Source organism: Salmo salar, chromosome 14 (assembly GCF_965601325.2).
Source record: "Salmo salar chromosome 14, fSalSal1, whole genome shotgun sequence".
In the NCBI taxonomy this organism is placed as follows: Eukaryota; Metazoa; Chordata; class Actinopteri; order Salmoniformes; family Salmonidae; genus Salmo; species Salmo salar.
The window spans coordinates 104,317,038-104,388,446 of NC_138304.1; the positions used below are offsets into that span (position 1 = coordinate 104,317,038).

General features: G+C 44.1%; 4 protein-coding genes across 4 annotated transcripts in view; 2 read left to right on the forward strand and 2 right to left on the reverse strand.

Annotated features, from left to right (window-relative positions):
* LOC106570714 (nucleoporin NUP42) overlaps positions 1-3,035 on the forward strand; it is a 19,884-nt gene extending 16,849 nt beyond the window's left edge. Inside the window, 3 exon segments of the mRNA XM_082961363.1 lie at positions 92-149; positions 258-360; positions 2,438-3,035. Of these exon segments, the coding sequence (XP_082817489.1) occupies positions 92-149; positions 258-360; positions 2,438-2,895 (619 nt within the window). The 3' untranslated portion in view covers positions 2,896-3,035.
* A 4,225-nt stretch (positions 3,036-7,260) lies between these two features.
* Positions 7,261-24,190, forward strand: tert (telomerase reverse transcriptase). Its single transcript, XM_082961365.1, has 17 exons — positions 7,261-7,837; positions 8,139-8,868; positions 9,090-9,689; positions 9,818-10,007; positions 11,914-12,067; positions 12,157-12,324; positions 12,966-13,127; positions 13,280-13,381; positions 14,401-14,486; positions 14,650-14,766; positions 15,419-15,490; positions 15,891-16,088; positions 19,492-19,618; positions 19,708-19,769; positions 20,290-20,414; positions 22,152-22,289; positions 23,773-24,190. The coding sequence occupies exons 1-17, from the start codon at positions 7,637-7,639 to the stop codon at positions 23,874-23,876; spliced, it is 3,336 nt and encodes a 1,111-aa protein (XP_082817491.1). The 5' UTR covers positions 7,261-7,636; the 3' UTR covers positions 23,877-24,190.
* A 285-nt stretch (positions 24,191-24,475) lies between these two features.
* LOC106570712 (sodium-dependent neutral amino acid transporter B(0)AT3) lies at positions 24,476-41,694 on the reverse strand. Its single transcript, XM_082961364.1, has 13 exons — positions 40,777-41,694; positions 35,451-35,591; positions 35,153-35,290; positions 34,768-34,949; positions 33,901-34,011; positions 30,908-31,020; positions 30,600-30,728; positions 30,267-30,423; positions 30,045-30,113; positions 29,092-29,227; positions 28,777-28,936; positions 26,832-26,994; positions 24,476-24,907 (listed from the first exon to the last, which is right to left on the reverse strand). Exons 1-13 carry the CDS (start codon positions 40,925-40,927, stop codon positions 24,620-24,622), a joined length of 1,938 nt encoding a protein of 645 aa, XP_082817490.1. The 5' UTR covers positions 40,928-41,694; the 3' UTR covers positions 24,476-24,619.
* A 147-nt stretch (positions 41,695-41,841) lies between these two features.
* On the reverse strand, positions 41,842-56,322 carry LOC106570711 (sodium-dependent neutral amino acid transporter B(0)AT1). Its single transcript, XM_014143189.3, has 13 exons — positions 55,815-56,322; positions 51,231-51,371; positions 50,933-51,070; positions 48,919-49,100; positions 48,468-48,578; positions 48,089-48,201; positions 47,774-47,902; positions 47,441-47,597; positions 47,220-47,288; positions 46,907-47,042; positions 46,535-46,694; positions 45,507-45,669; positions 41,842-45,028 (listed from the first exon to the last, which is right to left on the reverse strand). Exons 1-13 carry the CDS (start codon positions 55,963-55,965, stop codon positions 44,825-44,827), a joined length of 1,854 nt encoding a protein of 617 aa, XP_013998664.3. The 5' UTR covers positions 55,966-56,322; the 3' UTR covers positions 41,842-44,824.
* Between the last annotated feature and the right edge of the window lie 15,087 nt (positions 56,323-71,409).

Consider the following 71,409-nt stretch of genomic DNA (forward strand, 5'->3'; position numbering starts at 1 on the left):
ACTGACAGTAGTCTTCCTTGTGTCGTGCTACGCCGCTGCAGCAGCCCCGGCGGGCCTCATCAGACTGCGCAGCCCCTGGCGTCAACGCCACATGGAGAAGCAGAGTCCAGGAGCTGAGGGCTATGAGCGGCAACACCAGAGTCGCTATGGTAACACACACACACACACACACACACACTACTTTCTGTAGTAATACGACAAGACAAATAGAAAGCCTTATCTGTACAAGGTGAGTAATACTCTCTCGTCTCTCCCAGCTTGCAGAGCTGGACAACCCAGCACCACAGGCAGCGTCTGGAGGTTTTGGGTCGACACCAGTGACCGGCTTTGGGTCCTCAGCACCATCTGGCTTTGGAACAGGTAAGATCTGCTGTAGCCTGTGTTCTTCATAGGAATACAATACAAATGGAATACAGACATGGAGACCCTCTGTAACTCCTATGTTGACAGGCTAAGACCCTCTGTTACTCCTATGTCGACTGGCTAAGACCCTCTGTAACTCCTATGTCGACTGGCTAAGACCCTCTGTAACTCCTATGTCGACTGGCTAAGACCCTCTGTAACTCCTAGGTCGACTGGCTAAGACCCTCTGTAACTCCTATGTCGACTGGCTAAGACCCTCTGTAACTCCTATGTCGACTGGCTAAGACCCTCTAACTCCTATGTCGACTGGCTAAGACCCTCTGTAACTCCTATGTCGACAGGCTAAGACCCTCTGTAACTCCTATGTCGACAGGCTAAGACCCTCTGTAACTCCTATGTCGACTGGCTAAGACCCTCTGTAACTCCTATGTCGACTGGCTAAGACCCTCGTAACTCCTATGTCGACAGGCTAAGACCCTCTGTAACTCCTATGTCGACAGGCTAAGACCCTCTGTAACTCCTATGTCAGTGGGACATGCAGTTGTCCTTTAAATATTTACTTGTGTTCCTAATCCTCTTCATTCCTGTGTTGAACATAAGGTTTCCATGAGATAGTGCCAATGTTTGTGCCTGAAACAAGGATAGTAGGATGATATAAACTCAGCAAAAAAAAATAAATGTCCCTTTTTCAGGACTTTGTCTTTCAAAGATAATTTGTAAAAATCCAAATAACTTCACAGATCTTCATTGTAAAGGGTTTAAACACTGTTTCCCCATTGCTTGTTCAATGAACCATAAACAATTAATGAACATGCACCTGTGGAACAGTCCGGTAGGCAATGAAGGTCACAGTTATGAAGACTTAGGACACTAAAGAGGCCTTTCTACTGACTCTGAAAAACACCAAAAGAAAGATGCCCAGGGTCCCTGCTCATCTGCGTGAACGTGCCTTAGGCATGCTGCAAGGAGGCATGAGGACTGCAGATGTGGCCAGGACAATAAACTGCAATGTCTGTACTGTGAGGCGCCTAAGACAGCGCTACAGGGAGACAGGACGAACAGCTGATCGTCCTCGCAGTGGCAGACCACGTGCAGCAACACCTGCACAGGATCGGTATATCTGAACGTCACACCTGCGGGACAGGTACAGGATGGCAACAACAACTGCCTGAGTTACACCAGGAACGCACAATCCCTCCATCAGTGCTTAGACTGTCCGCAATAGGCTGAGAGAGGCTGGACTGAGGGCTTGTAGGCCTGTTGTAAGGCAGGTCCTCACCAGACAACACAGGCAACAACGTCGCCTATGGGCACAAACCCACCGTCGCTGGACCAGACAGGACTGGAAAAAAGTGCTCTTCACTGACGAGTCGTGGTTTTGTCTCACCAGGGGTGATGGTCGGATTCACGTTTATCGTCGAAGGAATGAGTGTTACACCGAGGCCTGTACTCTGGAGCGGGATCGATTTGGAGGTGGAGGGTCCGTCATGGTCTGGGGCGGTGTGTCACAGCATCAATGGACTGAGCTTGTTGTCATTGCAGGCAATCTCAACGCTGTGCGTTACAGGGAAGACATCCTCCTCCCTCATGTGGTACCCTTCCTGCAGGCTCATCCTGACATGACCCTCCAGCATGACAATGCCACCAGCCATACTGCTCGTTCTGTGTGTGATATCCTGCAAGACAGGAATGTCAGTGTTCTGCCATGGCCAGCGAAGAGCCCAGATCTCAATCCCATTGAGCATGTCTGGGAATTGTTGGATCGGAGGGTGAGGGGAGGAGGAGATGCACTGCAGTACTTAATGCAGCTGGTGGCCACACCAGATACTGACTGTTACTTTTGATTTTGACCCCCACTTTGTTCAGGGACACATTATTCAATTTCTGTTAGTCACATGTCTGTGGAACTTGTTCAGTTTATGTCTCAGTTGTTGAATCTTATGTTCATACAAATATTTACACATGTTAAGTATGCTGAAAATAAACGCAGTTGACAGTGAGAGGACGTTTCTTTTTTTGCTGAGTTTATATATCTGGTACTTCTCTCAAACTGGACTCTTCCTCCTCTTTTCAGGTTTCGGAGTGCCGGCCCAGGCCCCAGTCCAGGACACCACAGGTGCTAGTAATTTCAGCTTTGCTGGACCAGGTGCAGCTTCTAGTTTCGGCAGTGCTGCGGCAGCCGTCCCACCAGCTACCACTGGGATTGGCTCTATGGCCACCACTGTTCCCACGGCAACAGGTTTCTCCTTTGCCACCCCTGCTGCCAACAAGGAGCCAACTACAGCCGGTTTCGGAGCTCCGACCACTGGTGGAGGAGGATTTGGAGGGAGTGTTTTCGGGAGTGCAGCGCCAGTGGCTACAAGTGGTTTTGGACAGGCGAGTGGAGGGTTTGGGGTTATGGCCCCAGCAGACAGTCTCTTCACCCCCCAGAGCCAGCTGAGTGAAGAGGAGCTGAAGGAGTTTGGAGGGAAGAGGTTCACCCTGGGACAGATACCACTAAACCCCCCCCCTGTTAATATGCTGGTGGTCTGATCCCACCACTAAACCCCCCCCCTGTTAATATGCTGGTGGTCTGATCCCACCACTAAACCCCCCCCCTGTTAATATGCTGGTGGTCTGATCCCACCACTAAACCCCCCCCCTGTTAATATGCTGGTGGTCTGATCCCACCACTAAACCCCCCCCCCTGTTAATATGCTGGTGGTCTGATCCCACCACTAAACCCCCCCCCTGTTAATATGCTGGTGGTCTGATCCCACCACTAAACCCCCCCCCCTGTTAATATGCTGGTGGTCTGATCCCACCACTCAAACCCCCCCTCTGTTAATATGCTGGTGGTCTGATCCCACCACTCAAACCCCCCTCTGTTAATATGCAGGTGGTCTGATCCCACCATGGACATCTGTAAAATGGCTTGTCTCCTTTCCTTTAACTGACCTGATGGAAAAGAGCTGGACTGAATATCTCTGAAGCCTTTTTTATGAGTAAAAAAAAAAAGCTTATTTACAGATGTAATCACTAATCTGACTAGTTTCTACTGGAGAAAATCTATCAAATGGATTCTGAATGATGTTACGTTTCAACCAAGATGTCGTTCTTGGTAATGGTGCCATGTCATTTGGTTGAAACGTTTCTTTTTAAAATAAAGGGGGCAACAGAATGTAAGACAGATAACACATGATGATAGTCAGACTACTGGTGGTCTGACTGTACCTGGGAACTAAAATAGGCTTCTGTTTTTTCTATTTTAAAATTTAAATAAGTGTGTTTTAATTATGGTTGTTGGTATTTTTGCTTTTAACCAAATTATGGGCTGTTTTTGTTTGCTTTCATCGCGTGTGTCCTCCCCCCCCCCCCCCCCCCGTGTATATTGTATAAACAATACTTTGTTCTGTCGTTCATTAAATTAAAACCCGTCTTATGATTTCATCAGAACATAAAACATGTGTACAGTTGCAGACGTGGCGTTTTCTTATTGGTCGTATACAATTCACACTGTACCAGAGAGCCTCCATGAATGAGACTCTCTGATTGGACTCGTTATGGCTCATCTTGTATAACTACTGCAAATATACTCCTTTTTCTATTCACATACTGGCCATATACACCATTTACATACATATATATATTTTTATTCTGGACTCTGGTCCGGAAGCTAATTTCTTGCAATTCTATCCATTTTACCATGGAGTTTAGTACTGTGTATTTAAATACTGTATTCTCTACACGCTCATCATATTTCTACTACTCTACATTGTATTTTAGTTACACTGTTTTATTATCACACTGTTTAATTTGTTTATATAGAGGATTCTGAGTATACTCACTTAATCTCCACGATGAGTATCAAAGTAGTGTAGTGGAGGTATACGCCATATAAATGAATAAGGCTGAACAGATCACAATGTTGATCAACTATTATTTCTACGTGCAAGAATGTGCACACGCATGTTCCAAAATGCAATTTGTGGGGAAAAGACAATTTTATAAAACGCTCACACCATTTTCGAGCGGTTTCATGGACAGAGATGGAAATATCCTTTCGCTATTTAGAAAGAGGGAAACTCTAGAGTCAACCAGTATCCTGGTTTGCCATTTACCAGCTGTTTCATTATGGTCAGTATCATAGCCGTGGGAAGTAGTTTATGCGTGGGGGGGTGCTGCGATATTTTTTTTTTGTCAGCAGATTTGGGTTGCTGGGGAAACTTAAAATCATTTTTCTTTCAGGGGGTGCTGCACCTTCCGCATCTATGGCCAGTATGTATTTTCACCCAAAAAAAAATCGAAATAAAAAGTTACATGCAACTGGGAGAAATGTATAGCAACTCTTCATCTCTAATATAATCAGTCGTTACCAGTGATGCCAATTTAGCAATTTTGTTGCTAGATTTAGCAACTTTTCAGACTACCCTGGCAACTTTATTTTTTTCTCCAAACAGCACCTAGCAACAAATTTAGCTAATTTTTTAAAATGTATTTGGAACTTTTAACAACTTTTGGAAAGTGACTCAAACGCTAAAATGCACGTATTTTCCCTCCTAAATGACACAAAAAACGATTTTCTCTGTCACACACTCAAGTCACAACTGCAAAAGTGCATTGTGAGTGACGTCACCAGCAATTTCAGTACATTACAAATCATTGTTGTCTAACTACAGCAGCAGCAGCAGCAGCGCGGGTTCAACGAGGCAAACCCAATGAATATAGTTGGTCACGAATGTTTTTGATCTTGAATAGAACTTACAACCTCAATCAACATGTCTCAATCAAAAGTGTACGGCCAGAAGTACAGAAAAGAGTGAGAGTCTGTACCTGAACAAAATGTAAATTCATATATTTTTGCCAGTCAATTTGAGAAACGTTATTGTGTATTCTGGACAACTACAAATATCTAGGTGTTTGGTTAGACTGTAAACTCTCCTTCCAGACTCACATCAAACATCTCCAATCCAAAGTTAAATCTAGAATTGGCTTCCTATTTCGCAACAAAGCATCCTTCACTCACGCTGCCAAACATGCCCTCGTAAAACTGACCATCCTACCGATCCTCGACTTCGGCGATGTCATTTACAAAATAGCCTCCAACACTCTACTCAACAAACTGGATGCAGTCTATCACAGTGCCATCCGTTTTGTCACCAAAGCTCCATATACTACCCACCACTGCGACCTGTACGCTCTCGTCGGCTGGCCCTCGCTTCATACTCGTCGCCAAACCCACTGGCTCCAGGTAATCTACAAGACCCTGCTAGGTAAAGTCCCCCCTTATCTCCGCTCACTGGTCACCATAGCAGCACCCACCCGTAGCATGCGCTCCAGCAGGTATATCTCTCTGGTCACCCCCAAAGGCAATTCCTCCTTTGGCCGTCTCTCTTTCCAGTTCTCTGCTGCCAATGACTGGAACGAACTGCAAAAATCTCTGAAACTGGAAACACTTATCTCCCTCACTAGCTTTAAGCACCAGCTGTCAGAGCAGCTCACAGATCACTGCACCTGTACATAGCCCATCTATAATTTAGCCCAAACAACTACCTCTTCCCCTACTGTATTTATTTATTTTATTTAGCTCCTTTGCACCCCATTATCTCTATTTCTACTTTGCACTTTCTTCTACAAAAAATCTACCATACCAGTGCTTTACTTGCTATATTGTATTTACTTTGCCACCATGGACTTCTTTTGCCTTTACCTCCCCCTTATCTCACCTCATTTGCTCACATTGTATATAGACTTGTTTTTGTACTGTATTATTGACTGTATGTTCGTTTTACTCCATGTGTAACTCTGTGTTGTTGTATGTTGTCGAACTGCTATGCTTTATCTTGACCAGGTCGCAGTTGTAAATGAGAACTTGTTCTCAACTTGCCTACCTGGTTAAATAAAGGACTTGTTCTCAACTTGCCTACCTGGTTAAATAAAGGTGAAATAAAAAAAAGTAAAAAAAATTCTACGTAATGATGCAGTTTTACGTTTATCACGCAATGACATGACAACGTCATTTAGAAACTTTTTAGGAACAAATCAACCTGCTTCTAGAAACTCACCCTGACAATGAGTTGGCAACACTGGTCATTACCGGCAGCACTGGTCAATACCGGCAACACTGGTCATTACCGGCAACACTGGTCATTACCGGCAACACTGGTCATTACCGGCAGCACTGGTCAATACCGGCAACACTGGTCATTACCGGCAACACTGGTCATTACCGGCAACACTGGTCATTACCGCCATGCACTGGTCAATACCGGCAACACTGGTCATTACCGGCAACACTGGTCATTACCGGCAACAGTGGTCATTACCGGCAACACTGGTCATTACCGGCAGCACTGGTCATTACCGGCAGCACTGGTCATTACCGGCAACACTGGTCATTACCGGCAGCACTGGTCATTACCGGTAGCACTGGTCATTACCGGCAGCACTGGTTATTACCGGCAACACTGGTCATTACCGGCAGCACAGGTCGGCTGATCCAGCAGCAGGAAATCATTGTATCACCGACAACAGTTTATGAACGTCATATCTATCTGTTGTTTCACTACGTTACACAGAATACAATCATATTTAATCAAAGTAGATTAACTAGACAATATAATTTATCTATTTTTTTTTTTACAGTGATTGCATATTTCTAGATAGACCGAGTGATTTTATTAGGGGTGCAGAATAGATCAAAAACAATACTTGGGATTTTTTTCCAGACATGGCATTATTTTGTTGTTGGTTGCATGTAACTTTTATTTAGGCCTTTGTTGGAAGTACATAACGGCCATAATAAAGATAGTTGCTCAGCGAAACCCCATTATTTAGTAAAGTACCGAACGTATTTTCATATTATTATACTTGAGAAGCTGATGAATGGCAAGTTGAATATCAGCTTCCGGTGCTTGACAATGCAATTTGTGGTTCATTTAATTCTCTCCGACATTTCTCGATTTCTAGTTCATTATTATAGTGCACTTTTATTGTGAACATTTTACTGCATTGTTAGGAGCTGGTAACATAAGCATTTTGCTTTTCACCAGGGTATAACATCTACTAAACCGTATGTATACGCGAGCAATAAACCTTCATTTGGACTAACGTTATAGTAGGACGTTAGATAACTTCCGGTTCGTTGAGCGCCTGAAAGTGGGATCAGAAACAAGTATGAACCGTGTAGATGGACAAACAAGATATCTAACTACACAGAGTGACATTAAAATAGGCACAACAATCCAGCTTCACTACCAGATAGTAGGTAACTAAGGATATCCCGGTGGCGATAATGACACGTGTGTTCGGCATACTGTGCTCTCTGTACCCGCATGTCCAGACTCTGGAGGAGTTTGCAGACAGTACTGTATTCAGAGAGGGACAGAGAGCGGTGCTCATCGAACCGACAGATACAAACCGCTTTATATCGTTTGTCCGGGGAGTGTATGTCTGCACGGATAAAACACTACAAAACGTCCCCAGCTGCAGTCAGGTAAATGTGTAGTTGACTAGCTACATAACTAAAGCATAGCCTAAGTTGCCAGCTATGTAGCTCACAGCATGGAGCAGACTACTTTTTTTAAATTTTTACTTAGCTGGCGTAGTTCAATATTTGCAATGAAATGCAACGTTTTGAATTGACATTTGACTTTTATTAAGAGCGATGTTTTGCAGTGCTACGTTTGACTCCAAAAGCCATGGATTAAAATGCACAGAGACAGCCAGACACACACAAAACAAAACAAAACATTGTGCCGGTTATGTTGCTGTATTGATTTAAATGTCATCCTTAGATCAGCACCTTGCCTGAGCTGTTGGCGTTCGTGTTGAACAACATCAAGAGGAAAAAGAAAAGGAATGTTCTTGCCCACGGTTACGGTTACCCCTCCACGTTCCGGGACCGTGACGCCGACCAGTTTAAGTTCCACGGCGAGGTCACTCAGAGTGCAGCGTACATCCACGGCAGTGACTTATGGAAGAGGATCTGCCAGCGCCTCGGCACGGACGTCTCCAAGTACCTCCTGGAGAGCTGTTCTGTGTTCGTGACGGTGCCGCCGTCGTCCGCGTTCCAGGTGTGCGGCGTGCCTGTGTACGACCGCGGTTCCATGTCAACGGGTATCTCTAGGTTCCGCCTGGGATACAAACGGAATGACACGACTAGGAACAGGAGAAGTAAGGAGGTCAGAAATAAGGGATGGGAATTTCAGGGTTCTGATGTGAGAAAAAGGAGAAGGGATGTAGGTAGAGACACTGGGAAAAGGAACAGAGACGAGGTCAGTTTAGGAGGGAAGAGGAAGAGGAAGAGGGAGGAGGTGGAAGGAGAGGGGTGTTTGCCTGGAAAAAGGAGATGCGCTCAAAGGGAAGCTTCCACAGTCTCCAGTGGGACTAACGATCGTAAGCACAGAACACTGGAAACAAATGGGGTCAAGCGACCAGTGGAGGCTGTGATGGTCACCATAGAACCCACAGAGAAACCAGTGGAGGCTGTGATGGTCACCATAGAACCCACGAGCCAGGGAGGCGGTGGCCCTGCCCCGGCCAGGGAGGCGGAGGCCCTGCCCCGGACCGGGAGGCGGATGGCACCAGCCCCGGAACCAGTGGAGGCGGATGGTCCCATGCCCCGGGCTGTAAGCAGGCCCATGGCACAGGATATGAGCAGATGCAGGAAACAGGACATAGACGGCCAGTGGCGACACCGGCTATAGTCCAAAGACCAGTAGAAGAACAGTCTGGACACGTATCAGCCACTGTCCATCTAGAGGGGGGTCCTAGTTGGAGATCAGGATTATTCCCACCACTCCCTCCATCCCAGTGTTTCATCCGCACCCTGGGGATGCTCTACGGAGGGCGGGGCATGCGTAGCTTCCTACTAAACAGGAAGAGGAAAGGTAGGGATGAGGGGCCTAGGCGTCTGCAGGGGCGAGACTTAGTGAGACTAGTCTTCTTTGAAGGCGTGGCCTATCTGAACGGAACAGAGAAGAAGCCTAAGAGACTTCCCAGAAGGTTTTTCACCTCAGTGCCTTTGTTTAGTCAGTTGTTACGTCGACACAGGAGGTGTCCCTATTCTAAGATACTGCAGAGGGTTTGTCCAGTGGTGGGACAGGGGGATATGGCCTCCCTCCTGCCCCAGCACAGTGCACCTCACCGGGTATACCTCTTTGTCAGAGAGTGCCTCACCATGGTGGTCCCCCCGGAGCTCTGGGGGTCGGACCATAACCGGTTCAAATTCATGTCCGCAGTCAGGAACTTCCTGTCCATGGGCAAGTTTGAGAGGATCTCATTGGCTGAGCTGATGTGGAAGATGAAGGTGAATGACTGTGATTGGCTGAAGGTCAGCAAGACGGGTGAGTTTCTCTTCCACTACTTTCCCAGACTCTTAACTTTGCCCCATATCTCTCTCCTTCTCCATCCAGCTTCCATTATATCTGTTACTTGCCTTCATTCCACTCATTCTAACCTCTCTCATCCTTAGGCCGCTGCCCGCCCAGTGAGCTGTCGTATCGGACGCGGGTGCTAGGCCAGCTCCTGGCTTGGCTGCTGGATGGCTATGTGCTAGGCCTGGTGAGAGCTATGTTCTACGTCACAGAGAGCATGGGACAGAAGAACGCACTGCGCTTCTACAGATACCAGGTCTGGGCCAAGCTACAGGAGCTGGCTTTCAGGTATTATACAGTGAGGGGGAAAAAAGTATTTGATCCCCTGCTGATTTTGTACGTTTGCCCACTGACAAAGAAATTATCGGTCTATAATTTTAATGGTAGGTTTATTTGAACAGTGAGAGACAGAATAACAACAACAAAAATCCAGAAAAACGCATGTCAAAAATGTTAGAAATTGATTTGCATTTTAATGAGGGAAATAAGTATTTGACCCCTCTGCAAAACATGACTTAGTACTTGGTGGCAAAACCCTTGTTGGCAATCATAGAGGTCAGACGTTTCTTGTAGTTGGCCACCAGGTTTGCACACATCAGGAGGGATTTTGTCCTACTCCTCTTTGCAGATCTTCTCCAAGTCATTAAGGTTTCGAGGCTGACGTTTGGCAACTCGAACCTTCAGCTCCCTCCACAGATTTTCTATGGGATTAAGGTCTGGAGACTGGCTAGGCCACTCCAGGACCTTAATGTGCTTCTTCTTGAGCAACTCCTTTGTTGCCTTGGCCGTGTGTTCTGGGTCATTGTCATGCTGGAATACCCATCCACGACCCATTTTCAACACCCTGGCTGAGGGAAGGAGGTTCTCACCCAAGGTTTGACGGTACATGGGCCCGTCCATTGTCCCTTTGTTGCGGTGAAGTTGTCCTGAAAAACACCCCCAAAGCATAATGTTTCCACCTCCATGTTTGACGGTGGGGATGGTGTTCTTGGGGTCATAGGCAGCATTCCTCCTCCTCCAAACACGGCGAGTTGAGTTGATGTCAAAGAGCTCCATTTTGGTTTCATCTGACCACAACACTTTCACCCAGTTGTCCTCTAAATCATTCAGATGTTCATTGGCAAACTTCAGACGGGCATGTATATGTGCCTTCTTGAGCAGGGGGACCTTGCGGGCACTGCAGGATTTCAGTCCTTCACGGCGTAGTGTGTTACCAATTGTTTTCTTGGTGACTATGGTCCCAGCTGCCTTGAGATCATTGACAAGATCCTCCCGTGTAGTTCTGGGCTGATTCCTCACCGTTCTCATGATCATTGCAACTCCACGAGGTGAGATCTTGCATGGAGCCCCAGGCTGAGGGAGATTGACAGTTCTTTTGTGTTTCTTCCATTTGCGAATAATCGCACCAAATGTTGTCACCTTCTCACCAAGCTGCTTGGCAATGGTCTTGTAGCCCATTCCAGCCTTGTGTAGGTCTACAATCTTGTCCCTGACATCCTTGGAGAGCTCTTTGGTCTTGGCCATGGTGGAGAGTTTGGAATCTGATTGATTGATTGCTTCTGTGGACAGGTGTCTTTTATACAGGTAACAAACTGAGATTAGGAGCACTCCCTTTAAGAGTGTGCTCCTAATCTCAGTTTGTTACCTGTATAAAAGACACCTGGGAGCCAGAAATCTTTCTGATTGAGAGGGGGTCAAATACTTATTTCCCTCATTAAAATGCAAATCAATTTATAACATTTTTTACATGTGTTTTTCTGGATTTTTTTTGTTCTGTATCTCACTGTTAAAATAAACCTACCATTAAAATTATAGACTGATCATTTCTTTGTCAGTGGGCAAACGTACAAAATCAGCAGGGGATCAAATACTTTTTCTCCTCACTGTACACAGTTACACATGTACGAACATGATCAGTTTATCTGTCTCACTATCATACACAGCCCTCAGTTGTTGAGTCACTCAGACATAAACAAAATCTCGCTGTGTCTCGCTCTGTTGCTCGCTGTTTCTCGCTCTCTCGCTCGCTGTTTCTCGCTCTGTCGCTCGCTGTTTCTCGCTCTGTCGCTCTCTGTGTCTCGCTCTGTCGCTCTCTGTGTCTCGCTCTGTCGCTCTCTGTGTCTCGCTCTGTCTCGCTCCTGTTCACTTTAACTCTGTGGTCAGCGTCTACTACATTTTATGACCTTGTTCCCAGGGGTCACCTCTCTAAAGGTCAGATGTCAGAGTTGACCCTGGCCCAGGTGACGTCGCTCCCCAAAACCACTGTCACCTCCCGCCTCCGCTTCATCCCCAAGACCGACGGCATGAGACCCATCACACGGGTCATAGGGGCTGACGCCAAAACAAAGGTATGACTTTCACCCTTTTTTTTAAATAATAAGTGTTTTCATAAGTTTGTGTGTCTTGCTGTCAATGTGTGTGTTCTCTTTCCCTCCAGATGTTCCAGGCCAGTGTGAGGGACCTGTTAGATGTGCTAGGTGTCTGTGTACGGTCCTCTCCCTCTCTCCTGGGCTCTACAGTGTGGGGGATGACCGACATCCACAGAGTCCTCTCCTCCATCACCCCTGCTCAGAAAGACAAACCACAGCCGCTCTACTTTGTCAAGGTTGATCTGACCGTTTCATTCCATAGTTCTATGCCCTTACTCCCTCCTCTTTCCCCCCCCCCCCCCTTCTCAATTTCTCTCTACTTGCGCTCTCTCTTCCAGGGGTGAAAGTAAGCTGGTCCGGTACGGCGTCCCTGCAAAATAAATAGTGGGGGTACGCCCTACCGGTAAAACATGAGCCTATCACAATGAAAACAAAATGTCAAGAAAACTGTAGGCTATTAGACCGTTGTTAATCATTACCATACCAGTATGACCATCGCCTCCCATTATTCTGCCCCAAAACAATAACTCGCCCAGTGGCGTGAGGGCTCGCTCTCTGTCTTGTTCTCTCTACCATCTATATCTCTTTACCATCACTCTACCACCCCCATCTCTCTTTCTCTCAATTCAAAGGGGCTTTATTGTCATGGGAAACATATGTTTACATTGCCAAAGCAAGTGAAATGGATAATAAACAAAAGTGAAATAACAGTCAAAAATGAACAGTAAACATTACACTCACAAAAGTTTCAAAGGAATAGACATTTAAAATGTAATATTATGGCTGTATACAGTGTTGTAATGATGTGCACATAATTAAAGTACATAAGGGAAAATAAATAAACCTAAATGTATTCTCTCTACCACCCCTCCCTCAGGTGGATGTGAGTGGGGCCTATGACAGTCTACCCCACGCTCAGCTCTTGGAGGTGATTGGTCAGGTCCTGTCACATGTGCAGGAAGAGCTCTTCTCAGTGCGACGCTATGCCAAGGTGTGGGCCGACACCCACGAGGGCCTCAAGAAGAAGTTTGTCAGACAGGTACAGCACACACACCCTTACCTGCCCTTTGTCTCGCCAAACTTGTCCCCCGCACAACTTTTGTTTATATTTGTCTGTGTTCTTGTGTCCATTGTGTGTGTGTGTGTGTGTGTGTGTGTGTGTGTGTGTGTGTGTGTGTGTCTTGCGTGTAGGCAGACTTCATGGAAGACACTGTGGCGTCCACCAACATGAAAGGCTTTGTGATGTCACTGCAGAGAGAGGGCAAAGTTCACGATGCCATACTGGTGGAGCAGGTGAGAGGATGGATGGCAGCCATTTTTGAAGAACTGCTACAGTGGTATCCTACCCACCAATAACTTTTTCATTCCTTCTAGAATTGTCCTAACACGGCACCCGTTTTAATAGTAAATCCCAGCTCTTCCTGGCTCTGGTGTAGTCTAATGCTAGTGTAGTCTAATGCTAGTGTATTCTAATGCTAGTGTATTCTAATGCTAGTGTATTCTAATGCTAGTGTATTCTAATGCTAGCTATTCTAATGCTAGCTATTCTAATGCTAGCTATTCTAATGCTAGCTATTCTAATGCTAGCTATTCTAATGCTAGTGTATTCTAATGCTAGTGTATTCTAATGCTAGTGTATTCTAATGCTAGCTATTCTAATGCTAGCTATTCTAATGCTAGCTATTCTAATGCTAGTGTATTCTAATGCTAGTGTATTCTAATGCTAGCTATTCTAATGCTAGCTATTCTAATGCTAGTGTATTCTACTGCTAGTGTATTCTACTGCTAGTGTAGTCTACTGCTAGTGTAGTCTAATGCTAGCGTAGTCTAATGCTAGCGTAGTCTAATGCTGGCGTAGTCTAATGCTGGCGTAGTCTAATGCTGGCGTAGTCTAATGCTAGTGTAGTCTAATGCTAGCTATTCTAATGCTAGTGTATTCTAATGCTAGTGAATGCTAGCGTATTCTAATGCTAGCGTATTCTAATGCTAGCGTATTTTTATGCTAGCGTAGTCTAATGCTAGCGTAGTCTAATGCTGGCGTAGTCTAATGCTAGTGAATGCTAGTCTATTCTAATGCTAGTGTAGTCTAATGCTAGTGTGTTCTAATGCTAGTGAATGCTAGCGTATTCTAATGCTAGCGTATTTTTATGCTAGCGTATTTTTATGCTAGCGTAGTCTAATGCTAGCGTAGTCTAATGCTAGTGTAGTCTAATGCTGGCGTAGTCTAATGCTAGCGTAGTCTAATGCTAGCGTAGTCTAATGCTAGCGTAGTCTAATGCTAGCGTAGTCTAATGCTAGGTATCTCCTGTCAGCATTTCTCCACAGATATTCATGGCAAAGACGTCTTGGAGTTCTTCACCCAGATGCTCTCTAACTGTGTTGTCCAGTTTGGGAAGAAGTGAGACGATATATATTTTCTTTCTCTACATTTTTATTAAAAAAAAAAAATAATACATTTACGTACTTTAACTTTGTGTCAAATTATCCCCTTATTCTTTAATGACTGAGTTTCTCTGTCTGTCTAATGACCCCCCCTCTATTCCCTTTGTGCTGTGTTGTAGAACATTCCGTCAGTGTTCAGGGATTCCTCAGGGTTCTGTGGTGTCGTCTCTGCTGTGTTGCCTCTGTTACGGCCACATGGAGAACTTTCTGTTCCCTAACGTCAGTCAGAGAGGAGGGTAAGGAGGAGGTTGGGAAGTTATAAAAAAAAAGGGGGTTATATAAATAACGTTTGACTGACTGATGGAGAAGCATCGTGGATATTATTATTTTGGGACCAGGGACTGTTCTCTTCTATTCAGATATTAAATAACGTCAGTGTTTTGATCTGCTGTGCAGATGATTTAATCCTAAACCTAATCCCCAAACATTTAATTCACCTTGGATCAAATTCCTCTTGTCTGTCAGTCAAACTTCTTGAATAACTCCCAACTCACCCATCAGAGGGCAACGTTTGAAAGATCCAAGTATCCGTGTGTAGGTGTCTGACCTGTTATCTCTGCCTCTCTCTGGCAGGTGTCTGACCTGTTATCTCTGCCTCTCTCTGGCAGGTGTCTGACCTGGTATCTCTGCCTCTCTCTGTTAGGTGTCTGACCTGGTATCTCTGCCTCTCTCTGTTAGGTGTCTGACCTGTTATCTCTGCCTCTCTCTGTTAGGTGTCTGACCTGTTATCTCTGCCTCTCTCTGTTAGGTGTCTGACCTGTTATCTCTGCCTCTCTCTGGCAGGTGTCTGACCTGTTATCTCTGCCTCTCTCTGGCAGGTGTCTGACCTGTTATCTCTGCCTCTCTCTGTTAGGTGTATGACCTGTTATCTCTGCCTCTCTCTGGCAGGTGTCTGATGAGAGTGGTTGACGATTTCCTCCTCATCACTCCTGACCTGAGCCAGGCACAGACCTTCCTCAAGTAGGTCCCATTTTTCTCCTATGTAACTTCCTGACCTATACTAAACATTTACCATATGTAACTTCCTGACCTGTACTAATCATTTACCATATGTAACCTTCCTGACCTATACTAACCATTACTGTATGTGGATGAGAAATAGCTTAGTGGATCAGTGGCTAGGTCCAACTATACAATGTGAAAGTAAATCTAACGTTTTGTTGAGGTCATGTCCTTCTTGGAGGCAGAAATTGTAACGCAAGTCTGTAAAATCAACCGTTGGTTTCTATATTGTGGGTGTCTCCAGTGGGTCTCGCTAAATGCTTTGCTAGTGAATGACTACTTGCTTCCATAGTATATTCCCATCCCCACATGTTTGATGTATTTCCTGTTGATGATGTAATTTCCTCCTTTTTCTTAGGACACTGATGGCGGGGGTACCACAGTACGGGTGTGTGGTGAACCCCCAGAAGGTGGCTGTTAACTTCCCTTTGAGGGAGTGGGGTGATGGGGGGTCCTGTCCTGCTGGGGTACGCCTGCTGCCCTTACACTGTCTGTTCCCCTGGTGTGGACTACTGCTGAATACACACACTCTGGACGTGCACAATGACTACTCTAGGTAATATACACACTCTGGATGACTACAATGACTACTCTAGGTAATATATATACACTCTGGATGACTACAATGACTACTCTAGGTAATATATACACTCTGGACGACTACAATGACTACTCTAGGTAATATATACACTCTGGATGACTACAATGACTACTCTAGGTAATATATACACTCTGGACGACTACAATGACTACTCTAGGTAATATATACACTCTGGACGACTACAATGATTACTCTAGGTAATATATACACTCTGGATGACTACAATGACTACTTTAGGTAATATATACACTCTGGATGACTACAATGATTACTCTAGGTAATATATACACTCTGGACGACTACAATGACTACTCTAGGTAATATATACACTCTGGACGACTACAATGACTACTCTAGGTAATATATATACACTCTGGACGACTCCAATGACTACTCTAGGTAATATATACACTCTGGACGTGCACAATGACTACTCTAGGTAATATATACACTCTGGACGACTCCAATGACTACTCTAGGTAATATATACACTCTGGACGACTCCAATGATTACTCTAGGTAATATATACACTCTGGACGACTCCAATGACTACTCTAGGTAATATACACACTCTGGACGACTACAACGACTACTCTAGGTAATATATACCCTCTGGATGACTCCAACGACTACTCTAGGTAATATATACACTCTGGACGACTACAATGACTACTCTAGGTAATATATACACTCTGGACGACTACAATGACTACTCTAGGTAATATATACACTCTGGATGACTACAATGATTACTCTAGGTAATATATACACTCTGGACGACTACAATGACTACTCTAGGTAATATATACACTCTGGATGACTACAATGACTACTCTAGGTAATATATACACTCTGGATGACTACAATGATTACTCTAGGTAATATATACCCTCTGGATGACTCCAACGACTACTCTAGGTAATATATACACTCTGGACGACTACAATGACTACTCTAGGTAATATATACACTCTGGACGACTACAATGACTACTCTAGGTAATATATACACTCTGGATGACTCCAACGACTACTCTAGGTAATATATACCCTCTGGATGACTCCAACGACTACTCTAGGTAATATATACACTCTGGACGACTACAATGACTACTCTAGGTAATATATACACTCTGGACGACTACAATGACTACTCTAGGTAATATATACACTCTGGATGACTACAATGATTACTCTAGGTAATATATACACTCTGGACGACTACAATGACTACTCTAGGTAATATATACACTCTGGATGACTACAATGACTACTCTAGGTAATATATACACTCTGGAGTTGGTCCTCCCTTTGCTACTATGACAGCCTCCAGTGTTCTGAGAATGCTGTTCCACTAGATGTTGGAACATTGCTGCTGGGACTTGCTTCCATTCAGACATAAGAGCATTGGTGAGGTCGGGCACTGATGTTTTGGGGATTAGGCCTGGCTCGCAGTCGGTTGTTCCAATTCATCCTGAAGATGTTCAATGGAGTTGAGGTCAGGGCTCTGTGCAGGCCAGTCAAGTTCTTCCACACCGATCTCAACAAACCATTTCTCTATGGACCTCGCTTCGTGCACCGGGGCGTTGTCTTGCTGAAACAGGAAAGGGTGTTCCTCAAACTGTTGCGACGAAGTTGGAATTTCAGAATTGTCTAGAATGTCACTGTACACTGTGGTGTTAAGATTGTCCTTCACTGGAACTAAGGGACCAGGCCCAAATCATGAAAAACAGCCCCAGACCATTATTCCTCCGCCATCAAACTTTACAGTTGGCGCTATGCATTGTGGCAGGTAGCGTTCTCCTGGCATCTGCCAATCGGACTGCCAGATGGTGAAATGCGGTTCATCACTCCAGAGTCCAATGGCAGTGAGCTTTACACCACTCCAGCTGATGCTTGCCATTGGTGGGAAACACACATGCGGAAATCATCGATTGAACTACTCTGCGTCTCACAAAGACACGGCGGTTGGAACTAAAAATCGCAAATTTGGACTCATCAGACCAAAGGACAGATTTCCACCAGTCTAATGTCCATTGCTCGTGTTTCTTGGCCCAAGCAAGTCTGTTCTTCTTATTGGTGTCCTATAGCAGTGGTTTCTTTGCAGCAATTTGACCATGAAGGCCTGATTCACGCAGTCTCCTCTGAACAGTTTATGTTTTCTGTTACTTGAACTCTGTGAAGCATTTATTTGGGTTGGTAACTCTAATGAACTTATCCTCTGCGGCAGAGGTAACTCTGGGTCTTCCATTCCTGTGGCGGTCCTCATGAGAGACAGTTTCATCATAGCGCTTGATAGTTTTTGCGACTGCATTTGAAGAAACTTTTAAAAGTTCTTGAAATATTCAGGATTGACTAACCTTCATGTCTTAAAGTAATGATGGACTGTTGTTTCTCTTTGCTTATTTGAGCTGTTCTTGCCATAATATGGACTTGGTCTTTTAACAAATAGGACTATTTTCTGTATACCATCTCTACCTTGTCACAACACAACTGATTGGCTTAAACGCATTAAGAAGGAAAGAAAATCCACAAATTAACTTTTAACAAGGCACACCTGTTAATTTAAATGCATTCCAGGTGACTACCTCATGAAGCTGGTTGACAGAATGCCTATGTGTGCAAAGCTGTCATCAAGGCAAAGGGTGGCTACTTTGCAGAATCTCAAATATAAAATATATATTTTGATTTAACACTTTTTTTTTGTTGGTTACTACATTATTCCATAGGTGTTATTTCATCGTTTTGATGTCTTCACTATTATTCTACAGTATAGAAAATAGTACAAATAAAGAAAATGCCTTGAATGAGTAGGTGTTTTGACTGGTATGTGTGCGTGTGTTTTTAACTTTATCTTTTGTAATGCAACGTTGTTGCAGGCAACATTTTCGGGGGGCACACACTGAGCAACCCAGATTCAACTTTGTTGCAAGCAACATAAATTCGGTCCAGATTTTAGATGGTTCTTTGGCCTTTTGTACTAGAGGGAATTTAGGAGGATGAATGCTCTGTTATCGAAGTCTTACGATCTCTGTCTGCCAGCCTGGAATCAATACTGTTGGTTCCTGTCTCTCTCTGTTACTGCCTTTATGGTTTCTGGTAAATCGTGCTAAACTACCTTGAACCCTGGCTGTATTTACTGGTGTAGAGTTCTCTTAAATTCCCTCTGAGTAACAGTAAATTCCCATCCTAGTGTCACTCGGTGGGGTTCAGAGTGTTGATGGGTCAATCCAATCCATCTACTCGGATGAATATGAAATGAGTTGGTAAGAACGGTAGGCTAAGATGACTAACTAGATGTGTTCATTACGATAAGTAGGGCACAACGAAACCTGAGCTCTTCTTCCTCTCTTCTCAGCTACGCTGGCCTATCCCTGCGCTACAGCCTGACGCTAGGCTCCGCCCACTGTGCAGGGCAGCAAATGAAGAGGAAGCTTATGTCCATCCTTAGACTCAAGTGCCACGCCCTCTTCCTGGACCTCAAAGTGAGTCATGCTCTGCAATCAATTGCTTGTCCACTCTCTTTCCCACCTGACGTGGGACTGTCATCCAATCCCTGTTGTGTATATTTCAGACCAACTCTCTGGAGGCTGTCTATAAGAACATCTATAAGCTAGTGTTGCTGCAGGCGTGCAGGTAAGGTAGCCTATGGTCTGACCTGAAAAATGACCTTTTCAGTGGTTTGATGTCTCACCCTACATGAAATGTGTGACACCACACGCACACAGACACACACACACACACACACAGTGCCTGTCCCTGTCTACTCCGGCCAGAGTAAACAGAGGAGAAGGACTTTAGCCTCTCTGTCTGGAAGAAACCCAGATACACACCAGCTTCCTTTTTAATAAGAGGAATGTCTCTGGATAGAGCAGATTGATGGTTAACTAGCTAACCACTAACTGTTTTATAGATGCAGTAATGCACAGTAGCAGAAAGTCTATCTCTCTCTATGGTTAATGTTTTCCTGGGTTTATAAATGAAATCTGTTTTATTCATTTATCTGTAATGGAGTCAATCATATAATTTTTTTTTGGGGGGGGGTTTGTTAACTCCAAGAGTGGACACATTTAATTCCTCTTATTTAACCATTTTAATTTCTAGTCACCCATAGGAGATGAATAAGCCTGGTACTTCCTGTGGTTTTGGGCGTTAGGTTCCATGCCTGTGCACAGAGTTTGCCGTTTGGTCAGAAAGTGGGCAGAAACCACGCTTACTTCTGCAATCTGATCTGGGACATGGCGGAGCACACCAACCAGCTAGTCAGACTCTGCAACAAAGGCAAGCCTGAGATTTTTGCTGCTTAATATACAGTGGGGGGAAAAAAGTATTTGATGCCCTGCTGATTTTGTACGTTTGCACACTGACAAAGAAATTATCAGTCTATAATTTTAGTGGTAGGTTTATTTGAACAGTGAGAGACAGAATAACAACAAAAAAATCCAGAAAAACGCATGTCAAAAATGTTATAAATTGATTTGCATTTTAATGAGGGAAATAAGTATTTGACCTCCTCTCAATCAGAAAGATTTCTGGCTCCCAGGTGTCTTTTATACAGGTAATGAGCTGAGATTAGGAGCACACTCTTAAAGGGAGTGCTCCTAATCTCAGTTTGTTACCTGTATAAAAGACACCTGTCCAGCCAGAAGCAATCAATCAATCAGATTCCAAACTCTCCACCATGGCCAAGACCAAAGAGCTCTCCAAGGATGTCAGGGACAAGATTGTAGACCTACACAAGGCTGGAATGGGCTACAAGACCATCGCCAAGCAGCTTGGTGAGAAGGTGACAACATTTGGTGCGATTATTCGCAAATGGAAGAAACACAAAAGAACTGTCAATCTCCCTCAGCCTGGGGCTCCATGCAAGATCTCACCTCGTGGAGTTGCAATGATCATGAGAATGGAGGAATCTGCCCAGAACTACACGGGAGGATCTTGTCAATGATCTCAAGGCAGCTGGGACCATAGTCACCAAGAAAACAATTGGTAACCCACTACGCCGTGAAGGACTGAAATCCTGCAGCGCCCGCAAGGTCCCGCTGCTCAAGAATACATATACATGCCCGTCTGAAGTTTGCCAATGAACATCTGAATGACTCAGAGGACAACTGGGTGAAAGTGTTGTGGTCAGATGAGACCAAAATGGAGCTCTTTGACATCAACTCGCCGTGTTTGGAGGAGGAGGAATGCTGCCTATGACCCCAAGAACACCATCCCCACCGTCAAACATGGAGGTGGAAACATTATGCTTTGGGGGTGTTTTTCAGGACAACTTCACCGCAACAAAGGGACAATGGACGGGCCCATGTACCGTCAAACCTTGGGTGAGAACCTCCTTCCCTCAGCCAGGGTGTTGAAAATGGGTCGTGGATGGGTATTCCAGCATGACAATGACCCAGAACACACGGCCAAGGCAACAAAGGAGTGGCTCAAGAAGAAGCACATTAAGGTCCTGGAGTGGCCTAGCCAGTCTCCAGACCTTAATCCCATAGAAAATCTGTGGAGGGAGCTGAAGGTTCGAGTTGCCAAACGTCAGCCTCGAAATCTTAATGACTTGGAGAAGATCTGCAAAGAGGAGTGGGACAAAATCCCTCCTGAGATGTGTGCAAACCTGGTGGCCAACTACAAGAAACGTCTGACCTCTGTGATTGCCAACAAGGGTTTTGCCACCAAGTACTAAGTCATGTTTTGCAGAGGGGTCAAATACTTAATTCCCTCATTAAAATGCAAATCATTTTATAACATTTTTGACATGCGTTTTTCTGGATTTTTTTGTTGTTATTCTGTCTCTCACTGTTCAAATAAACCTACCATTAAAATTATAGACTGATCATTTCTTTGTCAGTGGGCAAACGTACAAAATCAGCAGGGGATCAAATACTTTTTTCCCCCACTGTAGGACTCTCCATACTTCCTGTTTTTAGCTTCCATCTCGCTCTCACCTCCTCCATCTCCTGTCCTCTCATCGTCACTGTAGCCTTGATTAGCTAAGTGTGCTGATAATTCCCCCTCCAGGTCTGTCTCTAGGCTGTAAGGCTATAACGGGTAGCCTTCAGTATGAGGCAGTAGAACTGATGTACTGTGTGGCCTTCCTGTTGGTTCTATCCCGCCATCGCCCTCTCTACAACGATCTCCTCGCTCCGCTACGCACGCGTACGTAGACCACCCTACTGTCTTTAGACCACTCTCTTCCTTCAACAATATATTCCTGAAATATACTACACTGTAAATACATTAAACCTGCAAGATAACTGCAACGTTGTGACGGTATATCATGGTTCTAACTGGCATTGAAGACCGCAAAGTCCAGTATTGACTTGATCCAGTATTGTTATTGATCCAGTATTGATATGATCAGGTTATTGATCCAGTATTGATGTGATCAGGTTAATGGTTATTGATCCAGTATTGATATGATCAGGTTATTGATTCAGTATTGATATGATCAGGTTATTGATCCAGTATTGATATGTTCAGGTTATTGATCCAGTATTGATATGATCAGGTTAGTGGTTATTGATCCAGTATTGATATGATCAGGTTATTGATCCAGTATTGATATGATCAGGTTATTGATCCAGTATTGATATGATCAGGTTATTGATCCAGTATTGATATGTTCAGGTTAGTGGTTATTGATTCAGTATTGATATGATCAGGTTATTGATCCAGTATTGATATGATCAGGTTATTGATCCAGTATTGATATGATCAGGTTAGTGGTTATTGATCCAGTATTGATATGATCAGGTTATTGATCCAGTATTGATATGATCAGGTTATTGATCCAGTATTGATATGATCAGGTTATTGATCCAGTATTGATATGATCAGGTTATTGATTCAGTATTGATATGATCAGGTTATTGATCCAGTATTGATATGTTCAGGTTATTGATCCAGTATTGATATGATCAGGTTAGTGGTTATTGATCCAGTATTGATATGATCAGGTTATTGATCCAGTATTGATATGATCAGGTTAGTGGTTATTGATCCAGTATTGATATGATCAGGTTATTGATCCAGTATTGATATGATCAGGTTAGTGGTTATTGATCCAGTATTGATATGATCAGGTTATTGATCCAGTATTGATATGTTCAGGTTATTGATCCAGTATTGATATGATCAGGTTAGTGGTTATTGATCCAGTATTGACAAGATCAGGTTATTGATCCAGTATTGATATGACGGTGAAAGGACGGGGTTGGTCAACAGACCGCATGCAGTGCAGGTCCAGAGGTGCCTACCCTTATAGTAAAGGGTCAGTAAGTATGGAGGTTGTCATTAATCTTATTTTTTATATATCATTTTTTGTTGTTGTATGTTTTACTGGAGAGTGAGGTGAAAGGTAGGAGAGATGGTGCTGAAAGAGTAGTGGGACAGAGATGTGGGACAGAGATGCGGGACAGAGATGCGAAGCCATGCCGGCAGTGGGACATGTACTCCAGAGGCGTTGTCTTAGAGCGGTAGACCAGCCCAGGCCACGTTGAGTTCATTTCTAAAGATTGTAACATCCCACTGGATTGGACATATTTTCTCTCAACCACTTTATGGACACCATAACTGTTTATTTACCTGCCATAGTCAGTGGCTGTGTATGTGTCAGCTTTAACTGTGTTTCTCTCTACAGGTAAGAGGAAGCTGGAGAGGAAACTGGAGGGTTTGAGATTGGCACGAATCAGACAAGCTGCCACACCCAAAATACCTGAGGACTTCAAGGCCATCTGGGCCTAGAGGAGAATTTCCACTACTGCGACCTTTCGCCCTCTGCTCCTTGTCCCCTTTTAACCTCGTCTTAACCTCGTCAGTGCATCGAGGGGGCCTGCATAGCACAGCAGGTAGGGGACTTGTACAGTCGGGTCAGAATACTGTCTAGACAATTGTAATTTGTTCCGGGGTCATTATTTTGTATACTAGCTCATGTTTTTGATTCTGTTGTACGTTTAAAGCGGACAGTGGGTGTAGTACTGTAAGCGATAAGGATGAATCATAAAAGGCTGTCTTTTTTTTAAATGACTAAAAAAAAATAAAGATTTATGTAAGATCAACAGACCCATCTCTTTCTCTGGACTTTGTCTGTTGATTCATCGAGTGCTCAGTAGCAAAAGGCAGTTCCCTTGTGGTCAGTCGACCTGGGTACAATATACTATGGAGAGTCACAGTCTCTCGCGACTTCTGTTGAAGGATCTAAAATCACGCCTGACTAGGCCAATGAAATCTGTTCACTAACACCGCACTCAACGAGCTGTTTATGGCCATAAGCAAACAAGAAAATGCACATCCAAAGGTGGCGCTTCTCATGTTCGGCGATTAAAAAAAAAAAAAAAAAATATATATATATATATTTTTTAATGCAAGCAAACTGTAATCCGTTTTACCTCATTTTTTTACCAGCATGTCACCTGTGCACCGAGAAGCGACAAAGTTCTTGGTCACCTTTTACTCCAAACGCATTACACGGCTCTCTCTCCATCCCTTTAACAAACATGACCATAATTATATCCTCCTGATTCCTGTTTACAATAAAAGCTCAAACAGGAAGTACAGAGTCTTTTAGGTTCTAGCCTCTCTACAACGTAGCCTTCGTTGGCATAAGGATTCAGATCGTTGTGGAGACTGTCATTAGAGTGTCTTCCTGACATGCAGCAGATGAGTCTGTAGATGGCCACCAGGGGGATGGAGATAACTGGTACTGAAGACAGCAGGACACAGATGGCAAACACCCAGTCTGGATACGGCAGAACCTCTGTTTCGGGGAAGTTCACCTGCACAGACAGACATTTAGAATCAGAAAACGTAATTGCCCTGCAACAAATGACATCTCACAGGGAAAATCGCACCTGTTCCCTGTAGGCTGTAGTGCACTGCTTATTAGGTGAGTACTATGTAGTCATCTGACTGTGGCTGTCTCTCAACTGAAACCCTAGTCCCGCTTATCATGCACTACTATTGTATATACATTAATGATGTTGCTCTTGCTGCTGGTGAGTCTCTGATCCACATCTACACAGACGACACCATTCTGTATACTTCTGGCCCTTCTTTGTACACTGTGTTAACAACCCTCCAGACGAGTTTCAATGCCATATAACTCTCCTTCCGTGGCCTCCAACTGCTCTTAAATACAAGTAAAACTAAATGCATGCTCTTCAACCGATCGCTGCCTGCACCTGCCCGCCCGTCCAGTATTACTACTCTCGACGGTTCTGACTTAGAATATGTGGACAACTACAAATACCTAGGTGTCTGGCTAGACTGTAAACTCTCCTTCCAGACTCGCATCAAACATCTCCAATCCAAAATTAAATCCAGAATCGGCTTCCTATTTCGCAAACAAAGCCTCCTTCACTCATGCTGCCAAACATGCCCTCGTAAAACTGACCATACTACCGATCCTCGACTTCGGCGATGTCATCTACAAAATAGCCTCCAACACTCTACTCAGCAAACTGGATGTAGTCTATCACAGTGCCATCCGTTTTGTCACCAAAGCCCCATATACTACCCACCACTGCACACTCTCGTTGGCTGGTCCTCGCTTCATATTCATCGCCAAACCCACTGGCTCCAGGTCATCTATAAGTCTTTGCTAGGTAAAGCCACGCCTTATCTCAGCTCACTGGTCACCATAGCAGCACCCACCCGTAGCACGCACTCCAGCAGGTATATATCTTACTGGTCACCCCCAAAGCCAACACCTCCTTTGGCCGCCTTTCCTTCCAGTTCTCTGCTGCCAATGACTGGAACGAATTGCGAAAATCACTGAAGCTGGAGTCTTATATCTCCCTCTCTAACTCTAAGCATCAGCTGTCAGAGCAGCTTACTGATCATTGCACCTGTACATAGCCCATCTGTAAACAGCCCATCCAACTACCTCATCCCCATAGTTATTTATTTTTGCTCTTTTTTTATATATATAATCTTTTGCAGATTAAATATATATACTGCTCAAAAAAATAAAGGGAACACTTAAACAACACAATGTAACTCCAAGTCAATCACACTTCTGTGAAATCAAACTGTCCACTTAGGAAGCAACACTGATTGACAATAAATGTCACATGCTGTTGTGCAAATGGAATAGACAACAGGTGGAAATTATAGGCAATTAGCAAGACACCACCAATAAAGGAGTGGTTCTGCAGGTGGGGACCACAGACCACTTCTCAGTTCCTATGCTTCCTGGCTGATGTTTTGGTCACTTTTGAATGCTGGCGGTGCTTTCACTCTAGTGGTAGCATGAGACGGAGTCTACAACCCACACAAGTGGCTCAGGTAGTGCAGCTCATCCAGGATGGCACATCAATGCGAGCTGTGGCAAGAAGGTTTGCTGTGTCTGTCAGCGTAGTGTCCAGAGCATGGAGGCGCTACCAGGAGACAGGCCAGTACATCAGGAGACGTGGAGGAGGCCGTAGGAGGGCAACAACCCAGCAGCAGGACCGCTATAATAAGATTATTTCTTTCATTCAGATCTAGGATGTGTTGTGTTCCCTTTATTTTTTTGAGCAGTATATAAACTGTATAGGGGATTAGAAATGATGCACCTAATTACATTGATTGTTGCTTCAATCTGCAATGTTAAAGCTGATCTGAATTTAGGCTGTTCTGAGGGCAAAATGGGGGGTGCAACTGTGGAGGTCCCCGAGGATTTGGGTTTGAAAAGGCTGCGTTAGCAGTGGTGGCTCTTACATAGTCAGGATTCCATGCTGGGTAGGTGGGGTGTGTCTGGGCCTGGACGGCAACGTACGCCACCAACACCACCAACAGCATCAGAGGGCTGATGACCAACCAGCAGACTTTCCAGAAGATGTTGGGTCTACGTCCTGTCATGAACTCCAAGTCATCACTGAACCTATGGAGACAGGAAGAGGCTTTAAATCAAATCAAATTTTATGTGTCACGTGCACCGAATACAACAGGTATAGAGCTTACAGTGAAATGCTGAATACAACAGGTGTAGTAGACCTTACATTGAAATGCTGAATACAACAGGTATAGTAGACCTTACAGTGAAATGCTGAATACAACAGGTGTAGTAGACCTTACAGTGAAATGCTGAATACAACAGGTGTAGTAGACCTTACAGTGAAATGCTGAATACAACAGGTGTAGACCTTACAGTGAAATGCTGAATACAACAGGTGTAGTAGACCTCACAGTGAAATGCTGAATACAACAGGTGTAGTAGACCTCACAGTGAAATGCTGAATACAACAGGTGTAGTAGACCTCACAGTGAAATGCTGAATACAACAGGTGTAGTAGACCTCACAGTGAAATGCTGAATACAACAGGTGTAGACCTCACAGTGAAATGCTTACTTACAAGCCCTTAACCAACAATGCAGTTCTGAGAAAAATAAGTGTTAAGTTAGAAATAAAAATAACGAACAGCAGTAAAATAACAAGCAAGGCTATGTACAGGGGTAATATGTAAATGTAGGGTGAATTACAGTGACTATGCGTAGATAGTAAACAGAGTAGCAGCAGTGTAAAAGAGGGGGTGGGGGGGAACGATGCAAATAGCCATTTGATTAGCTGTTCAGGAGTCTTATGGCTTGGTAGTAGAAACCTGTTTAGAAGCCTTTTGGACCTAGACTTGGTGCTCCGGTACCGCTTGCCGTGCGGTAGCAGAGAGAACAGTCTATGATTAGGGTGGTTGGAGTCTTTGACAATTTTTAGGGCCTTCCTCTGACACCGCCTGGTATAGAGGTCCTGGATGGCAGGAAGCTTGTCCCCAGTGATGTACTGGGCCGTACCCTCTGTAGTGCCTTGCGGTCGGGGGCCGAGCAGTTGCCATACCAGGCAGTGATGCAACCAGTCAGGATGCTCTCGATGGTGCAGCTGTAGAACTTTTTGAGGACCCATACCAAATATTTTCAGTCTCCTGAGGGGGAATAGGCTTTATTTCCCACTTCACATCTGTCTTGGTGTGTTTGGACCATGATAGTTTGTTGGTGATTCGGACACCAAGGAACTTGAAGGTATCAACTCGCTCCACTACAGCCCCATCGAGGCCCCCCCCCCCCCCACTACAGGCTCAGATAGAAGAATAAGAGAAAGAGATGGAAGAGGAACAGATGAAAGCGGAACTAATGCCTCTGAACTGCAGATGACTCAAATTCAGTTTAGGGTTGCAAAATTCCAGTAGATTTTCCCTAAATTCCCAGAAACCCCGTCTGTAAGATTCCCTGATTCAGTAGGGAGTAAGCAGGAAATCCAGAGTCCTCCAAACAGGATTTTTTTTAAATCTTGGAATTTGGGTAAAGTTACTGGAATTTTGCAACCCTGTGCAGGTTCTATAACATGTAGATGATCCAGGATTAAAACCTAATCGGTCACAAGTGGATTGTGTCGGGAATCATACATTTGCTCAAGTTGTAGAAAATGCTGAACCCAAAGATTAGGTGAACAACTGCTATATTTAAAGGTTTAACAGACCAACAACAGACATGTTCCTCTGAGAGGTTCCTAGCAATCTGCCCCATTCTAAAGACAAGACACTGCGGCACAGACGTCAATTCAATGTCTATTCCACGTTGGTTCAAAGTCATTCAACCAGTGTGTGTGCCCAGTGGGAAGACGCTCATTACAGTTCAAACCAGGACAACTATAGTATTATTATGAGGCTCTTACCGTCCTATTCCGTAGATGTATGCCACAGCGATGATCTCAAAGAAGGCGATGATGAGAAAAGGAACGGAGCCCACGTAACTGTTAAAGACCTCCAACCAGTAGTTCCCTGAACCCAGACAGAATATCAGAGCCACCAGGAACGATACCAGGCAGATTATTGCTGGAGGGAAAGAAGGTGGGGAGTGATGGAGGGAGAGCGAGACAGAGAAAACAGAAGACGGCGTTAAGATAGTTTCCAAAATAACAGTGTTTCGTCACACATTGGCAATGTTGAAAGATACGAAAAATCTGATCATTTCCTTTTTTGGCTTTTACCTGTGAAGAGCTCATTGGGCATCCACTTGGGTACCAGTTTGAGGTCATGAAGGGGCGTGAGGACGCCCTCCAGATTACCAAACATGGAGGACAGACCCAGACTGAACAGCATGATGAAGAAGAGCACAGCCCACACCTGGTCAAACAGACAGGAATCACAACAACAACACAGCCCACAGCTGGTCAAACAGACAGGATTCACGTCAACAACAGCCCACACCCCTGGTCAAACAGACAGGACTCAAAACAACACAGCCCACACCTGGTCAATCAGACAGGATTCACAACAACACAGCCCTCGCCTGGTCAATCAGACAGGAATCACAACAACAGCCCTCGCCTGGTCAATCAGACAGGAATCACATCAACAACAGCCCACACACCTAGTCAAACAGACAGGACTCAAAACAACACAGCCCACACCTGGTCAATCAGACAGGATACACAACAACAGCCCTCGCCTGGTCAATCAGACAGGAATCACAACAACAGCCCTCGCCTGGTCAATCAGACAGGAATCACATCAACAACAGCCCACACACCTAGTCAAACAGACAGGACTCAAAACAACACAGCCCACACCTGGTCAATCAGACAGGATACACAACAACAGCCCTCGCCTGGTCAATCAGACAGGAATCACAACAACAGCCCTCGCCTGGTCAATCAGACAGGAATCACATCAACAACAGCCCACACACCTAGTCAAACAGACAGGACTCAAAACAACACAGCCCACACCTGGTCAATCAGACAGGATTCATATCAGCAACACAGTCCACACCCCTGGTCAATCAGACAGGAACACAGCCCACAGCTGGTCAATCAGACAGGAATCTAATCAGATACAGATGAATTTAACTGGGTTCAACACAGAGTTGTCTCTGTATTTGAACTGTTATTTTTTTTTTAAAGAAGTAATATAAAAAATAAAACAAAGGGTCAGCCCATACCTGAGAGCCAGGCATCGATATCACCGCTTCTGTGAACACGATGAACGCTAACCCAGTACCAGACGCACTCTGGAGGGAGGATGGAGAGAGATGGAAACAAGACAACCAATTAGCTTCTTTTATGCAGCGAGTGAGGGTTGAATATCAAGAAAACTTGACTCAACTCCTGAGGTCGTTTTTTTTGTTGTTGCCCTGAGGTAGTTTAACTCCTGAGTATAGTACCTGATCCAAGAAGGTTTGCAGGTCGCATGTCTTCAGGTTGAGATCGGATACTCTGGATGGTTGTGTCCCATTTAAAGAGTCAAACCACTGCTCGTAGTTTTCAACTGTTATGTTCATGTCGCCAATATCAAACTCATTGGTCAGTGCTAAGATGTTACTGTAAGTTACAACAAGAGAAACATATTGGTCATTTGTTTTGGTTGAGTTTGCATCTGCTTTTCCAGAGGATATCAAACACACAAGGTAGAATATAAAGGTTTCACAACTTGACTGCAAACTAGTTTCATGATTTAGCAAATGTTGCCAAATAAACGTCCATTTTATCACACCTACCCATTCAGACAGGTGACATAGTTGGTGTGGGCCTTGAATCCCAGGATGGCAAAGATGGGGATGGAGGCATAGATTGATGTAGCACTGTTTATAACCCCCACTAAAACAGCATCCCTTTCACAGTCATTCCTGACCAAACACACAGACAAGAAACAAAGTGAATGCAAATTATTGGTCCATGGTGGAACAGCCAGGAAGTTATGTCAAGGAAGGTGAACGGTATGGCAAATTAAAAGCCTTGGGGGACGAATGACATGCTGGACCCATAAAGGTTGATGTTACTAATAATGATTGACCATTGGGCTCACTTCTGGCTGTTGTAACTGGAGAATGAGATGAGTCCACCAAAGGCCACTGACAGAGAGAAGAAGATCTGAGTAGCAGCATCCAGCCATACCTGCGGGTCCTTCAGGATCTCCCACTGATGAGACACACAGACAGAAACACAGTTTGGAATATATTTTTTAACATTATTACAGATCAGGTGGATTGTAAAGCCACGTTACTTTCCCTCTGTCTTTCTCTCACACACAAACTGAAGCCCCTGAGCCCTTTATCACTGATGTTAACTTTTTTGTACATAATATTTCCACCAGCATTTCCTGACCAGAAATAGCTTTTGGACATCAGAAGAAGAATACAAAATCTTGATTTGGATGAAGAGTTCTGCTTCAACGAGTCGGCAGCTGTGGATGTCCTGCTCATTCCGGACCAGGCCCTCGGGACTCGAAGAGGAAGAGATGGCGCAAGAGAGGCAAACGATCTGGAACCCTGATAAAACTACGTCGGTGATAAACCGCCTCTACCCTCCGTTCTATTGGTGAACATGCTAATCACTGGAGAATAAACTGGATGAGCTCTGTTGGAGACTATCCTATCAACAGGACCTGAAGAATAGTAATATCCTATGTTTTTCAGAGTCGTGGCTGAGCAAGGACATCAAATCAGATTTTATTGGTCACATGTTTAGCAGATGTTATTGCAGGTGTAGCGAAATGCTTGGATAACATTCAGAAAAAATTCAGACTCCTTCACTTTTTCCACATTTTGTTACATTAGAGCATTATTCTAAACTGGATAAAAAATAAAAAATAATCTCATCAATCTACACACAAAACCCTATAATGATGGTGGTGGCAGCATCATGCTGTGGGGATGTTTTTCAGCAGCAGGGACTGTGAGACTAGACAGGATCGAGGGAAAGAGGAGCGAAGCAAAGTACAGAGAGATCCTTGATAAAGCAGACAGGACCTCAGGACCTCAGACTGGGGAGAAGGTTCACCTTCCAACAGGACAACGACCCTAAGCACAGAGCCAAGACAACGCAGGAGTGGCTTCGGGACAAGCGTCTGAATGTCCTTGAGTGGCCCAGCCAGAGCTCGGACTTGAACCCGATCGAACATCTCTGGAGTTTTCTTTATTTTTACTATTTTCCTCATTGTACAATAATAGTAAAGACATTAAAGATAAGAAATAACATATATGGAATCATGTAGTAACGAAAAAAGTGTTCATTCTTAAAAGTAGCCATCCTTTGCCTTAATGGCAGCTTTGCACACTCTTGGCATTCTCTCAATCAGCTTCATTAGGTAGTCACCTGCAATGAATTTCAATTAACAGGTGTGCCTTCTTAAAAGTTAATTTGTGGAATTTCTTTCCTTAATGCGTTTGAGCCAATCACTTGCGTTGTGACAAGGTAGGGTTGGTATACAGAAGATAGCCCTATTTGGTAAAAGACAAAGTCAATATTATGTCAAGAATAGCTAAAATAAGCAAAGAGAAATGACAGTCCATCATTACTTTAAGACATGAAGGTCAGTCAATCCTGAATAACTTTTAAAGTTTCTTCAAGTGCAGTTGCAAAAACAATTAAGCACTATGATGAAACTGGCTCTCATGAGGACCGCCACAGGAAAGGAAGACCCAGAGTTACCTCAGCTGCAGAGGATAAGTTCATTTGAGTTACCAGACTCAAAAATTGCAGCCCAAATAAATGCTTCACAGAGTTCAAGTAACAGACACATCTCAACATCAACTGTTCAGAGGAGACACCAGTAATAAGAAGAGACTTGCTTGGGCCAAGAAACATGAGCAATGGACATTAGACCGGTGGAAATCTGTCCTTTGGTCTGATGATTCCAAATTTGAGATTTTTGCTTCCAACCGCCGTGTCTTAGTGAGACACAGAGTAGGTGAACGGATGATATCTGCATGTATGGTTCCCACCGTGAGCATGGAGGAAGAGGTGTGATGGTGTGGGGGTGCTTTGCTGGTGACACTGTCCGTGATTTATTTAGAGTTAAAGGCACATTAACGAGCATGGCTACACAGCATTCTGCAGTGGTACGCCATCCCATCTGGTTTGCAATCAGTGGGACTATCATTTGTTTTTTGACCCAACACACCTCCAGGCTGTGTAAAGGATATTTGACCAAGAAGGAGGGTGATGGAGTGCTGCATCAGATGACCTGGCCTCCACAATCACCCAACCACAACCCAATTGAGATGGTTTGGGAAGAGTTGGTCCGCAGAGTGAAGGAAAAGCAGCCAACAAGATGGTTTAATTATTTTGATGTCTTCACTATTATTCTACAAAAACCCTTGAATGAGTAGGTGTGTCCAAACTTTTGACTGGTACTGTAGCTGTGCAGCGATGCTCCCCATCCAACCTGACAGAGCTTGAGAGGATCTGCAGAGAAGAATGGGAGAAAGTCCTCAAAATACAGGTGGCCAAGCTTGTAGCGTCCTACCCAAGAATAATCAAGGCTTTAATCGCTGCCAAAGGTGCTTCAACAAAGTACTGACCATTGTCTTTGTAACCGACTTCAGTGGCCAAATGCTCAGTGTTCCACTAGCTGGTAATCTTCTCTTTTGTTGCTCAGGCTTAGCAAGCTAATGGATAAGTTTTTGTGTACGTGATCAAACTTCAAAAATACACAAAACTCTTTACCTAGATGTACAATGGCGTGACCTCCTATGCAAAAACAAAGGACGAGGTGGAGAATCTAGCGTTTGAGATGGACTCGAGTGTCCGAGTGAACAGTGTTGAGATTCAGCCATCCTTATAGACACAGACAGACGGACGGACGGACAGACAGACAGACAGACAGACAGACAGACAGACAGACAGACAGACAGACAGACAGACAGACAGACAGACAGACAGACAGACAGACAGACAGACAGACAGACAGACAGACAGACAGACAGACAGACAGACAGACAGACAGACAGACAGACAGACAGACAGACAGACAGACAGACAGACAGACAGACAGACAGACAGACAGACAGGACTTACATCAGGTGTGAACAGATACATTAGACCTTCAGATGATCCAGGTAGGGTCAGGGCTCTCACCATGAAGATGGTTAGTACCAGGTAGGGGAACGTTGCTGTTACATACACAGCCTGTAATAAGACAGGTGATGAAAAGGTATATATATTTTTAAAGCCACAACAAACTCCAACAAAGATCAACATTCTAAAGTTGGCAGATGTTTGCTACTTTTAGAATATTGTGTTGTACATTTACATTTTAGTCATTTAGCAGACACTCTTATCCAGAACAACTTACAGTAGTGAATGCATACATTTCATACATTTTTTTTTCTTTTGTTGTACTGGCCCCCCGTGGGAATCAAACCCACAACCCTGGCGTTGCAAACACCATGCTCTACCAACTGAGCTACAGGGAAGGCCGTAGAACAGCTGATAGGACATTCAGGTCGAAGAGACGTGACTTGGGGTTTGAAACCTTTTCCATGGTATCGGTGCCTCTTTACAAACACGTGATGAACCAAGTTGCCACTTGGTTGAAGCAAGGTGTTGTATCATGAAATACATGCATCAGAAACGGGGCACACTTTTGTTTGATTTGTCAGAGAAATATCAGCAAGCTAGGGTTACCTAACTGCAGTAAAATAGCTAGCTAGCTGTCTGCTTGGCTAAAGACAGAACGTCAGCACACTGTTCTCTGGCTAAACAGATCCATCTCGTCTCAAGTCTATAGCTTAAGATTTAAATATTGGTAACTCCAGCAGCCGATATGAGACGTTCTAAAATTAGATTGGTCAGATTGAGCAAACTTTGTTCTAAAATTGCATGAAACCATATTGGCTATATCTGTTCCAGGCTTTAAAATGCAGCACACTGTCTGCCTCTCACCTTGCCGATGGTCTCGATCCCCCTGATAAAACAGATGTAAAGGATAGACCAGGCGGTAGCTAAGCTGACCACCATCCACCACTGTAGAGAGCCACTGGTCTCCATGTTAGGAGTGATGTTCAGGGTCTGACGGTACCAGAAGTAGTTGACCGGCGTGCTTTCTACACACTCCTCCACGTACCCTGGTTCAAATTATAATTCACTTTGGTCAAATTACATAATGTACACTTGCTGTTCATTCTTCAACTATGGTCCAACCTACAAACTGTGCATGGTTCCTGACAAATGAACAAATAGCTTGAATGAACTAATAATACAAATAATTAATAGAATTTACAGTATATAGCGATTTTCTACCAACTGTTGTACTCAAAGCGCTTCATACCTGTGTTGTTGTGGTTGAGGGGACATTGGCTCCAGGGCAGGGGTTCCTGGAAGGAGTTGAAGAGGTACCAGAGGACCCAGGCCAAGATAGTGTTGTAGAACAGACTCACACAGAAGGACACCACCATAGAGGCTACACCTGATGGACATGGGAGTGTAGATCAGAAACACCAAACAGCAGCCACCCACCTACTCCTGAGAGGAAGAAACAACTGCACAATTTAATGACTCCGATGAAATAATTGATTGAACCAACGTTTCAACAGCTAAGCTGTCTTCATCAGGGTTTCATCACCTACCTACTCCTCCCAGGTAGGGTGATATGGAGTTCCAGACTCCGATGCTGCCCATGCGGAGCCTCTGTCCTATAGCCAGCTCCAAGTAGAGCAGAGGCAGACCCTGAAACACCAGGGCTATCAGGTAGGGGATCAGAAACGCACCTGGAGAGAGGGGACAGGGGTCAAACACCAGGGCTATCAGGTAGGGGATCAGGAACACACCTGGAGAGAGGGGACAGGGGTCAAACACCAGGGCTATCAGGTAGGGGATCAGGAACACACCTGGAGAGAGGGGACAGGGGTCAAACACCAGGGCTATCAGGTAGGGGATCAGGAACACACCTGGAGAGAGGGGACAGGGGTCAAACACCAGGGCTATCAGGTAGGGGATCAGGAACACACCTGGAGAGAGGGGACAGGGGTCAAACACCAGGGCTATCAGGTAAGGGATCAGGAACACACCTGGAGAGAGGGGACAGGGGTCAAACACCAGGGCTATCAGGTAAGGAACACACCTGGGGAAAGAGATGTTCAATACCTAACTGTCAACAATCTAATTATCCAATTAACCCTAAACTTAAACCCTGGAACCTTATAGGCTAGTTGTTTATTTTACTCATGAACACCGTACAAATTCTCATTAAATGTACACATTTCTTTCTTATGTGATATATTGGTCTCCATAGCATTTTAAATTGTAATGGATTTGGGTCGGGTCTGAATATATTAATAAGGATTATCCAATTTTTTTTTCAATTTTCACCTAAAATGACATACCCAAATCGAACTTCCTGTAGCTCAGGCCCTGAAGCAAGGATATGCATATTCTTGGTACCATTTGAAAGGAAACACTTTGAAGTTTATGGAAATGTGAAAGGAATGTAGTAGAATATAACACAATAGATCTGGTAAAAGATAATACAAAGAAAAAACCAACCGTTCTTTTGTATTTATTTTGTACTATCATCTTTGAAATGCAAGACAAAGGCCATAATGTATTATTCCAGCCCAGGTGCAATTAAGATTTTGGCCACTAGATGGCATCAGTGTATGTGCAAAGTTTTAGACTGATCCAAAAAAACATTGCATTTCTTTTCAAAATATTGTATCAAGACCGCCCAAATGTGCCTAATTTGTTTATTAATAACTTTTCGTGTTCAAAAGTGCACTCTCCTCAAACAATAGCATGGTATTCTTTCACTGTAATAGCTACTGTAAATTGAATAGTGTAGTTAGATTAAGAAGAATGTAAGCTTTCTGCCAATATCAGATATGTCTACGTCCTGGGAAATGTTCTTGTTACTTACAACCTCATGCTAATCGCATTGGCCATTTTAGAATCATATCCTCCTCAGTCTGACGTTTCCAATAAAAGTATATTTATCTATGCATATTCACTTTACCCCTACCTACATGTACAAATTAGCTCAACTAATCTGTTATCAGACTGATAACTTGAAGTATGAGCAAACTACATGACATTTAGTGTGAAATCACCCAGGTACATTTGGGCAAATCGTGAAGGACACATTTATATTTACATTACATTTTTCTGCAAGAATATCCGTCAAATCTGTATACTTGGACTTTGATTTAGCCTTTCCATTATTAGTAGCCTCATTGTAAGTTCAAGATTTGCAAAACACACAGTTTTCATAACTTCATAACTCACCATTATTCTTGCAATATTTGTCCAAAAGGAAAAGGCTTGCTATCGCACAAGGTTAGCAGCAAAATTGTGTGACAGATATGGGAAGCCCAGCTCATTGGCTATCTAGCTAGCTTTGTTTTATCCCGATTGGTGCTTATTTGACCTCGTTACAGTCAATCAAATGAAGACCGCCCGTGTCATCGGCGTGCCATGAAGGCATCGCTCTCTGACCAAATTTGGAGTCCTATAGGATATACTACACCCCTAATGATATAGTGAAGTCTGGTTACATTCTAGGATCTCTGAGGAATAAATACGAACGTGATTTGACTGGTTGAAAACAACGTTTAGGATGAGATTTTCACAGATTCCTTTCTTTGCAAATTGAACGAGTGGAAATACAAAATTGATTGTGCATGTTATATGGACCTTTTTATAGATATGAAAAAGGATTTTATCAAACAAAATGACACTTCATGTTACCTCTGGGACCCTTGGGATGATAAATCAAAGCAAGATTTCAGAATGTAAGTACACATTTCACCTTCAGAGGTGAATTTATTAAACCTATCACTGTGAAAAAGCATTTTGTTGTTAGGAGCTCTCCTCAAACAATAGCATGGCATTTCTTAGCAGTAAAAGCTACAGTAAATTGGAGAGTGCAGTTATATTATCAGCTGATATAAGACACTTACAGTTGAAGTCGGAAGTTTATATACACTTAGGTTGGAGTCATTAAATCTCTTTTTTCAACCACTCCACAAGTTTCTGTACAACAAACTATAGTTTTGGCAAGTCGGTTAGGACATCTACTTTGTGCATGACACAAGTAATTCTTCCAACAATTGTTTACAGACAGATTATTTCACTTATAATTCACTGTATCACAATTCCAGTGGGTCAGAAGTTTACATACACGAAGTTGACTGTGCCTTTAAACAGCTTGGAAAATTCCAGAAAATTATGTCATGGCTTTAGAAGCTTCTGATAGGCTAATTGACATCATTTGAGCCAATTGGAGGTGTACCTGTGGATGTATTTCAAGGCCTACCTTCAAACTCAGTGCCTCTTTTCTTGACATCATGGGAAAATCAAAAGAAATAGGCCAAGACCTCAAAAACAATTGTAGACCTCCACAAGTTTGGTTCATCCTTGGGAGCAAATTCCAAACGCCTGAAGGTACCACGTTCATCTGTACAACAATAGTACGCAAGTATAAAAACCATGGGACCACGCAGCCATCATACCGCTCAGGAAGGACTCATGTTCTGCCTCCTAGAGATTAATGTACTTTGGTGCGAAAAGTGCAAATCAATCCCAGAACAACAGCAAAGGACCTTGTGAAGATTCTGGAGGAAACAGGTACAAAAGTATCCATATCCACAGTAAAACGAGTCCTATATCGACATAACCTGAAAGGCCGCTCAACAAGGAAGAAGCCACTGCTCCAAACCCCCTCATAAAAAAGCCAGACTACGGTTTGCAACTGCCATGGGGACAAAGATCGTACTTTTTGGAGAAATGTCCTCTGGTCCGATGAAACAAAAATACAACTGTTTGGCCATAATGACCAATGTTATTTTTGGAGGAAAAAGGGGGAGGCTTGCAAGCCAAAGAACAACATCCCAACCGTGAAGCACGGGGGGTGGCAGCATCATGTTGTGGGGGTACTTTGCTGCAGGAGGGACTGGTGCACTTCACAAAATAGATGGCATCATGAGAAAGGAAAATTACCTGGATATATTGAAGCAACATCTCAAGACATCAGTCAGGAAGTTAAAGCTTGGTCGCAAATGGATCTTCCAAATGGACAATGACCCAAAGCATACTTCCAAAGTTGTGGCAAAATGGCTTAACAACACCAAAGTCAAGGTATTGGAGTGGCCATCACAAAGTCCTGACCTCAATCCTATAGAAAATGTGTGGGCAGAACTGAAAAAGCGTGTGCGAGCAAGGACGCCTACAAACCTGACTCAGTTACACAAGCTCTGTCAGGAGGAATGGGCCAAAATTCACCCAACTTATTGTGGGAAGCTTCTGGAAGGCTACCTGAAATGTTTGACCCAAGTTAAACAATTAAAAGCAATGCTACCAAATACTAATTGAGTGTATGTAAACTTCTGACCCACTGGGAATGTGATGAAAGAAATAAAAGCTGAAATAAATCATTCTCTCTACTATTATTCTGACATTTCACATTCTTAAAATAAAGTGGTGATCCTGACTGACCTAAGACTGGGAATTTTTACTAGGATTAAATGTCAGGAACTGTCAAAAACTGAGTTTAGATGTATTTGGCTAAAATGTATGTAAAATTCCGACTTCAACTGTACATGTACCGATGTGTTGTTTCTCTCAAATCTGCATTCGTAACATACGGATTTGCATGATTTACTACTGCCTCGTTGATGGGATGCCTATCCCTAAGAAGGCTTGTAGGTTGGGTTGGGTAGGGAAGGGGGTAGGGTAGGGGACTTGTTAGTAAGCATTTCACGGTAAAGTCTACACTTGTTGTATTCTGCGCATGTGACAAATAAAGTTTGATTTGATTCTTGATACCATTTGAAAGGAAACACTTTGAAGTTTGTGGAAATGTGAAATTAGTTTAGCAGAATATAACACCTTAGATCTGGTAAAAGACAATACAAAATAAAAAATGTGTTTAATTTTTTTGAATCATCTTTGAAATACAAGAGAAAGGCCATACTTTTATAGGAGTCTAGGGGTAATTTAGAATTTGGCCACCAGATGGCAGCAGTGGGTGTGCAAAGTTTCAGACTGATCCAGTGAAGAATTGCATTACAGCACAATAAAACTATGCTGCATTTTATCTCTGGGACTGTCAGGATGACAAATCAGAGCAAGATTACTGAATGTAAGTACATTATTTACCTTCAGAGGTGAATGTATCAAACCAGTTGCCATGATAAAAGTGTTTTGTTGTTGTGCACTCTCCTCAAACAATAGCATGGTCTCTTTTCACTGTAATAGCTACTGTTAATTGGAAACTGCAGTTAGATTAACACAAATTTGAGCTTTCTGCCCGTATAAGACATGTCTATGTCCCGGAAAGTTGGCTATGGTATACAACGTCATTCTAGTCACATTAGCGCAGTTTAGCAACACCGGGACACCGATCCCGTAGAGGTTAAACCCGCTTCCAGTGTTAAACCCATAGTGATTGTTTAAGACCTAAACATCAGCCAGGTGTTGTAGGAGAGCCTATGAGAATAGAAGCCTGATGTTATAGGAGAGCCTATGAAAATAGAAGCCTGGTGTTGTAGGAGAGCCTATGAGAATAGAAGCCTGGTGTTGTAGGATGGCATATCTTAGATAACACTTCTACGCCACAATCATGCAGTTTCTGTTCATTATGTATTCAGATATATAAACCGAGTAGATAATGTTTAACTACTGTCAGTTACTCTGTATCCTCAAACATGATGTAGTTGGTCTGTGCAGTACATATTGATACAACATGGACAGAAATCACAAGATTGAGGCTTGAAGGTTTTATCTAAGAGATGAATGTCCAAGATGTTAGGAGTTATCTCTCATACCATTATAAAATAATCTAAAAATACACCATAGAAAACAAAAATGCATGGAGTTAAAATGTTAAATTGAGAGAAAGTTTTAACATGAACAAAGTTGTAGGGGAAAAACTAAAGAAAATAAGTGTAAAAGCATCTATACCCCCTCCGTAAATCTGGCAGAGGTAGGGGAAGCGCCACACGTTCCCCACTCCAACAGCGAAGCCAATGCAGGTCAGCAGGTACTCTGCCTTGTTGTTCCACTTGGGTCTCTCCTCTCCCACCTTGTTGTCCTCCATACCCTCCTCTGGCATGCTCAGCTCTCAGCAGTAGTTTAGCTCAGTAGTAGATCAACCTCTGGTTTTCAGTTTAGTCCAGTGTGTTTTAGCCCGAGGTTCTAGCACTCTGAACCAATGCTTATTCTGTAGCGTGAACACAGTTATTCAGTTGTCCACTTGAATTCACTGGTTGGGTGTTTGTATCTTCACTCCAGTGTCTGATCTGAAACACATGGTTAATGTGTGAGAGCGCTCTACGAGTCTCCTGTGTTTTTCCGTGTCCACTGTAGTTTTCCAGTAGAGTGGTGTACAGTAGGTACAGCCGATGTGAAATGGCTACCTAGTTGTAGTTGTATTTCCTTGCTCTGCTTTTGTGGAGCGACGGGGTAAAGATGCTTCGTGGGTGACAGTTGTCGATGTGTTCACAGGGTCCCTGGTTGAGCCCAGCTTGGGGAAAGGAGAGAGACAGAAGCAAACACAGTTGCATAGGGTCACAGGGTCCAAGTCAAAAGTGCCAATATCAGATCTGACGAGAGTGTAAAGTTACAGTAGCTAATTTGGGTTAATGGTCAATGTGTGAGGGAACTCTAACAAGTCTCCAGTGTTTTCCTATGTCCCTGTAGCTTTCCAGTAGCCTCCTTGTCAGACCCTTGGTGGTGTGTAGTATGAAGATTCCTTAAAACCACCACTTCGATAGAGCTACGACCGAAAGTTACTTTTTGTTCGTAGCAGGTTAGGAGAACTTATGCAGCAGGTTACGATAATTAGATTAAGGTTAAGAAAAGAGTTAGGGTTAGTGAAAATGCTCTCCTAACCTGCTACAAAAAGTCACTTCCAGTCATAGCTGTATCAAAGTGGTGCCGTGTAGTAATTGTCTTTACAGGTGAGAGGCACACTTGGTAGACAATAAATAGCCATGTTACAAATGACAACAGTGGCAATATCAGCACTGATGTGAGAGCAAAGTTAGTGTTTATTATTCATTTAACACACAAATTAGGGTTAATTGTTAAACTTGACTTCGTTATTAGAAAGCAAAAACCATAGTTCAATTCTAGCTCTCATAAGCTGGGTGGTTTCAGACTAGCACGAGTCAGACAGGCTGCCACACTCAAAAAAAACCTGAGGACTTCAAGGCCATCCGGGCCTAGTCGAGAATCTCAGCCCCCTCCTCCACGGCCAATAACCACGGCAGTGTGTCAGGGTTTCTGCAAAGAACAGCACAGGTAGGAAGGAGCCTTGTTGCATCTGTTTATATATGGACATTTAGGATTTGTTTTAATATTCTGTTTTGGCTCTACCTTATTTTTTGATACCAATGTACTTTAAAGCAAGCGTAAATAGTACCAGGTGTAATTTATAGTCGTAGAGTGGTCGTGGTTGGTTTATTTGACCATCCCAGGTTACGGTCTAACTAGGGATGCAGTGATGATGCGGGCTGAGGTTTGGCAGATCATTGACTTGGCACAAACAACCTGATTAAAACACATCTCTTTCACAAGATCATTTGAGAGAGAGAGAGGGCAAAACATCATTAAATTGATATAAAACAGTAGAGCGATAAGGATAATAAAAAGCTCTCTTTAACATGCCATGTAAAAAAATCTATAAAGATTGAATGTGAGATCAACAAGACAAAAACCTCCTCCCATCTCTATCTCTGGACTTTGTCCTGTTGATTCATCGCATCAAAGTGTGTCATATTTCGTTCTTTCTAGCAATTGCTATGACAACAGACAGGACAGAGGAGTTAGCTAGCTAAAGTGCCATGACAACGGACAGGACAGAGGAGTTAGCTAGCTAAAGTGCCATGACAACAGACAGGACAAAGGAGTTAGCTTGCTAAAGTGCCATGACAACGGACAGGACAGAAGGGTTAGCTAGCTAAAATGCCATGACAACAGACAGGACAGAGGAGTTAGCTAGCTAAAGTGCCATGACAACAGACAGGACAGAGGAGTTAGCTAGCTAAAGTGCCATGACAACAGACAGGACAGAGGAGTTAGCTAGCTAAAGTGCCATGACAACAGACAGGACAGAGGAGTTAGCTAGCTAAAGTGCCATGACAACAGACAGGACAAAGGAGTTAGCTAGTTAAGTGCCATGACAACAGACAGGACAGAGGAGTTAGCTAGCTAAAGTGCCATGACAACAAACAGGACAAAGGAGTTAGCTAGCTAAAGTGCCATGACAACGGCCAGGAAGGGGGGGTTAGCTAGCTAAAGTGCCATGACAACAAACAGGACAGAAGGGTTAGCTAGCTAAAGTGCCATGACAACAGACAGGACAGAGGAGTTAGCTAGTTAAAATTGCCCTGACAACAGACAGGACAGAGGAGTTAGCTAGCTAAAGTGCCATGACAACAGACAGGACAGAGGAGTTAGCTAGCTAAAGTGCCATGACAACGGACAGGACAGAGGAGTTAGCTAGCTAAATTGCCATGACAACAGACAGGACAGAGGAGTTAGCTAGCTAAAGTGGCATGACAACGGACAGGACAGAGGAGTTAGCTAGCTAAAGTGCCATGACAACAGACAGGACAAAGGAGTTAGCTAGTTAAGTGCCATGACAACAGACAGGACAGAGGAGTTAGCTAGCTAAAGTGCCATGACAACAGACAGGACAGAGGAGTTAGCTAGCTAAAGTGCCATGACAACAGACAAGACAGAAGGGTTAGCTAGCTAAAGTGCCATGACAACAGACAGGACAGAGGAGTTAGCTAGCTAAAGTGCCATGACAACAAACAGGACAAAGGAGTTAGCTAGCTAAAGTGCCATGACAACGGCCAGGAAGGGGGGGTTAGCTAGCTAAAGTGCCATGACAACAAACAGGACAGAAGGGTTAGCTAGCTAAAGTGCCATGACAACAGACAGGACAGAGGAGTTAGCTAGTTAAAATTGCCCTGACAACAGACAGGACAGAGGCGTTAGCTAGCTAAAGTGCCATGACAACAGACAGGACAGAGGAGTTAGCTAGCTAAAGTGCCATGACAACGGACAGGACAGAGGAGTTAGCTAGCTAAATTGCCATGACAACAGACAGGACAGAGGAGTTAGCTAGCTAAAGTGGCATGACAACGGACAGGACAGAGGAGTTAGCTAGCTAAAGTGCCATGACAACAGACAGGACAGAGGAGTTAGCTAGCTAAAGTGCCATGACAACGGACAAGACAGAAGGGTTAGCTAGCTAAAGTGCCATGACAACAGACAGGACAGAGGAGTTAGCTAGCTAAAGTGCAAACAGATTGGTCTACTAGGCTATGTGTCAGTGATGTGTGACTGAAATAAAGTATATATTTATATAAGTAATATAGCACACTAGCAATATGTAATTACAAAGTTATTTATGTTTTGTGCTTTGGTAAAACTAAAAGTATCTTTTCATGCTGTCATACTGTGGTTTCAACGCCTAGGTTTATTCTCCATCCAATTGCTGTATTATCTCTAATGTTTATGGTTTAGGAGTGGTAGGTCCTATGAAAGAAATAAGGAAGAACATTTGCTATCACAGATGTAATTTCATTTCCAGTAGAAAACATAATGGCATAGACACTATCTTTACACTGAAAGCTCTATGCTGTTTACATTAGCTCTAATCTTTATGTTCTGTGTGAGAAAACAAATACAAAAAAAATCAATACTTTGACCAACAAATCCACATTCACCGATTCTCAGCTCTTCAATCCTCTTTGTGTCACCCAAAAGACAAAAAAAAACTACTCCTGGAGACATTTAAAAAAAGAATCACTGTCCAATTCAAGTGCAACCGATCGTCCGTCCTTCATTATTACAAAATAAAAACAAATAAACACCCTTTTGATTCATGAGTGTAAGGAATGTCAAGGTCAGTTGATGTGAGGCAATTATTTCACCTCAGCGTTGTTTTACAATGTTGCTCAGATGAGGATAGATCGAAATAGAGTGTCTTTAGGTTCTAGCTCTCTACAACGTAGCCTTCGTTGGCATAAGGATTCAGATCGTTGTGGAGACTGTCATTAGAGTGTCTTCCTGACATGCAGCAGATGAGTCTGTAGATGGCCACCAGGGGGATGGAGATAACTGGTACTGAAGACAGCAGGACACAGATGGCAAACACCCAGTCTGGATACGGCAGAACCTCTGATTCGGGGAAGTTCACCTGCACAGACAGACATTTAGAATCAGAAAACGTAATTGCCCTGCAACAAATGACATCTCACAGGGAAAATCGCAAATGACACCTTTTCCCTGTAGGCTGTAGTGCACTGCTTATTAGGTGAGTACTATGTAGTCATCTGACTGTGGCTGTCTCTCAACTGAAACCCTAGTCCCGCTTACTAGTATGAACAATTATCACACACTACTATTGAGCCTCTTAAATGACACCTACAGCCTAGCTGATCTGAGCAGAATACTTAAAATGCTCCACACTAATACAGCATACATGTTCCTGATAGATATTCCCAAAACTCCCATGTTTATCAGAAATCCCTGTTGGAAGATTCCCTGAATCAGGAGGGAATAAGCAGGGAATCCGGAATCCTTCAACCAGGATTTCTTGAATACTTGGGAAATGTGGGAAAGTTACTGGGTTTTTGCACTCCTAGATGTAGCTATCTGCCAGTCATTGGTCTTACATAGTCAGGATTCCATGCTGGGTAGGTGGGGTGTGTCTGGGCCTGGACGGCAACGTACGCCACCAACACCACCAACAGCATCAGAGGGCTGATGACCAACCAGCAGACTTTCCAGAAGATGTTGGGTCTATGTCCTGTCATGAACTCCAAGTCATCACTGAACCTACGGAGACAGAAACGTGTAGAGTCAGAAGAGGCTTTAAAAATAACACGTCATTACAGGCTCAGACAGAAGAGAGGAGAAGAGATGGAAGAGGATCAGATGAAAGAGTAGACAGGCATCTGTCTCCCCACATGTCTGTTGTTGGTCTATTAAACCTTTAAATAAAGCAGTTCACCTTATCTTTAATGTAAAATGTAAATGTAAATCTTTAGGTTCAGGATTTTCCACAACTTTACGATTCCCGACACAATCCACTTGTGACCGATTTGGTTTTAATCCTGGGTCATCTGCAAGTCCTTGATCCCGGGACATCTGCAGGTCCTTGATCCCCGGACATCTGCAAGTCCTATATCCAGGGTCACCTGCAAGTCCTTGATCCCGGGACATCTAAGAACTATTTCCTAAGAACTGCAGATGACCATGGTTCAATAATTGCAGATGTCCCAGGATCTAGGGCTTGCAGGTGACCCAGGATCAAGGACTTGCAGCTGTCCTGGGATCAAGGACTTGCAGGTGACCCTGGATCAAGGACTTGCAGGTGACCCTGGATCAAGGACTTGCAGGTGTCCTGGGATCAAGGACTTGCAGGTGACCCTGGATCAAGGACTTGCAGAAAATGCTGAACCCAAAGATTAGGTGAACAACTGCTATATTTAAAGGTTTAACAGACCAACAACAGACATGTTCCTCTGAGAGGTTCCTAGCAATCTGCCCCATTCTAAAGACAAGACATTGCGGCACAGACGTCAATTCAACGTCTATTCCACGTTGGTTCAAAGTCATTCAACCAGTGTGTGTGCCCAGTGGGAAGACGCTCATTACAGTTCAAACCAGGATAACTATAGTATTATTATGAGGCTCTTACCGTCCTATTCCGTAGATGTATGCCACAGCGATGATCTCAAAGAAGGCGATGATGAGGAGAGGTACAGAGCCCACGTAACTGTTAAAAATCTCCAACCAGTAGTTCCCTGAAGCCATAGTGAATATCAGAGCCACCAGGAATGATACCAGGCAGATCAATCCTGCAGAGAGAAAGAGCAAACGGGGGGAAGTGGGGGGGGGGGAGAAAGTGGGAAGAGAGGGGTCGGAGAAAACCACTATGGTTTTAAGATCATTCCCAAAAGAACAGTTATTCGTAACACATTGGCAAGGGGTAAGCCAGGGCTGCAGTCTGTCCTACATTATTCAAAATCGAAACATTAAAAAATCTGATCATTTCCTTTTTGGCTTTTACCTGTGAAGAGCTCATTGGGCATCCACTTGGGCACCAGTTTGAGGTCATGAAGGGGCGTGAGGACGCCCTCCAGATTACCAAACATGGAGGACAGACCCAGACTGAACAGCATGATGAAGAAGAGCACAGCCCACACCTGGTCAAACAGACAGGAATCACAACAACAACACAGCTCTCAGCTGGTCAATCAGACAGGAATCTAATCAGATACAGATGAATTTAACTGGGTTCAACACAGAGTTGTCTCTGTATTTGAACTGTAGTTTTTTTTAAAGAAGTAATATAAAAAATAAAACAAAGGGTCAGCCCATACCTGAGAGCCAGGCATCGATATCACCGCTTCTGTGAACACGATGAACGCTAACCCAGTACCAGACGCACTCTGGAGGGAGGATGGAGAGAGATGGAAACAAGACAACCAATTAGCTTCTTTTATGCAGCGAGTGAGGGTTGAATATCAAGAAAACTTGACTCAACTCCTGAGGTCGTTTTTTTGTTGTTGCCCTGAGGTAGTTTAACTCCTGAGTATAGTACCTGATCCAAGAAGGTTTGCAGGTCGCATGTCTTCAGGTTGAGATCGGACACTCGAGATGGTTGTGTCCCATTTAAAGAGTCAAACCACTGCTCGTAGTTTTCAACTGTTATGTTCATGTCGCCAATATCAAACTCATTGGTCAGTGCTAAGATGTTACTGTAAGTTACAACAAGAGAAACATATTGGTCATTTGTTTTGGTTGAGTTTGCATCTGCTTTTCCAGAGGATATCAAACACACAAGGTAGAATATAAAGGTTTCACAACTTGACTGCAAACTAGTTTCATGATTTAGCAAATGTTGCCAAATAAACGTCAATTTTATCACACCTACCCATTCAGACAGGTGACATAGTTGGTGTGGGCCTTGAATCCCAGGATGGCAAAGATGGGGATGGAGGCATAGATTGATGTAGCACTGTTTATAACCCCCACTAAAACAGCATCCCTTTCACAGTTATTCCTTACCAAACACACAGACAAAAAAAACAAAGTGAAGTGAATGCAAATTATTGGTCAATGGTGGAACAGCGAGGGAGGCTTGTCAAGGGAGGTGAACGGTATGGTAAATTAAAAGCCTTGGGGGACGAATGACATGCTGGACCCATAAAGGTTGATGTTACTAATAATGATTGACCATTGGGCTCACTTCTGGCTGTTGTAACTGGAGAATGAGATGAGTCCACCAAAGGCCACTGACAGAGAGAAGAAGATCTGAGTAGCAGCATCCAGCCATACCTGCGGGTCCTTCAGGATCTCCCACTGATGAGACACACAGACAGAAACACATATTGTAGTTTGGAATATATTTTTTACATTATTACAAATCAGGTGGATTGTCAAGACGTCACTTTCCCTCTGTCTCTCTCTCGCTCTCTCTGTCTCCCAGACAGACAGACAGACAGACAGACAGACAGACAGACAGACAGACAGACAGACAGACAGACAGACAGACAGACAGACAGACAGACAGACAGACAGACAGACAGACAGACAGACAGACAGACAGACAGACAGACAGGACTTACGTCAGGTGTGAACAGATACATTAGACCTTCAGATGATCCAGGTAGGGTCAGGGCTCTCACCAGAAAGATAGTTAGTACCAGGTAGGGGAATGTTGCTGTTACATACACAGCCTGTAATAAGACAGGTGATGAAAAGGTATATAAATATTTGTAGGAAGAGAAGAAATTAAAATGTTGTTTTGAGCTGCAACAAAAAATTCCAACAAATATCATAATTCCAAAGTTGGCTGACGTAATTAGAATATTTTAAAAGCCAGTGTGCCATAGCACAATGCCCAAAACAAAGGCCAACACATTCTTATTGCCTTTATGAATTATCATTCACAACCATTTAATAATATTTACATTTTTTTCCCTCTAAAACACTGGCACAGATCCAAGTAGCACTTCCCTCCCCAGTCCTAACTTTACCCCCCCAGAGGTAAAATGCAGCACACTGTCTGCCTCTCACCTTGCCGATGGTCTCGATCCCCCTGATAAAACAGATGTAAACGATAGACCAGGCGGTAGCTAAGCTGACCACCATCCACCACTGTAGAGAGCCACTGGTCTCCATGTTAGGAGTGATGTTCAGGGTCTGACGGTACCAGAAGTAGTTGACCGGCGTGCTTTCTACACACTCCTCCACGTACCCTGGTTCAAATTATAATTCACTTTGGTCAAATTACATAATGTACACTTGCTGTTCATTCTTCAACTATGGTCCAACCTACAAACATGGTCCCTGACAAATGAACAAATAGCTTGAATAAACTAATAATAACAATAATTCATTGGATTTATATACAGTTGAAGTCGGAAGTTTACATCCACCTTAGCCAAATACATTTAAAATCATTGTTCAACAATTCCTGACATTTAATCCTAGTAAAAATTCCCTGTCTTAGGTCAGTTAGGATCAACACTTTATTTTAAGAATGTGAAATGTCAGAATAATAGAAGAGAGAATGATTTATTTCAGCTTTTATTTATTTCATCACATTTCCAGTGGGTCAGAAGTTTACATACACTCACTTAGTATTTGGTAGCATTGCTTTTAAATTGTTTAACTTGGGTCAAACGTTTCAGGTAGCCTTCATGAAGCTTCCCACAAAAAGTTGGGTGAATTTTGGCCCATTCCTCCTGACAGAGCTTGTGTAACTGAGTCAGGTTTCTAGGCGTCCTTGCTCGCACACGCTTTTTGAGTTCTGCCCACAAGTTCTTTAGGATTGAGGTCAGGGCTTTGTGATGCCCACTCCAATACCTTGACTTTGTTGTCCTTAAGCCATTTTGCCACAACTTTGGAAGTATGCTTTGGGTCATTGTCCATTTGGAAGACTCATTTGCGACCAAGCTTTAACTTCCTGACTGATGTCTTGAGATGTTGCTTCAATATATCCACATAATTTTAATTCCTCATGATGCCATCTATTTTGTGAAGTGCACCAGTCCCTCCTGCAGCAAAGCACCCCCACAACATGATGCTGCCACCCCTGTGCTTCACGGTTGGGTTGGTGTTCTTCGGCTTACAAGCCTCCCCCTTTTTCTTCCAAAGATAACGATGGTCATTATGGCCAAACAGTTTTATTTTTGTTTCATCAGACCAGAGGACATTTCTCCAAAAAGTACGATCTTTGTCCCCATGTGCAGTTGCAAACCGTAGTCTGGCTTTTGTATGGCGGTTTTGGAGCAGTGGCTTCTTCCTTGCTGAGCGGCCTTTCAGGTAATGTCGATATAGGACTCGTTTTACTGTGGATATAGATACTTTTGTACCTGTTTTCTTCAGCATCTTCACAAGGTCCTTCGCTGTTGTTTTGGGATTGATTTGTACTTTTCGCACCAAAGTACCCTCATCTCTAGGAGACAGAACGCGTCTCCTTCCTGAGCGGTATGACGGCTGCTTGGTCTCATGGTGTTTATAGTTGCATACTATTATTTGTACAGATGAATGTGGTACCTTCAGGTGTTTGGAAATTGCTCCCAAGGAGGAACCAGACTTGTGGAGGTCTACAATTCTTTTCTGAGGTCTTGGCTGATTTCATTTGATTTTCCCATGATGTTAAGCAAAGAGGCACTGAGTTTGAAGGTATGGCCTTGAAATACATCCACAGGTACACCAATTGACTCAAATGATGTCAATGATGTCAATATCAAAAGCTTCTAAAGCCATGACATAATTTTCTGGAATTTTCCAAGCTGTTTAAGGGCACAGTCAACTTAGTGTATGTAAACTTCTGACCCACTGGAATTGTGATACAATGAATTATAAGTGAAATAGTCTGTCTTTAAACAAGTGTTGGAAAAATGACTTGTGTCATGAACAAAGTAGATGTCCTAACCGACTTGCCAAAACTATAGTTTGTTAACAAGAAATTAGTGTAGTGGTTGAAAAATGAGTTTTCATGACTCCAACCTAAGTCTATGTAAACTTCCGACTTCAACTGTAGCGATTTTCTACCAACTGTTGTACTCAAAGCGCTTCATACCTGTGTTGTTGTGGTTGAGGGGACATTGGCTCCAGGGCAGGGGTTCCTGGAAGGAGTTGAAGAGGTACCAGAGGACCCAGGCCACGATAGTGTTGTAGAACAGACTCACACAGAAGGACACCACCATAGAGGCTACACCTGATGGACATGGGAGTGTAGATCAGAAACACCAAACAGCAGCCACCCACCTACTCCTGAGAGGAAGAAACAACTGCACAATTTAATGACTCCGATGAAATAATTGATTGAACCAACGTTTCAACAGCTAAGCTGTCTTCATCAGGGTTTCATCACCTACCTACTCCTCCCAGGTAGGGTGATATGGAGTTCCAGACTCCGATGCTGCCCATGCGGAGCCTCTGTCCTATAGCCAGCTCCAAGTAGAGCAGAGGCAGACCCTGAAACACCAGGGCTATCAGGTAGGGGATCAGAAACGCACCTGGAGAGAGGGGACAGGGGTCAAACACCAGGGCTATCAGGTAGGGGATCAGGAACACACCTGGAGAGAGGGGACAGGGGTCAAACACCAGGGCTATCAGGTAGGGGATCAGGAACACACCTGGAGAGAGGGGACAGGGGTCAAACACCAGGGCTATCAGGTAAGGGATCAGGAACACACCTGGAGAGAGGGGACAGGGGTCAAACACCAGGGCTATCAGGTAAGGGATCAGGAACACACCTGGAGAGAGGGGACAGGGGTCAAACACCAGGGCTATCAGGTAAGGGATCAGGAACACACCTGGAGAGAGGGGACAGGGGTCAAACACCAGGGCTATCAGGTAGGGGATCAGGAACACACCTGGAGAGAGGGGACAGGGGTCAAACACCAGGGCTATCAGGTAGGGGATCAGGAACACACCTGGAGAGAGGAGACAGGGGTCAAACACCAGGGCTATCAGGTAGGGGATCAGGAACACACCTGGAGAGAGGAGACAGGGGTCAAACACCAGGGCTATCAGGTAGGGGATCAGGAACACACCTGGAGAGAGGGGACAGGGGTCAAACACCAGGGCTATCAGGTAGGGGATCAGGAACACACCTGGAGAGAGGGGACAGGGGTCAAACACCAGGGCTATCAGGTAAGGAACACACCTGGAGAGAGGGGACAGGGGTCAAACACCAGGGCTATCAGGTAGGGGATCAGGAACGCACCTGGAGAGAGGGGACAGGGGTCAAACACCAGGGCTATCAGGTAGGGGATCAGGAACACACCTGGAGAGAGGGGACAGGGGTCAAACACCAGGGCTATCAGGTAGGGGATCAGGAACACACCTGGAGAGAGGGGACAGGGGTCAAACACCAGGGCTATCAGGTAGGGGATCAGGAACACACCTGGAGAGAGGGGACAGGGGTCAAACACCAGGGCTATCAGGTAGGGGATCAGGAACACACCTGGAGAGAGGGGACAGGGGTCAAACACCAGGGCTATCAGGTAGGGGATCAGGAACACACCTGGAGAGAGGGGACAGGGGTCAAACACCAGGGCTATCAGGTAGGGGATCAGGAACACACCTGGAGAGAGGGGACAGGGGTCAAACACCAGGGCTATCAGGTAGGGGATCAGGAACACACCTGGAGAGAGGGGACAGGGGTCAAACACCAGGGCTATCAGGTAAGGGATCAGGAACACACCTGGAGAGAGGGGACAGGGGTCAAACACCAGGGCTATCAGGTAGGGGATCAGGAACACACCTGGAGAGAGGGGACAGGGGTCAAACACCAGGGCTATCAGATAGGGGATCAGGAACACACCTGGAGAGAGGGGACAGGGGTCAAACACCAGGGCTATCAGGTAGGGGATCAGGAACACACCTGGAGAGAGGGGACAGGGGTCAAACACCAGGGCTATCAGGTAGGGGATCAGGAACACACCTGGAGAGAGGGGACAGGGGTCAAACACCAGGGCTATCAGGTAGGGGATCAGGAACACACCTGGAGAGAGGGGACAGGGGTCAAACACCAGGGCTATCAGGTAGGGGATCAGGAACACACCTGGAGAGAGGGGACAGGGGTCAAACACCAGGGCTATCAGGTAGGGGATCAGGAACACACCTGGAGAGAGGGGACAGGGGTCAAACACCAGGGCTATCAGGTAGGGGATCAGGAACACACCTGGAGAGAGGGGACAGGGGTCAAACACCAGGGCTATCAGGTAAGGGATCAGGAACACACCTGGAGAGAGGGGACAGGGGTCAAACACCAGGGCTATCAGGTAGGGGATCAGGAACACACCTGGAGAGAGGAGACAGGGGTCAAACACCAGGGCTATCAGGTAGGGGATCAGGAACACACCTGGAGAGAGGGGACAGGGGTCAAACACCAGGGCTATCAGGTAAGGAACACACCTGGAGAGAGGGGACAGGGGTCAAACACCAGGGCTATCAGGTAAGGGATCAGGAACACACCTGGAGAGAGGGGACAGGGGTCAAACACCAGGGCTATCAGGTAGGGGATCAGGAACGCACCTGGAGAGAGGGGACAGGGGTCAAACACCAGGGCTATCAGGTAGGGGATCAGGAACACACCTGGAGAGAGGGGACAGGGGTCAAACACCAGGGCTATCAGGTAGGGGATCAGGAACGCACCTGGAGAGAGGAGAAATTGGACATGGGACAAACAAAGGTTAATGTGGAATCAGGTCAGAGTAGAATGATTTTGCCCCTAGGTTTTTTAAAGTGTCCATATAGTAAACTACTTTTGACCGTTTCCCATAGGGAATAGGGTGCCATTTGGAAAGGAGCCTTTGATCTGTGTAACACTTTCCGAAATATATGCTTGGTTTGTAAATGTTCAACTAACTGTCAACAACATTTCAACTAATTAGCCATGCCTAACCTTAACCTTAACCTTAATCCTAACCCTAACCTTAACCTTAATCCTAACCCTAAACTTAACCCTAATTTTGGAATTCATGGGAATTCAGGGAGAGTATCCTTGTGCCTGCTACGACAATAAGGTCACCTGCAATAAGGTCACCCGTAATAAGGTCACCCGTAATAAGGTCACCCGTAATAAGGTCACCCGCAATAAGGTCACCCGTAACAAGGTCACCCGTAATAAGGTCACCCGCAATAAGGTCACCCGTAATAAGGTCACCCATAATAAGGTCACCTGCAATAAGGTCACCCGTAATAAGGTCACCCGTAATAAGGTCACCCGTAATAAGGTCACCCATAATAAGGTCACCTGCAATAAGGTCACCCATAATAAGGTCACCCGCAATAAGGTCACCCGTAATAAGGTCACCCATAATAAGGTCACCTGCAATAAGGTCACCCATAATAAGGTCACCTGCAATAAGGTCACCCGTAATAAGGTCACCCGTAATAAGGTCACCCATAATAAGGTCACCTGCAATAAGGTCACCCGTAATAAGGTCACCCGTAATAAGGTCACCCGCAATAAGGTCACCCGTAATAAGGTCACCTGCAATAAGGTCACCCGTAATAAGGTCACCCGCAATAAGGTCACCCGTAATAAGGTCACCCGACAATAAGGTCACCCTGGTCCCCAATAAGGTCACCCGTAATAAGGTCACCCGTAATAAGGTCACCCGCAATAAGGTCACCCGCAATAAGGTCACCCGTAATAAGGTCACCCGTAATAAGGTCACCCGTAATAAGGTTGGGTGACCTTATTAGGTTGGCTGCCACAAGTTTAAACAGAGCTTTAGTAGCATTCCTGGGATTGGACGTTCACTATTTCAGACCACCAGTGCCACCAGGGATTTTTTTTAAATTCTGGAGCCCTGATTTACAGACCGGACCCAGATCCAATACAATTTAAGATATGCAGTTCAATAGGTCAAAAGTAGAAGTACTGTAGGGTAGTGGTTCCCAAACATTTTTGGACTGTGGCACAACTAAAATGGGATAAAAAATTATGCGGCACACCTAAAATGTACCTATTATTTATTTAGTGACCTCCATCTCATCTGATCCGTGCTGCAAATAATATGTTTTTTTTTGTGATAAACATTCTTTATAGATTAAATAGTGTTTATTTGCACTATTTTCATAGTCGTTTACTCATGATGATAATTTGTGTGTACCACTTTAAGAGTGTCCCGCGAATCGATTCTAGAAATAATTGTACTTTGCTCCACTAAAATATGTCTTTATTTTTTTCACGGTTTTGGGCTAGAGACAAGCGTTTTTCTGCATCGTAAACGTGCAACCACGGACACCAAACCATGTTCCGTTTGTTTCTATGGCAGAAGCTGTATGTATAACATAAGAAAATAAATTACGGTAATGCCTGTAATTTTGTTCCTAAAACATGTCAGCTATTCTTAACATTTTTTTTTTAACACTTTAACACTAAGCTAGAGTCACTTGTGCTAATAATTGTGGTTCTCACAGGCCAGATAAAACGATACAAAATGGAACAGCCTGAGCGCACCAGACGTGGTTTCTGATGTTATCAGTGCTGTCGGGGGAAAAGTACTGTACAAAGTGTCTGCAAAGTGTCATAGTTACTATTAGTGCCCACTACGGTGTACATTTCACAGAACCACACCAAAAATGTAAAATGGAAATACACTAAAAGTGTATGGAGTTAAAATGTTATATAATGACGATAAAATCAAGTCAACACAAACAAAAAAATGGTTAAATATTAAATAAAAGTGAACATGTTTAATGGAGTTAAAATTTTAAATAGTTAATTTGGAGTTAAAATGTTCATGTTAAATAAGGATATTGTTAAATGGAGTGTCAATTTAATCTAAAATATTAGTGTTCAAAATTGGAATTTAGTTAAAATGTTAAAATGATAGAATTTCACCAAAACATATAACCACTCAGGTCTCCAGAGGACTTGTTTAACATGAACAAAGTTGTAGGGGAAAAACTAAAGAAAATACGTGTAAAAGCATCTATACCCCCTCCGTAAATCTGGCAGAGGTAGGGGAAGCGCCACACGTTCCCCAGCCCCACAGCGAAGCCAATGCAGGTCAGCAGGTACTCTGCCTTGTTGTTCCACTTGGGTCTCTCCTCTCCCACCTTGTTGTCCTCCATACCCTCCTCTGGCATGCTCAGCTCTCAGCAGTAGTTTAGCTCAATAGTAGATCAACCTCTGGTTTTCAGTTTAGTCCAGTGTGTTTTAGCCCGAGGTTCTAGCACTCTGAACCAATGCTTATTCTGTAGCGTGGACACAGTTATTCAGTTGTCCACTTGAATTCACTGGTTGTGTGTTTGTATCTTTACTCCAGTGTTTGATCTGTAATCCTGATCTGAATCGCTTCTCTGTCTCATTGCAGGTTCCTGTGGAGGTCCTTGAATGATATCCTATCCTGCACTATCCAGTGCTATGATCTTCTCCTTCATTTACCTCAGTGGATTGACTTATATGTCTGTCTGATGCTTCCCTCAGATGAAAGAGCCAGTATCAGGGATGTCACTTTTATATATTTGGGGGAGGGAGCAAAGCCGGCTAGGCACCAGGAAGAGAGTGTGAGAGTGATTCAGCATCATCATTTAATGTTCTTTGTTTGCTTAGAATCAGATTATAGAAAGCTCCTGTCTAATGGATAACCTGATGATGATGATGCCACGCCGCAGGTCAATCCCTCAGGGTAACTAACCACCGTCCCAACCTCTCTACCAGTCAATAAAAAAACGTAATTGTCAAAGATGGGGTCATGGGTGCACAGGCTGTAAACAATTTAGAAACCATTGTAACAGCTCTCGTTGGTTGTAGAAGTAGACCAAGGCGCAGCGTGGTAAGTGTTCATGATTCGTTTATTCAAGAAACACTAAAACAAAATAATTACAGCAACAAAACGAAAGCGAACAGTTCTGTCAGGCACAGACACTAAACAGAAAACAAGATCCCAACAAAAACCCCAAAAGGAAAATGACAACTTATATATGATCCCCAATCAGAGACAACGATAGACAGCTGCCTCTGATTGGGAACCACACTCGGGCCAAACACAAAGAAATAGAAAACATAGACTTTCCCACCCGAGTCACACCCTGACCTAACCAACCATAGAGAATAATAAGGATCTCTACGGTCAGGGCGTGGCAACCATATTATGTTTTTATATGGAATCTTGGAATCAGTTTCAAATGGGAACACAGACAGAACCGGGCAAAGTTCAGAGGTTGTGGAAAAACACAAAAGATTGTGAAGAGAGATACGAGGCGGAGATTGTATCACTTTTGGGGTTCATTGCCCCTTAGACCCCAATATTTATGGAAGCAATAGCTGACCGTGATTTAGTTTGCAAAATGATGGTTAAAGTTTAAACTTTCTCAGATTCTATTGATAATACATTGATAGTGGAGCTTTTCATTTTATAGACAATAAAATCAAAATGCTTTGGATAGTTCTTTAGAAGAAATACAGTATGTATGCCAGTATTTTATACAAAGTTGTTTATGTATGTTGTGTGCATTAATAAAAGTGCTTTTCCTGTTGATGGGGTTTTACCTTACCTCATACCTCTTTGAGAATGTTAATGATTTAGGAGTGAGAGTGGTATTTCCTTAGTAAAGTAATGTTAATCATTTAGAACTGGTAGTTAGCTGACAGTATTCTCTCATGTATTTTCTGTGTAATAAAAGACAAAATAACACACTATAAAAATATATGGTAATGACTCAGGCCATTGTTATTGTACAGAGAGTTGGTCAAACCAATGTTCACTTGTCCTCAGCTCTTATTAAACAGATTGGTCAAAACAACATCCACTGGTCCTCAGCTCTTTTTAAACAGATTGGTCAAAACAACATCCACTGGTCCTCAGCTCTTATTAAACAGATTGGTCAAAACAACATCCACTGGTCCTCTGCTCTTATTAAACAGATTGGTCAAAACAACATCCACTGGTCCTCAGCTCTTATTAAACAGATTGGTCAAAACAACATCCACTGGTCCTCAGCTCTTATTAAACAGATTGGTCAAAACAACATCCACTGGTCCTCTGCTCTTATTAAACAGATTGGTCAAAACAACATCCACTGGTCCTCAGCTCTTATTAAACAGATTGGTCAAAACAACATCCACTGGTCCTCTGCTCTTATTAAACAGATTGGTCAAAACAACATCCACTGGTCCTCTGCTCTTATTAAACAGATTGGTCAAAACAACATCCACTGGTCCTCTGCTCTTATTAAACAGATTGGTCAAAACAACATCCACTGGTCCTCTGCTCTTATTAAACAGATTGGTCAAAACAACATCCACTGGTCCTCAGCTCTTATTAAACAGATTGGTCAAAACAACATCCACTGGTCCTCAGCTCTTATTAAACAGATTGGTCAAAACAACATCCACTGGTCCTCAGCTCTTATTAAACAGATTGGTCAAAACAACATCCACTGGTCCTTATAAAACAACAGTAGTTGCAGTCGTCAAATCATCAGTCGCTGTGTATCTTATTCAAAATCACACCAATTGTAAAAATAAACAAACAGAAGACTTTTAATACCGGAATCACACAAAATCTGTGTTTTTCTTAAAATAAATACATTAAAACGAAGTGAATAAAATATAGAGTGCATTCGGAAAATATTCAGACCCCTTGACTTTTCTCACATTTTGTTAAGTTAGAGCTTTATTCTAAAATTGAATAAATTGTTTTTTCCCCTCATCAATCTACCCCATAATGACAAAGCAAAAACAGGGTTTGCTAATTTATTTTAAAAACCCCCTGAAATGTCATACTTTGGGGGAAAAAAGTATTTGATCCCCTGCTGATTTTGTACGTTTGCCCACTGACAAAGAAAGGATCAGTCTATAATTTTAATGGTAGGTTTATTTGAACAGTGAGAGACAGAATAACAACAAAAATATCCAGAAAAACGCATGTCAGAAATGTTATAAATGGGGTCCAACTCATCCCAAACCATCTCAATTGCGTTGAGGTCGGGTGATTGTAGAGGCCAGGTCATCTGATTAAGCACTCATTCACTCTCATTGGCATATGTGGGAACTCCTTCACAAACAACAGCATCAGACAGCTGATGATCATCCAGCAGATCCTCCGGAACAGGTGTACAAGACCGCCAGTGCGCCTCTACGGTCCGGTGTTTCCCGTTCCACGCACTAGCCCTAAGGTGTGTGGTTCAAAGCTGACATATCCAGTACCAGCACCACGCATCGGGCATCTAGTGCGTAAACCCAGCCTCGCCAGTCAAGAGTCGCCAGAGCTGCCCGCCAGTCAACAGTCGCCAGAGCTGCCCACCAGTCAACAGTCGCCAGAGCTGCCCGCCAGTCAACAGTCGCCAGAGCTGCCCGCCAGTCAACAGTCGCCAGAGCTGCCCGCCAGTCAACAGTCGCCAGAGCTGCCCGCCAGTCAACAGTCGCCAGAGCTGCCCGCCAGTCAACAGTCGCCAGAGCTGCCCGCCAGTCGTACGTCACCAGAGCCGCCCGCTAGTCAGAAGCCGCCAGAGCCGCCCGCTAGTCAGAAGCCGCCAGAGTGGCCGGACTGCCCGGAACTGCCAGAGTGGCCAGACTGCCCGGAAATGCCAGAGTGGCCAGACTGCCCGGAGCTGCCAGAGTGGCCAGACTGCCCGGAGCTGCCAGAGTGGCCAGACTGCCCGGAGCTGCCAGAGTGGCCAGACTGCCCGGAGCTGCCAGAGTGGCCTGCCGGCCCGGAGCTGCCAGAGTGGCCAGACTGCCCGGAGCTGCCAGAGTGGCCTGCCGGCCCGGAGCTGCCAGAGTGGCCCGCCGGCCCGGAGCTGCCAGAGTGGCCCGCCGGCCCGGATCAGCCAGAGTGGCCCGCCGGCCGGCCACGGCAAGAGTCGCCCGCCATGTCGGGCAAAGTCAGGTGCGCCTACTAGTCTTCCGGAGCAGCCAGGGGCGCTACCGAAGTGGGCAACGACGAGGATGGAGCGGGGTCCACGTCCCGCACCTGAGCCGCCTCCAACATAGGTGGGTTGGGGAGGGGGGGTGTAGCACAGTGCCGTCATTGACGGCAGCCACCCTCCCTTCCCTCCCTGTAGTTAGGGGGAATTTTTTTCGGGTTGTTTTGGGTGTTTTTTTTCATTTTTTCTTTTGAAGGTGCATTCGGGGTCTGCACCTTTAGGGGGGGGTAATGTCACGTCCTGACCAGCAGGTGGAGTAGGTGTATAAGTTTTGGTCAGGGCGTGGCAGAAGAAGTTGTGTTTTCTATGTTCTGTCTAGGTTGGGTGTTTCTATGTAGAGGTAATTGGGGTGGACTTCCAATTGAAGGCAGCTGTGTAGTGTTGCCTTTGATTGGAAGTCCTATATTAGTTGGGTGTGTTTGTCTGTGTGTTTGTGGGGAATTGTTTGTGAGCACTGCGTTACTGAGCCTGCTACACTGTTGTGAGTCGTGAGTACTGTTTATTGTTTTGTTTTTTTTGTTCTGTGGATGCTATACATTTTTTCATTAAAAGAATGAGTATCCATATACCCGCTGCATTTTGGTCTTCCCTGCAACACCACAACATTATTCGTGACAATCTGACCAAATTATGAAAGACAAGCATTGTAATTTTGAATTCTGTAAAGTGAGTGTGGAAGAGGTGAAAAAATGATTGTCTATCAACAATGACAAGCCACAGGGGTCTGACAACTTTGATGGAAAACTACTGAGGATAATAGCGGACGATATTGCCACTCCTATTTTCCATTTCTTCAATTTAAGCCTACTAGAAAGTGTGTGCCCTTAGGCCTGGAGGGAAGCAAAAGTTATTCCCCTATCTAACAATAGTAAAGCCCCATTAACTGGCTCAAATAGCCAACCAATCAGCCTGTTACCAACCCTTAGTAAACTTCTGGAAAAAATTGTGTTTGACCAGATACAATGCTATCTTACAGTAAACAAATTGGCAGACATTTAGCAGGCTTATAGGGAAGGACATTTTATTGAGAATTTTCCAGAACATGTGTGGCCATTATACATTTCAGGATAGTCAGCAAAACTAGTGCTCTGGGTCATTAGACACCATTAAAAATACACCTGTCTGAAAGGGGACACGACTGGTTATTCCTGTAACTGTGTTATGGCCTAATACAGTAGAAGTCGGAAGTTTACATATACCATAGCCAAATACATTTAAACTCAGTTTTTCACAATTCCTGACAGGGTCCTAATAGTAGAGAGAATTATTTATTTCAGCTTTTATTTCTTTCATCACATTCCCAGTGGGTCAGAAGTTTACATACATTAAATTAGTATTTGGTAGCATTGCCTTTTAATTGTTTAACTTGAGTCAAACGTTTTTGGTAGCCTTCCACAAGCTTCCCACAATAGGTTGGGTGAATTTTGGCCCATTCCTCCTGACAGAGCTGGTGTAACTGAGTCAGGTTTGTAGGCCTCCTTGCTCGCACACGCTTTTTCAGTTCTGCCCACACATTTTCTATAAGATTGAGATCAGGGCTTTGTGATGGCCACTCCAATACCTTGACTTTGTTGTCCTTAGGCTATTTTGCCACAACTTTGGAAGTATGCTTTGGGTCATTGTCCATTTGGAAGACTCATTTGCGACCAAGCTTTAACTTCCTGACTGATGCCTTGAGATGTTGCTTCAATATATGCACATAATTTTCCTTCCACATGTTGCCATCTATTTTTTGAAGTGCACGAGTCCCTCCTGCAGCAAAGCACCCCCACAACATGATGCTGCCACCCCCATGCTTCACAGTTGGGATGGTGTTCTTTGGCTTGCAAGCCTCCCCTTTTTTCCTCCAAAGATAACGATGGTCATTATTGCCAAACAGTTCTATTGTTTCATCTTCCTTGCTGAGCGGCCTTTCAGGTTATGTCGATATAGGACTCGTTTTACTGTGCATATAGATACTTTTGTACCTGTTTCCTCCAGCATCTTCACAAGGTCCTTTGCTGTTGTTCTGGGATTGATTTGCACTTTTCGCACTAAAGTATGTTCATCTCTAGGAGACAGAACGCGTCTCCTTCCGAGCGGTACGACGGCTGCGTGGTCCCATGGTGTTTATACTTGCGCAGTATTATTTGTACAGATGAACGTCGTACCTTCAAGCATTTGGAAATTGCTCCCAAGGATGAACCAAACTTGTGGAGGTCTACAATTATTTCTGAGGTGGAGGTCTACAATTTTTTCTGAGGTCTTGGCTGATTTCTTTAGATTTTCCCATGATGTCAAGCAAAGATGCACTGAGTTTGAAGGTAGGCCTTGAAGTACATCCACAGGTACACCTCCAATTGACTCAAATGATGTCAATTAGCCTATCAGAAGCTTCTAAAGCCATGACATCATTTTCATGTAAACTTCTGACCCGCTGGAATTGTGATACGGTGAATTATAAGTAAAATAATCTGTCTGTAAACAATTATTGGAAAAATTACTTGTGTCATGCACAAAGTAGATGTCCTGACCGACTTGCCAAAACTATAGTTTGTTAACAAGAAATTTGTGGAGTGGTTGAAAAATGAGTTTTAATGACTCCAACCTAAGTCTATGTAAACTTCTGACTTCAACTGTGTGTAAGAATGCTGTTCATTGACTATAGCTCAGCATTCAACACCATAGTACCCTCCAAGCTCATCATTAAGCTTGAGGCCCTGGGTCTTGACCCCACCCTGTGTAATTGGGTCATAGACTTCCTGACGGGCCACCCACATGTGGTGAATGTAGGAAACAACATCTCCACTTTGCTGATCCTCAACACTGGGGCCCCCGAGGGTGCATGCTCAGCCCCCTCCTGTACTCCCTGTTCACCAATGACTGCGTGGCCATGCACACTTCCTACTCAATCATCAAGTTTGCAGACGACACAACAGTAGTAGGCTTGATTACCAACAATGATGAGACAGCCTACAGGGAGGAGGTGAGGGCACTCGGAGTGTGGTGTGGACTTCAGGAAACAGCAGAGAGAGCACCCCCCATCGACGGGACAGCAGTGGAGAAGGTGGAACGTTTTTTAATTTCATTATGAAAAGATACCAGGCCTGGACTTCATAGCAGATTTCGAAAAGACGTTTGATAAAGTACGACTAGAATTTATATATAAATGCAACTTTAATTTCGATGAATGTCTTATATAAAAATCTCTTAAGGATCTCACCAATTTTTTTCAAATTACCTGCCTACAATGACATACCCAAATCTAACTGCCTATAGCTCAGGACCTGAAGCAAGGATATGCATATTATTGATACCATTTGAAAGGAAACACTTTGAAGTTTGTAGAACCCCCTACCTACATGCACAAATTACCTCAACTAACCTGTACCCCAGCACACTGACTCGGTACCGGTACCCCCTGTACAGTCGTGGCCAAAAGTTTTTAGAATGACACACAAATATTTCCACAAAGTTTGCTGCTTCAGTGTCTTTAGATATTTTTGTCAGATGTTACTATTGAATACTGAAGTATAATTACAAGCATTTCATAAGTGTCAAAGGCTTTTATTGACAATTACATGAAGTTGATGCAAAGAGTCAATATTTGCAGTGTTGACCCTTCTTTTTCAAGACCTCTGCAATCCGCCCTGGCATGCTGTCAATTAACTTCTGGGCCACATCCTGACTGATGGCAGCCTATTCTTGCATAATCAATGCTTGGAGTTTGTCAGAATTTGTGGGTTTTTATTTGTCCACCTACCTGTTGAGGATTGACCACAAGTTCTCAATGGGATTAAGGTCTGGGGAGTTTCCTGGCAATGGACCCAAAATATCGATGTTTTGTTCCCCGAGCCACTTAGTTATCACTTTTGTCTTATGGCAAGGTGCTCCATCATGCTGGAAAAGGCATTGTTCGTAACCAAACTGTTACTGGGTGGTTGGGAGAAGTTGCTCTCGGAGGATGTGTTGGTACCATTCTTTATTCATGGCTGTGTTCTTAGGCAATATTGTGAGTGAGCCCACTCCCTTGGCTGAGAAGCAACCACACACATGAGGTCTCAGGATGCTTTACTGTTGGCATGACACAGGACTGATGGTAGCGCTCACCTTGTCTTCTCCGGACAATCTTTTTTCCGATGCCCCAAACAATCGGAAAGGGGATTCATCAGAGAAAATGACTTCACCCCAGTCCTCAGCCGTCCAATCCCTGTACCTTTTGCAGAATATCAGTCTGTCCCTGATGTTTTTCCTGGAGAGAAGTGGCTTCTTTGCTGCCCTTCTCGACACCAGGCCATCCTCCAAAAGTCTTCGCCTCACTGTGATATTGAAATTGTTTGTTAGGAGATAGTAATAGTAACACCGTCGTCTGGTCGTCCAGACTGGAATATCTAGGCAGTAACTTAGGCAGATGTTAACAACGCACGCACACACACTCATGAAATATATCATTACATTTCCTCCCAAATGAGCGGCGTTGTGGCACTAACTGATGGTTGTATGGGGGAGTTGTTTATGTCTCTATCACTTTCTATGTGCCGAAGAAAATGAAACAAAATTAATGAAAGCATAAACAAAACAAAATATAGTTATGCCACCTTAATCATCTAATTGGACTGTATTCTATCTACGTCCATGGTCTTGGCAAAATTACCCTATCATGGCATTGTCTAATGTCATATCTAGGGCTTTCCTAATTTGCGGGGTGGCGCTTAGGGTACTATCCTAAGTTGACAACTATATGATAAGTCTACCGCTGTAAGGCACTAGTTTTGGGCAGTCTACAGGGATGACCTATGCACTTCTGGTTAGAAAACTGGTGAGTGCTGTAGAGTCAAAGGCCTAGAAGTAAATGTTCAACTTTACTAAGGCTGGTATTTTGCTTGGACCCTTAAGTGATCCTAGCATAAATCCTAATTGGATGTTCCGTTGTGCATGTGCGTTTATGCTTACACAATCGCGCATGTCAAGGGAAGAAAACCAAGTATCCTGGCAGATTACAACTTGTTCAGAATGAGTCTGACGTAGTCAGGTAATTTTCAGGTCAATGCCTGGAGGTCAGTCAGAATTGGTGTCAAGGGAGTCTGTAGTAGTTTTCTACAAGTCACGGTGTCTTCCACTATTGTAGTGGCGGTAGGTATGAAGTCTATTTCATAGCTATGTTATCCACGGAGGAGCTAACCTCACGACGGAAGTACTCTAAGTATTAGACCAGTCGTACGTGGTGTGGTCATGGTTCATGACTTCTAATAACTTTTCTCCTGAACGGAGTGTTCTATTTATTAGTGGCATGTGTTAACCATTGGAAGAGTGCAATGGAGATTCCCTTCCCCGTGTTGCACTCTGAGTGACTCCTATGTCGCTATTATCAATAGCAATTTAACTTGTGAGGTTACTAATCCTCTTACTGAGTGTTGCTGGACTGACTGTGGTATTGGTACTGGTATTCAAGGGGTCCAGTTGTCCTACCGATTTATTCTGAAATATTATCTATCGGAACACATGATTGGAGCATATTACTAGTTGTATTGTAGTTGAACCTACACATGGCAAGGAATGATTATTGTTGCCATTTGTTTTGGAGGTGGACAAGTCCATTGGACTTCCTTTACGACCAGTGTGGTACACCTCAGTACTATCTTAGATGTGTTCTAAGATAATCCCCGTCTAGGGGCCTGTCTGCTCCTCACTGTTCTCATAGGGGAGTTTACAACTAGATTTGATTTATGCTCTGGTGGCCTCGTACGGTGTTGTCCGTAGTCTCGACCCCCCCACCGGCCTCGATGAGGCTCATCATGGGTCTGGGCTACTATTCCCCCCCCTTGTGTCTCGGGACCCCCCCACCAGCGGGTGGTGTTGGTGTCCGAGGCGCAAACGAAAAGGTCGGACCCTATGTACGAGTTGTCAGTGGCCGCGTTATTATGAGAATGGCTGTAACCTTTCAACCAAATCTCCTGGTGTTTGTGCGTCAACACCCTCAGTGGCTGTCGAGGTCTGTCAGTCACCACCACGTCCGCGTGTGGCAACCTCTTCAGTACCTGCAAACTGAGACGAGGATATCGGTCTGTGATATCGCAAAGTGTTTCACCAGTGGGAGTCATCGGGTCAGTTGCTGGACTGACGCCATTAGTGTCATTGTAAGGGGTGACAGTCCCCAACAAAGCAGAAGGTGTATCATCGGAAGCAGAGTGTACTCTGCACATCAATGTTTTTCTTGCTGAGACGGCCGCAGTGCTTGCGGAAGTGTCCGAAGGGCAAGAGAAGTTCATCTCAACTACCGTATTGCACGACTGCAAGGAGGGAAGTTGCTCATTCACAGAGACAGCTGGCTCGAAATCATGAAAAGAATGGTCAATCAGATTGGCTGATGGAATGTGTCGAGATATCGTAATATCTCCTTGGATCGGATTCTGCACCAAGAGGTTTCTAAACGTATTTTTCCCAAGGGGTGCTTTCGACAGATACCCCTCGTGAATGACTGCGTTGCAGCTAGCGTTAGGGGAAGACAGTGTGGTCAGTGGAGAAGGCACTGTGGCCTGTGACCATACCTGGTTGGTTTTCCAATCCATCAATGGGAGTAACCGATCCATCAAGTCTGCTCCAAGTAGCAGGGGTACAGTTTCGAGGCTGGTAACATACACAGGGTGAACGAGCGATATGTCCTTGAACTGTAGTTTCAGCATGACTCTCAATGTGAGAGGCGAGGTAGTCTGAGTGACCCCTCGAAGTGTAGTTTCGCATCGTTCCACTTTTAACCAACGTTTAGTTGGCTTCAAAACCCTTTTGAGATCATCAAACAATGTTTGAGAGATGAGTGATATTGTCGCACCCAAATCAATTAGCGCATGACAAGTTAAGCAGTCCTCCAGGACTGTTTCCAGGTATGGCCGTTTAGATTCGTGGTTAGTGGACATATTCCCCACAAAGTGGAGTGGTCGTTCGCAACGACGTGATGTGCCCTTTCTGTTCAAGGTGGAAGCAGATTGACTTTTCCGATTTTGAGTGGGCTTGGCTTTAACGAAGCGTTTGACCTTTTTCTTCGCAACTTTTGTATCAGAGTCTACAGACAAAGCCCGGGGGCTTGTTTCTTGATCAAGCGGGCCCTGGATAGGGTCTTGAATGAGAGCGGGAGAAATTTGAACTTTAACGTCCTTGCTATGGGTGTTAATTTCTGCGGACCTGGTGTCCGGTAATTCCCCGTCTAGTCCTTGTGACTTATCTTTTACCCTTTTCTCAAATTGTTCTCGCTTTAGTTCTTCACGTAGTGGAACTTCTGGAGAACATTGGTCTACGTTTTGATCGTCCTTCAACCCTTTGTTACCCTTGTGTTCTGACACTTTGTGTGGGTTGGGTGCAGGAACATAGCGAACTGGTCGATTGTAGCGGTAGTCGCTTTGAAGGCGACGTACTTTACAGTTATTTCGACCGCGGCGGTTATTGGAATCATGGTTTCGTGGTAGAAACTGTTGTTGTGCGTCAGCTCTCGACGCTCCAATACCTGATAATGCACCCTCTAACTGGAGTGAGTGCTCCTGGTCAAACTTCAAAACCGAGTGGTCAGGGCTCTTAGCGTTGCGAGCTTTTGATGCCTCAAAAGCTGTGCTTGCAAGCTCTCTGAGTTGTAAGATAGGCAAGCCAACGTGGGCTGCAGGGCCCAAGTAGGTAATGAAGGTGGGATACATGTTCGACAGAAACATTTGTTTGAATGGTAACAGCTCTTCCATTCCTGTTTCCGTGAGTAGGCCAAAGTAAGCTGAACGAAGCCTATGATAGAAAGCTTGTGGGTGTTCGTTCCGAGCTTGTTTGACCGTGTTAGCCAGTGAGCTATCGTGTTTGCGAGTCGCAGAACCACTGAATTCTAATTTCAAAGCTGTGGCAAGTTTAGCGTAGTCATTTAGCACATGTTGCTGTTGTAGGCAAATGAACCTCGTCACGTGTCTATTCGACGTTCGCTTCAACAGGTAAACCCTGTCGGAACCCGTAGCATTCGGGTAGCCACCCAACGCGTCCTCTATGTCAGCTAGGAACGTCTCAGTATCGTTTGGCTGACCTGGAACGGGGTCAAAGGTGGGGAAATTCTTGACGAGTTTGTCAAGGTATTCCGCGCCAAGCGGGCGGAGAGGGTTGGCTTCATCCTGTGGAGAAATTGGGGCCGACAGGCCAAGAGGAGAAGCCAAGCTTTGGCTTTGTTGGCCAAGCGGCTCCATCTTACTCAGTGCCGAATGGCCAAGAGGAGAAGACTGAGGGACACATGATGGAGGCAATGTCTGAAACCTATCGTCTTCACTCCTTTGAGTACCGGTTGCTTAGATGGGTAGTCATGCTGTAGAGCGTGACCATTCTGGACTTCCTCCAGATGGTACCTAAGGGTGGTCTTCTGCTGCATTGCATCAGTACTGTACCAGTAATTTGGAAGTTGGACATGAATGAATTTGCACAAGCAAATTGAATTAATTAATCAATGCCAATGATTAATCCTACCTGGGTAGGCTATCTGGGTATTAAACTTGAATTAACCTGAGAGGTTGCTTCATCCAGGTTAATATGGGAAGTTTAAAAGTGTCTCATTTGATTGCAAGAACATTAAGGTATGTTCAACAATTTAACTTATTAAATTGAATGACATGATAATCCATACAATCTCCATTGATTGGATATCATAAGTGTAAACAGTAGTTCAAATGTTGGGAACACTCCCCACTATGGTACACTTCTTCCTTGGGCCGAAGCCACATGGGATTCCCGCGGGGGCGGGACTTCTGTCAGTACTGGATTACTGAATGGGTTTTGCAAAAACCAAATTTTACTGATTGATTAATTTTAATGATAAATCAAACCTGTATAGGCTATTTGGGATTTAAACTTTAATTAACCTGAGAGGTTTATTCATCTAGGTTAATGTGGAAAAAAAGATTACAATGTCTCATTTAGAAAACTCATCAATTTGGATATTATTTAAAAGATCCACTTGAGAATGTAAATCTGGCAATTTCACTTATTAGTTCAATTGAATAAGACATCGATATCCGTCTGGATATCACGAGTAACAACTTGAGTGTCACCTGACTAATTCTTCTTGAAGGAAAGTACTGGTGACTCTTCAGAGGTCCCTGCTGGCACACGCTGAAATCAAACGGAAGTACCCAGGGCAAGGCGGAGGATTTACAATGTGGCACAAAACAAAATGGCTGTTTTCCCTTTTGTTAGCTTAGCATCTCGAGCAAGCTAATGCTACTTTATGCCTGAAAAATGCACAACATAGGATTCCCTTGGCAAGGGAAAGGTTTTAAATATATCGTATTATGTTCAAACCCTTTTCGGCGATATTTGACGATGTTTTAACCGGAACTCGCGGCAAACAACGAAATGCACCGTGGTCTACTCGCATCGAAACGCGAGAGAGACAGAGAGATACTTATCGCTGGTCAAGCTAATCTCTCCTAAATTTCAATCGGCTGGCTCTTTGTCCTCGCTCGATAAATTAATAATGACCTAGCCAACACGCGTCTGAAACGCGAGAGGCAGAAATAGCCCAGCGTTTGGCCAAACGTGCTATTTCTCAGATAGCTTTATCAGCCATCATACATAAATGAATAGTTTATGCTACCCACTGACTACGTCAGAGCACAACACGGAGGCGATTCTCCAGAGCACACACGCACCAATAATTCCGGTCTACAGTTCCCATAATGTATATAATAAACTTGGTATATTATGTAATCTGCTTTTCAATTTTATATGGGCTGAATCAAAATGAAAGCTTCATCCTATTTTAGATTCCTCGCATGGGGCGTCATATGTCGTGTCTTTGGCTATGCCGGATTAAGTGATATGAAATGCTAACCTATAAAATCCTTTCTCTGTAATTAATATTACCTGATTAAGCTAATCATGTAAATGTAATTAACTAGAAAGTCGGGGCACCACGGAAGAACGTTTATAGAGCCGTTATCTTCCGAATAAACTCTTAAAATACTTAGTAATATTTTACATCGGTAGCAGTCAATATTAACCCTTATCTTATTTTCAGTCTCATAATGAAAGTTGTAAATTCTTGGCTATCTTCACGAACCCTGGCTAACAAGTTGAATCAGCAATACAAAATTGGGTTTAATTATTTATTTACTAAATAAACTAAGCACACAGAATTACAAATACACAGAATACAGATGATGTTATACAGAAAACGTCCCGGTTGACGGAACCTGTATCATGGCTGGTTACACAAAGGAAAGGGGGTTGGGCTTGAATGAAAGAGCGGGAAGACTTAGGAACGAAGAAACAGCAGCTATGCTATCGTAAATACATTATCTTATGCATTACTAAATTACCACCCATTTGGAAAAGGAAAATGCAATAAATATTTACTCTGAGCTGCGCTTCGGTATATTGGTCGTAGATGCTGGCCGTGTTGGCCAACAGATCTTCCTGTCCTCGGAAGAATGTCTCTGGTGGTAAATTGGATACGTGGTGGTATCTTTGTCTGTCTGTTAGACTGGATCCGTCGTCCGTCCTTTCCTAGCCCACGTCTACAGCGGCCACTGCTAACTCAACGGCTAGGAAGTATCACTTCTGTAGTGCACTTCATACCATTCACCACCAAAGCTCACGCCGAGGTTGGCTTAGTTCTGTACTTGACGTGTGTCCTTCTAACGTAGAGGCTGCAGACCTCACATACTGGAACAACCTGGTTACCTTTTCGTCAAAGGCTTATATAGTGGAGAGGGGGGAAGGATGTGTTTCATCGTTTAAAACCCCTCCTCTTCACAGGGGTGGGCCACTGATCAAGCAGGGCACTTTCCTTATGAAAACCCAAATCTCTCATTTGGAGGCTAAAATTACATTTAATCTCCTAACAAACAATTTCAATATCAAACATTTCAATTGCATAACAATTCCATGTTACTCTGATAACTAGATGGTGTATACTTTCTCAGGTACAGTTTATGTCGTCCTGTCATCAGTCATAATGTCTCAGATGACAACCGAACTGACATACTGTCACATCCTGACCAGCAGATGGAGCTGTTGTAGTAGTTTGGGGGTCAGGACGTGGCAGTCTTGTGTGTGTGTTTGAATGTTCTGTGTGTCTTGTGACTCCTGATCAGGAACAGCTGGGGATCGTTGTTCCTGATTGGGAGTCATATATGTAGGAGTATGTTTGTCACTGGGTTTTGTGGGTGGTTGTTTTTGCACTGTGTTTATAGCCTGCAGAACTGTCACTGTTGTCACCTTTTTGTGTTGTTAAGTGGATGCTTTACTCCTTATTTTTAATTAAAGATGAGTATTCACATACCTGCTGCGCCTTGGTCCATTTATGAAGACAGCCGTTACAGAACCACCCGCCAAAGGACCAAGCAGCAGAAGAGGAAGCCACTGGAGAGAAAAAAGGAGGAATGGACTTGGGAACAGATCCTGGACGGAGAGGGACCATGGACTCAGGCTGGGGATTATCGCCTCCCGCAGTGGGAGATTGAAGCGGCGAGAGCGGAGAGGCGCTATTACGAGGAGAGAGAGCGCAACGAGCGCGAGAGGCACCCCCCAATAAACATTTTTGTGGAGGCACACGGGAGCTTGGCCAGGCCGTGGAAGAGCCGTAAGCCAGCTACCCGTGACTACAGGGAGGTGCATATGAGGTGGAGGGCGCCATGTTACGCTGAAGCACGCACCATCTCGCCTATA

What these genes read in the sequence shown, in the direction of transcription:
- LOC106570711 (XM_014143189.3), bottom strand. Translation starts at nt 55,965, where the DNA reads ATGCCAGAGGAGGGTATGGAGGACAACAAGGTGGGAGAGGAGAGACCC. An exon ending in TCCAGTTACAACAGCCAGAA is followed by an intron (nt 47,903 to 48,088) that starts GTGAGCCCAATG and finishes GTGTTTGGTAAG; the next exon opens with GAATAACTGTGAAAGGGATG. An exon ending in TACATCTACGGAATAGGACG is followed by an intron (nt 45,670 to 46,534) that starts GTAAGAGCCTCA and finishes CTGTCTCCGTAG; the next exon opens with GTTCAGTGATGACTTGGAGT.
- tert (XM_082961365.1), top strand. Translation starts at nt 7,637, where the DNA reads ATGACACGTGTGTTCGGCATACTGTGCTCTCTGTACCCGCATGTCCAG. An exon ending in CCCTCTTCCTGGACCTCAAA is followed by an intron (nt 19,619 to 19,707) that starts GTGAGTCATGCT and finishes TGTATATTTCAG; the next exon opens with ACCAACTCTCTGGAGGCTGT. An exon ending in GTGTTGCTGCAGGCGTGCAG is followed by an intron (nt 19,770 to 20,289) that starts GTAAGGTAGCCT and finishes TTTGGGCGTTAG; the next exon opens with GTTCCATGCCTGTGCACAGA.
- LOC106570712 (XM_082961364.1), bottom strand. Translation starts at nt 40,927, where the DNA reads ATGCCAGAGGAGGGTATGGAGGACAACAAGGTGGGAGAGGAGAGACCC. An exon ending in CCTCAACCACAACAACACAG is followed by an intron (nt 34,950 to 35,152) that starts GTATGAAGCGCT and finishes AATTTGAACCAG; the next exon opens with GGTACGTGGAGGAGTGTGTA. An exon ending in TATCGATGCCTGGCTCTCAG is followed by an intron (nt 29,228 to 30,044) that starts GTATGGGCTGAC and finishes CTGTTTGACCAG; the next exon opens with GTGTGGGCTGTGCTCTTCTT.